This window comes from Copadichromis virginalis, linkage group LG2 (genome assembly GCF_057382275.1).
Source record: "Copadichromis virginalis isolate Kocher_CV1m ecotype Utaka linkage group LG2, C_Virginalis_male_GT1.1, whole genome shotgun sequence".
In the NCBI taxonomy this organism is placed as follows: Eukaryota; Metazoa; Chordata; class Actinopteri; order Cichliformes; family Cichlidae; genus Copadichromis; species Copadichromis virginalis.
The window spans coordinates 17,673,456-17,745,544 of NC_140619.1; the positions used below are offsets into that span (position 1 = coordinate 17,673,456).

The 72,089-nt window shown below is 37.3% G+C and overlaps 1 long non-coding RNA gene across 12 annotated transcripts; it reads left to right on the forward strand.

Annotated features, from left to right (window-relative positions):
• Positions 1 to 21,503: 21,503 nt before the first annotated feature.
• LOC146717141 (uncharacterized) lies at positions 21,504 to 31,932 on the forward strand. Of its 12 annotated transcripts, none has more exons than XR_014922781.1 (9): positions 21,504 to 21,598; positions 21,694 to 23,946; positions 24,199 to 24,307; positions 24,413 to 24,532; positions 24,675 to 24,836; positions 28,724 to 28,837; positions 29,564 to 29,721; positions 30,149 to 30,206; positions 31,160 to 31,930. It is a non-coding gene; the product is annotated as an uncharacterized LOC146717141 (long non-coding RNA). The 12 variants fall into 12 exon arrangements; XR_014922782.1 differs by having other exon boundaries at positions 21,804 to 23,946; positions 31,160 to 31,929; XR_014922790.1 differs by adding an exon at positions 29,031 to 29,339 and having other exon boundaries at positions 21,506 to 23,946; positions 31,160 to 31,932.
• The last annotated feature ends 40,157 nt before the right edge of the window (positions 31,933 to 72,089 follow it).

Below are 72,089 nucleotides of genomic sequence, written 5' to 3' on the forward strand. Positions count from 1 at the left end.
CGTTTCTCACTGTTACATGCATTTGAATGGGGAACTCGACCGAAACAAAGTATAGGTTTTCATTATGTGAATAATTTTAGAATCTTAGCTCAAACGGCTGCAAATCCTGTTTTCCCAGCACGGGGACCTTGAGTTCTATAAGATAAAGCCATAAACATGTTTGTCTGAGTCTTCTATCAAAAGTTACAGCTATTTATATGTAGTTGGACAAAAACGCTTTATTTCGCCAAGACAGTGCGTTTCTCACTGTTACATGCATTTGAATGGGGAACTCGAAACAAAGTATAGGTTTTCATTATGTGTATAACTTGAAAATCTTAGCTCAAACAGCTGCAAATCCTGTTTTCCCAGCACGGGGACCTTGAGTTCTATAAGATAAAGCCATAAACATGTTTGTCTGAGTCTTCTATCAAAAGTTACAGCTATTTATATGAAGTTGTACAAAAACGCTTTATTTCGCAAAGACAGTGCGTTTCTCACTGTTACATGCATTTGAATGGGGAACTCGACCGAAACAAAGTATAGGTTTTCATTATGTGTATAATTTGAAAATCTTAGCTCAAACAGCTGCAAATCCTGTTTTCCCAGCACGGGGACCTTGAGTTCTATAAGATAAAGCCATAAACATTTTTGTCTGGGTCTTCTATCAAAAGTTACAGCTATTTACATGAAGTTGTACAAAAACGCTTTCTTTCGCCAAGACAGTGCGTTTCTCACTGTTACATGCATTTGAATGGGGAACTCGACCGAAACAAAGTATAGGTTTTCATTATGTGAATAATTTTAAAATCTTAGCTCAAACGGCTGCAAATCCTGTTTTCCCAGCACGGGGACCTTGAGTTCTATAAGATAAAGCCATAAACATGTTTGTCTGAGTCTTCTATCAAAAGTTACAGCTATTTACATGAAGTTGTACAAAAACGCTTTCTTTCGCCAAGACAGTGCGTTTCTCACTGTTACATGCATTTGAATGGGGAACTCGACCGAAACAAAGTATAGGTTTTCATTATGTGTATAACTTGAAAATCTTAGCTCAAACAGCTGCAAATCCTGTTTTCCCAGCACGGGGACCTTGAGTTCTATAAGATAAAGCCATAAACATGTGTATCCGAGTCTTCTATCAAAAGTTACAGCTATTTATATGAAGTTGTACAAAAACGCTTTCTTTCGCCAAGACAGTGCGTTTCTCACTGTTACATGCATTTGAATGGGGAACTCGACCGAAACAAAGTATAGGTTTTCATTATGTGAATAATTTTAGAATCTTAGCTCAAACGGCTGCAAATCCTGTTTTCCCAGCACGGGGACCTTGAGTTCTATAAGATAAAGCCATAAACATGTTTGTCTGAGTCTTCTATCAAAAGTTACAGCTATTTATATGTAGTTGGACAAAAACGCTTTATTTCGCCAAGACAGTGCGTTTCTCACTGTTACATGCATTTGAATGGGGAACTCGACCGAAACAAAGTATAGGTTTTCATTATGTGTATAACTTGAAAATCTTAGCTCAAACAGCTGCAAATCCTGTTTTCCCAGCACGGGGACCTTGAGTTCTAAAAGATAAAGCCATAAACATGTTTGTCTGAGTCTTCTATCAAAAGTTACAGCTATTTATATGAAGTTGTACAAAAACGCTTTCTTTCGCCAAGACAGTGCGTTTCTCACTGTTACATGCATTTGAATGGGGAACTCGACCGAAACAAAGTATAGGTTTTCATTACGTGTATAACTTGAAAATCTTAGCTCAAACAGCTGCAAATCCTGTTTTCCCAGCACGGGGACCTTGAGTTCTAAAAGATAAAGCCATAAACATGTTTGTCTGAGTCTTCTATCAAAAGTTACAGCTATTTATATGAAGTTGTACAAAAACGCTTTCTTTCGCCAAGACAGTGCGTTTCTCACTGTTACATGCATTTGAATGGGGAACTCGACCGAAACAAAGTATAGGTTTTCATTATGTGAATAATTTGAAAATCTTAGCTCAAACAGCTGCAAATCCTGTTTTCCCAGCACGGGGACCTTGAGTTCTATAAGATAAAGCCATAAACATGTTTGTCTGCGTCTTCTATCAAAAGTTACAGCTATTTATATGAAGTTGTACAAAAACGCTTTCTTTCGCCAAGACAGTGCGTTTCTCACTGTTACATGCATTTGAATGGGGAACTCGACCGAAACAAAGTATAGGTTTTCATTATGTGAATAATTTGAAAATCTTAGCTCAAACAGCTGCAAATCCTGTTTTCCCAGCATGGGGACCTTGAGTTCTATAAGATGAAGCCATAAACATGTTTGTCTGAGTCTTCTATCAAAAGTTACAGCTATTTATATGAAGTTGTACAAAAACGCTTTCTTTCGCCAAGACAGTGCGTTTCTCACTGTTACATGCATTTGAATGGGGAACTCGACCGAAACAAAGTATAGGTTTTCATTATGTGTATAACTTGAAAATCTTAGCTCAAACAGCTGCAAATCCTGTTTTCCCAGCACGGGGACCTTGAGTTCTATAAGATAAAGCCATAAACATGTTTGTCTGAGTCTTCTATCAAAAGTTACAGCTATTTATATGAAGTTGTACAAAAACGCTTTCTTTCGCCAAGACAGTGCGTTTCTCACTGTTACATGCATTTGAATGGGGAACTCGACCGAAACAAAGTATAGGTTTTCATTATGTGAATAATTTGAAAATCTTAGCTCAAACAGCTGCAAATCCTGTTTTCCCAGCACGGGGACCTTGAGTTCTATAAGATAAAGCCATAAACATGTTTGTCTGCGTCTTCTATCAAAAGTTACAGCTATTTATATGAAGTTGTACAAAAACGCTTTCTTTCGCCAAGACAGTGCGTTTCTCACTGTTACATGCATTTGAATGGGGAACTCGCCTGAAACAAAGTATAGGTTTTCATTATGTGAATAATTTTAGCTCAAACGGCTGCAAATCCTGTTTGCCCAGCACGGGGACCTTGAGTTCTATAAGATAAAGCCATAAACATGTTTGTCTGAGTCTTCTATCAAAAGTTACAGCTATTTATATGAAGTTGTACAAAAACGGTTTCTTTCGCCAAGACAGTGCGTTTCTCACTGTTACATGCATTTGAATGGGGAACTCGACCGAAACAAAGTATAGGTTTTCATTATGTGAATAATTTGAAAATCTTAGCTCAAACAGCTGCAAATCCTGTTTTCCCAGCACGGGGACCTTGAGTTCTATAAGATAAAGCCATAAACATGTTTGTCTGCGTCTTCTATCAAAAGTTACAGCTATTTATATGAAGTTGTACAAAAACGCTTTCTTTCGCCAAGACAGTGCGTTTCTCACTGTTACATGCATTTGAATGGGGAACTCGACCGAAACAAAGTATAGGTTTTCATTATGTGAATAACTTGAAAATCTTAGCTCAAACAGCTGCAAATCCTGTTTTCCCAGCATGGGGACCTTGAGTTCTATAAGATGAAGCCATAAACATGTTTGTCTGAGTCTTCTATCAAAAGTTACAGCTATTTATATGAAGTTGTACAAAAACGCTTTCTTTCGCCAAGACAGTGCGTTTCTCACTGTTACATGCATTTGAATGGGGAACTCGACCGAAACAAAGTATAGGTTTTCATTATGTGTATAACTTGAAAATCTTAGCTCAAACAGCTGCAAATCCTGTTTTCCCAGCACGGGGACCTTGAGTTCTATAAGATAAAGCCATAAACATGTTTGTCTGCGTCTTCTATCAAAAGTTACAGCTATTTATATGAAGTTGTACAAAAACGCTTTCTTTCGCCAAGACAGTGCGTTTCTCACTGTTACATGCATTTGAATGGGGAACTCGCCTGAAACAAAGTATAGGTTTTCATTATGTGAATAATTTTAGCTCAAACGGCTGCAAATCCTGTTTGCCCAGCACGGGGACCTTGAGTTCTATAAGATAAAGCCATAAACATGTTTGTCTGAGTCTTCTATCAAAAGTTACAGCTATTTATATGAAGTTGTACAAAAACGGTTTCTTTCGCCAAGACAGTGCGTTTCTCACTGTTACATGCATTTGAATGGGGAACTCGACCGAAACAAAGTATAGGTTTTCATTATGTGTATAACTTGAAAATCTTAGCTCAAACAGCTGCAAATCCTGTTTTCCCAGCACGGGGACCTTGAGTTCTAAAAGATAAAGCCATAAACATGTTTGTCTGAGTCTTCTATCAAAAGTTACAGCTATTTATATGAAGTTGTACAAAAACGCTTTCTTTCGCCAAGACAGTGCGTTTCTCACTGTTACATGCATTTGAATGGGGAACTCGACCGAAACAAAGTATAGGTTTTCATTACGTGTATAACTTGAAAATCTTAGCTCAAACAGCTGCAAATCCTGTTTTCCCAGCACGGGGACCTTGAGTTCTAAAAGATAAAGCCATAAACATGTTTGTCTGAGTCTTCTATCAAAAGTTACAGCTATTTATATGAAGTTGTACAAAAACGCTTTCTTTCGCCAAGACAGTGCGTTTCTCACTGTTACATGCATTTGAATGGGGAACTCGACCGAAACAAAGTATAGGTTTTCATTATGTGAATAATTTGAAAATCTTAGCTCAAACAGCTGCAAATCCTGTTTTCCCAGCACGGGGACCTTGAGTTCTATAAGATAAAGCCATAAACATGTTTGTCTGCGTCTTCTATCAAAAGTTACAGCTATTTATATGAAGTTGTACAAAAACGCTTTCTTTCGCCAAGACAGTGCGTTTCTCACTGTTACATGCATTTGAATGGGGAACTCGACCGAAACAAAGTATAGGTTTTCATTATGTGAATAATTTGAAAATCTTAGCTCAAACAGCTGCAAATCCTGTTTTCCCAGCATGGGGACCTTGAGTTCTATAAGATGAAGCCATAAACATGTTTGTCTGAGTCTTCTATCAAAAGTTACAGCTATTTATATGAAGTTGTACAAAAACGCTTTCTTTCGCCAAGACAGTGCGTTTCTCACTGTTACATGCATTTGAATGGGGAACTCGACCGAAACAAAGTATAGGTTTTCATTATGTGTATAACTTGAAAATCTTAGCTCAAACAGCTGCAAATCCTGTTTTCCCAGCACGGGGACCTTGAGTTCTATAAGATAAAGCCATAAACATGTTTGTCTGAGTCTTCTATCAAAAGTTACAGCTATTTATATGAAGTTGTACAAAAACGCTTTCTTTCGCCAAGACAGTGCGTTTCTCACTGTTACATGCATTTGAATGGGGAACTCGACCGAAACAAAGTATAGGTTTTCATTATGTGAATAATTTGAAAATCTTAGCTCAAACAGCTGCAAATCCTGTTTTCCCAGCACGGGGACCTTGAGTTCTATAAGATAAAGCCATAAACATGTTTGTCTGCGTCTTCTATCAAAAGTTACAGCTATTTATATGAAGTTGTACAAAAACGCTTTCTTTCGCCAAGACAGTGCGTTTCTCACTGTTACATGCATTTGAATGGGGAACTCGCCTGAAACAAAGTATAGGTTTTCATTATGTGAATAATTTTAGCTCAAACGGCTGCAAATCCTGTTTGCCCAGCACGGGGACCTTGAGTTCTATAAGATAAAGCCATAAACATGTTTGTCTGAGTCTTCTATCAAAAGTTACAGCTATTTATATGAAGTTGTACAAAAACGGTTTCTTTCGCCAAGACAGTGCGTTTCTCACTGTTACATGCATTTGAATGGGGAACTCGACCGAAACAAAGTATAGGTTTTCATTATGTGAATAATTTGAAAATCTTAGCTCAAACAGCTGCAAATCCTGTTTTCCCAGCACGGGGACCTTGAGTTCTATAAGATAAAGCCATAAACATGTTTGTCTGCGTCTTCTATCAAAAGTTACAGCTATTTATATGAAGTTGTACAAAAACGCTTTCTTTCGCCAAGACAGTGCGTTTCTCACTGTTACATGCATTTGAATGGGGAACTCGACCGAAACAAAGTATAGGTTTTCATTATGTGAATAACTTGAAAATCTTAGCTCAAACAGCTGCAAATCCTGTTTTCCCAGCATGGGGACCTTGAGTTCTATAAGATGAAGCCATAAACATGTTTGTCTGAGTCTTCTATCAAAAGTTACAGCTATTTATATGAAGTTGTACAAAAACGCTTTCTTTCGCCAAGACAGTGCGTTTCTCACTGTTACATGCATTTGAATGGGGAACTCGACCGAAACAAAGTATAGGTTTTCATTATGTGTATAACTTGAAAATCTTAGCTCAAACAGCTGCAAATCCTGTTTTCCCAGCACGGGGACCTTGAGTTCTATAAGATAAAGCCATAAACATGTTTGTCTGCGTCTTCTATCAAAAGTTACAGCTATTTATATGAAGTTGTACAAAAACGCTTTCTTTCGCCAAGACAGTGCGTTTCTCACTGTTACATGCATTTGAATGGGGAACTCGCCTGAAACAAAGTATAGGTTTTCATTATGTGAATAATTTTAGCTCAAACGGCTGCAAATCCTGTTTTCCCAGCACGGGGACCTTGAGTTCTATAAGATAAAGCCATAAACATGTTTGTCTGAGTCTTCTATCAAAAGTTACAGCTATTTATATGAAGTTGTACAAAAACGGTTTCTTTCGCCAAGACAGTGCGTTTCTCACTGTTACATGCATTTGAATGGGGAACTCGACCGAAACAAAGTATAGGTTTTCATTATGTGAATAATTTGAAAATCTTAGCTCAAACAGCTGCAAATCCTGTTTTCCCAGCACGGGGACCTTGAGTTCTATAAGATAAAGCCATAAACATGTTTGTCTGCGTCTTCTATCAAAAGTTACAGCTATTTATATGAAGTTGTACAAAAACGCTTTCTTTCGCCAAGACAGTGCGTTTCTCACTGTTACATGCATTTGAATGGGGAACTCGACCGAAACAAAGTATAGGTTTTCATTATGTGAATAATTTGAAAATCTTAGCTCAAACAGCTGCAAATCCTGTTTTCCCAGCACGGGGACCTTGAGTTCTATAAGATAAAGCCATAAACATGTTTGTCTGCGTCTTCTATCAAAAGTTACAGCTATTTATATGAAGTTGTACAAAAACGCTTTATTTCGCAAAGACAGTGCGTTTCTCACTGTTACATGCATTTGAATGGGGAACTCGCCTGAAACAAAGTATAGGTTTTCATTATGTGAATAATTTTAGCTCAAACGGCTGCAAATCCTGTTTGCCCAGCACGGGGACCTTGAGTTCTATAAGATAAAGCCATAAACATGTTTGTCTGAGTCTTCTATCAAAAGTTACAGCTATTTATATGAAGTTGTACAAAAACGGTTTCTTTCGCCAAGACAGTGCGTTTCTCACTGTTACATGCATTTGAATGGGGAACTCGACCGAAACAAAGTATAGGTTTTCATTATGTGAATAATTTGAAAATCTTAGCTCAAACAGCTGCAAATCCTGTTTTCCCAGCACGGGGACCTTGAGTTCTATAAGATAAAGCCATAAACATGTTTGTCTGCGTCTTCTATCAAAAGTTACAGCTATTTATATGAAGTTGTACAAAAACGCTTTCTTTCGCCAAGACAGTGCGTTTCTCACTGTTACATGCATTTGAATGGGGAACTCGACCGAAACAAAGTATAGGTTTTCATTATGTGTATAACTTGAAAATCTTAGCTCAAACGGCTGCAAATCCTGTTTTCCCAGCACGGGGACCTTGAGTTCTATAAGATAAAGCCATAAACATGTTTGTCTGAGTCTTCTATCAAAAGTTACAGCTATTTATATGAAGTTGTACAAAAACGCTTTCTTTCGCCAAGACAGTGCGTTTCTCACTGTTACATGCATTTGAATGGGGAACTCGACCGAAACAAAGTATAGGTTTTCATTATGTGAATAATTTGAAAATCTTAGCTCAAACAGCTGCAAATCCTGTTTTCCCAGCACGGGGACCTTGAGTTCTATAAGATAAAGCCATAAACATGTTTGTCTGCGTCTTCTATCAAAAGTTACAGCTATTTATATGAAGTTGTACAAAAACGCTTTCTTTCGCCAAGACAGTGCGTTTCTCACTGTTACATGCATTTGAATGGGGAACTCGACCGAAACAAAGTATAGGTTTTCATTATGTGAATAATTTGAAAATCTTAGCTCAAACAGCTGCAAATCCTGTTTTCCCAGCATGGGGACCTTGAGTTCTATAAGATGAAGCCATAAACATGTTTGTCTGAGTCTTCTATCAAAAGTTACAGCTATTTATATGAAGTTGTACAAAAACGCTTTCTTTCGCCAAGACAGTGCGTTTCTCACTGTTACATGCATTTGAATGGGGAACTCGACCGAAACAAAGTATAGGTTTTCATTATGTGTATAACTTGAAAATCTTAGCTCAAACAGCTGCAAATCCTGTTTTCCCAGCACGGGGACCTTGAGTTCTATAAGATAAAGCCATAAACATGTTTGTCTGCGTCTTCTATCAAAAGTTACAGCTATTTATATGAAGTTGTACAAAAACGCTTTCTTTCGCCAAGACAGTGCGTTTCTCACTGTTACATGCATTTGAATGGGGAACTCGCCTGAAACAAAGTATAGGTTTTCATTATGTGAATAATTTTAGCTCAAACAGCTGCAAATCCTGTTTTCCCAGCACGGGGACCTTGAGTTCTATAAGATAAAGCCATAAACATGTTTGTCTGCGTCTTCTATCAAAAGTTACAGCTATTTATATGAAGTTGTACAAAAACGCTTTCTTTCGCCAAGACAGTGCGTTTCTCACTGTTACATGCATTTGAATGGGGAACTCGCCTGAAACAAAGTATAGGTTTTCATTATGTGAATAATTTTAGCTCAAACGGCTGCAAATCCTGTTTGCCCAGCACGGGGACCTTGAGTTCTATAAGATAAAGCCATAAACATGTTTGTCTGAGTCTTCTATCAAAAGTTACAGCTATTTATATGAAGTTGTACAAAAACGGTTTCTTTCGCCAAGACAGTGCGTTTCTCACTGTTACATGCATTTGAATGGGGAACTCGACCGAAACAAAGTATAGGTTTTCATTATGTGAATAATTTGAAAATCTTAGCTCAAACAGCTGCAAATCCTGTTTTCCCAGCACGGGGACCTTGAGTTCTAAAAGATAAAGCCATAAACATGTTTGTCTGAGTCTTCTATCAAAAGTTACAGCTATTTATATGAAGTTGTACAAAAACGCTTTCTTTCGCCAAGACAGTGCGTTTCTCACTGTTACATGCATTTGAATGGGGAACTCGACCGAAACAAAGTATAGGTTTTCATTACGTGTATAACTTGAAAATCTTAGCTCAAACAGCTGCAAATCCTGTTTTCCCAGCACGGGGACCTTGAGTTCTAAAAGATAAAGCCATAAACATGTTTGTCTGAGTCTTCTATCAAAAGTTACAGCTATTTATATGAAGTTGTACAAAAACGCTTTCTTTCGCCAAGACAGTGCGTTTCTCACTGTTACATGCATTTGAATGGGGAACTCGACCGAAACAAAGTATAGGTTTTCATTATGTGAATAATTTGAAAATCTTAGCTCAAACAGCTGCAAATCCTGTTTTCCCAGCACGGGGACCTTGAGTTCTATAAGATAAAGCCATAAACATGTTTGTCTGCGTCTTCTATCAAAAGTTACAGCTATTTATATGAAGTTGTACAAAAACGCTTTCTTTCGCCAAGACAGTGCGTTTCTCACTGTTACATGCATTTGAATGGGGAACTCGACCGAAACAAAGTATAGGTTTTCATTATGTGAATAATTTGAAAATCTTAGCTCAAACAGCTGCAAATCCTGTTTTCCCAGCATGGGGACCTTGAGTTCTATAAGATGAAGCCATAAACATGTTTGTCTGAGTCTTCTATCAAAAGTTACAGCTATTTATATGAAGTTGTACAAAAACGCTTTCTTTCGCCAAGACAGTGCGTTTCTCACTGTTACATGCATTTGAATGGGGAACTCGACCGAAACAAAGTATAGGTTTTCATTATGTGTATAACTTGAAAATCTTAGCTCAAACAGCTGCAAATCCTGTTTTCCCAGCACGGGGACCTTGAGTTCTATAAGATAAAGCCATAAACATGTTTGTCTGAGTCTTCTATCAAAAGTTACAGCTATTTATATGAAGTTGTACAAAAACGCTTTCTTTCGCCAAGACAGTGCGTTTCTCACTGTTACATGCATTTGAATGGGGAACTCGACCGAAACAAAGTATAGGTTTTCATTATGTGAATAATTTGAAAATCTTAGCTCAAACAGCTGCAAATCCTGTTTTCCCAGCACGGGGACCTTGAGTTCTATAAGATAAAGCCATAAACATGTTTGTCTGCGTCTTCTATCAAAAGTTACAGCTATTTATATGAAGTTGTACAAAAACGCTTTCTTTCGCCAAGACAGTGCGTTTCTCACTGTTACATGCATTTGAATGGGGAACTCGCCTGAAACAAAGTATAGGTTTTCATTATGTGAATAATTTTAGCTCAAACGGCTGCAAATCCTGTTTGCCCAGCACGGGGACCTTGAGTTCTATAAGATAAAGCCATAAACATGTTTGTCTGAGTCTTCTATCAAAAGTTACAGCTATTTATATGAAGTTGTACAAAAACGGTTTCTTTCGCCAAGACAGTGCGTTTCTCACTGTTACATGCATTTGAATGGGGAACTCGACCGAAACAAAGTATAGGTTTTCATTATGTGAATAATTTGAAAATCTTAGCTCAAACAGCTGCAAATCCTGTTTTCCCAGCACGGGGACCTTGAGTTCTATAAGATAAAGCCATAAACATGTTTGTCTGCGTCTTCTATCAAAAGTTACAGCTATTTATATGAAGTTGTACAAAAACGCTTTCTTTCGCCAAGACAGTGCGTTTCTCACTGTTACATGCATTTGAATGGGGAACTCGACCGAAACAAAGTATAGGTTTTCATTATGTGAATAACTTGAAAATCTTAGCTCAAACAGCTGCAAATCCTGTTTTCCCAGCATGGGGACCTTGAGTTCTATAAGATGAAGCCATAAACATGTTTGTCTGAGTCTTCTATCAAAAGTTACAGCTATTTATATGAAGTTGTACAAAAACGCTTTCTTTCGCCAAGACAGTGCGTTTCTCACTGTTACATGCATTTGAATGGGGAACTCGACCGAAACAAAGTATAGGTTTTCATTATGTGTATAACTTGAAAATCTTAGCTCAAACAGCTGCAAATCCTGTTTTCCCAGCACGGGGACCTTGAGTTCTATAAGATAAAGCCATAAACATGTTTGTCTGCGTCTTCTATCAAAAGTTACAGCTATTTATATGAAGTTGTACAAAAACGCTTTCTTTCGCCAAGACAGTGCGTTTCTCACTGTTACATGCATTTGAATGGGGAACTCGCCTGAAACAAAGTATAGGTTTTCATTATGTGAATAATTTTAGCTCAAACGGCTGCAAATCCTGTTTGCCCAGCACGGGGACCTTGAGTTCTATAAGATAAAGCCATAAACATGTTTGTCTGAGTCTTCTATCAAAAGTTACAGCTATTTATATGAAGTTGTACAAAAACGGTTTCTTTCGCCAAGACAGTGCGTTTCTCACTGTTACATGCATTTGAATGGGGAACTCGACCGAAACAAAGTATAGGTTTTCATTATGTGAATAATTTGAAAATCTTAGCTCAAACAGCTGCAAATCCTGTTTTCCCAGCACGGGGACCTTGAGTTCTATAAGATAAAGCCATAAACATGTTTGTCTGCGTCTTCTATCAAAAGTTACAGCTATTTATATGAAGTTGTACAAAAACGCTTTCTTTCGCCAAGACAGTGCGTTTCTCACTGTTACATGCATTTGAATGGGGAACTCGACCGAAACAAAGTATAGGTTTTCATTATGTGAATAATTTGAAAATCTTAGCTCAAACAGCTGCAAATCCTGTTTTCCCAGCACGGGGACCTTGAGTTCTATAAGATAAAGCCATAAACATGTTTGTCTGCGTCTTCTATCAAAAGTTACAGCTATTTATATGAAGTTGTACAAAAACGCTTTATTTCGCAAAGACAGTGCGTTTCTCACTGTTACATGCATTTGAATGGGGAACTCGCCTGAAACAAAGTATAGGTTTTCATTATGTGAATAATTTTAGCTCAAACGGCTGCAAATCCTGTTTGCCCAGCACGGGGACCTTGAGTTCTATAAGATAAAGCCATAAACATGTTTGTCTGAGTCTTCTATCAAAAGTTACAGCTATTTATATGAAGTTGTACAAAAACGGTTTCTTTCGCCAAGACAGTGCGTTTCTCACTGTTACATGCATTTGAATGGGGAACTCGACCGAAACAAAGTATAGGTTTTCATTATGTGAATAATTTGAAAATCTTAGCTCAAACAGCTGCAAATCCTGTTTTCCCAGCACGGGGACCTTGAGTTCTATAAGATAAAGCCATAAACATGTTTGTCTGCGTCTTCTATCAAAAGTTACAGCTATTTATATGAAGTTGTACAAAAACGCTTTCTTTCGCCAAGACAGTGCGTTTCTCACTGTTACATGCATTTGAATGGGGAACTCGACCGAAACAAAGTATAGGTTTTCATTATGTGTATAACTTGAAAATCTTAGCTCAAACGGCTGCAAATCCTGTTTTCCCAGCACGGGGACCTTGAGTTCTATAAGATAAAGCCATAAACATGTTTGTCTGAGTCTTCTATCAAAAGTTACAGCTATTTATATGAAGTTGTACAAAAACGCTTTCTTTCGCCAAGACAGTGCGTTTCTCACTGTTACATGCATTTGAATGGGGAACTCGACCGAAACAAAGTATAGGTTTTCATTATGTGAATAATTTGAAAATCTTAGCTCAAACAGCTGCAAATCCTGTTTTCCCAGCACGGGGACCTTGAGTTCTATAAGATAAAGCCATAAACATGTTTGTCTGCGTCTTCTATCAAAAGTTACAGCTATTTATATGAAGTTGTACAAAAACGCTTTCTTTCGCCAAGACAGTGCGTTTCTCACTGTTACATGCATTTGAATGGGGAACTCGACCGAAACAAAGTATAGGTTTTCATTATGTGAATAATTTGAAAATCTTAGCTCAAACAGCTGCAAATCCTGTTTTCCCAGCATGGGGACCTTGAGTTCTATAAGATGAAGCCATAAACATGTTTGTCTGAGTCTTCTATCAAAAGTTACAGCTATTTATATGAAGTTGTACAAAAACGCTTTCTTTCGCCAAGACAGTGCGTTTCTCACTGTTACATGCATTTGAATGGGGAACTCGACCGAAACAAAGTATAGGTTTTCATTATGTGTATAACTTGAAAATCTTAGCTCAAACAGCTGCAAATCCTGTTTTCCCAGCACGGGGACCTTGAGTTCTATAAGATAAAGCCATAAACATGTTTGTCTGCGTCTTCTATCAAAAGTTACAGCTATTTATATGAAGTTGTACAAAAACGCTTTCTTTCGCCAAGACAGTGCGTTTCTCACTGTTACATGCATTTGAATGGGGAACTCGCCTGAAACAAAGTATAGGTTTTCATTATGTGAATAATTTTAGCTCAAACAGCTGCAAATCCTGTTTTCCCAGCACGGGGACCTTGAGTTCTATAAGATAAAGCCATAAACATGTTTGTCTGCGTCTTCTATCAAAAGTTACAGCTATTTATATGAAGTTGTACAAAAACGCTTTCTTTCGCCAAGACAGTGCGTTTCTCACTGTTACATGCATTTGAATGGGGAACTCGCCTGAAACAAAGTATAGGTTTTCATTATGTGAATAATTTTAGCTCAAACGGCTGCAAATCCTGTTTGCCCAGCACGGGGACCTTGAGTTCTATAAGATAAAGCCATAAACATGTTTGTCTGAGTCTTCTATCAAAAGTTACAGCTATTTATATGAAGTTGTACAAAAACGGTTTCTTTCGCCAAGACAGTGCGTTTCTCACTGTTACATGCATTTGAATGGGGAACTCGACCGAAACAAAGTATAGGTTTTCATTATGTGAATAATTTGAAAATCTTAGCTCAAACAGCTGCAAATCCTGTTTTCCCAGCACGGGGACCTTGAGTTCTATAAGATAAAGCCATAAACATGTTTGTCTGCGTCTTCTATCAAAAGTTACAGCTATTTATATGAAGTTGTACAAAAACGCTTTCTTTCGCCAAGACAGTGCGTTTCTCACTGTTACATGCATTTGAATGGGGAACTCGACCGAAACAAAGTATAGGTTTTCATTATGTGAATAACTTGAAAATCTTAGCTCAAACAGCTGCAAATCCTGTTTTCCCAGCATGGGGACCTTGAGTTCTATAAGATGAAGCCATAAACATGTTTGTCTGAGTCTTCTATCAAAAGTTACAGCTATTTATATGAAGTTGTACAAAAACGCTTTCTTTCGCCAAGACAGTGCGTTTCTCACTGTTACATGCATTTGAATGGGGAACTCGACCGAAACAAAGTATAGGTTTTCATTATGTGTATAACTTGAAAATCTTAGCTCAAACAGCTGCAAATCCTGTTTTCCCAGCACGGGGACCTTGAGTTCTATAAGATAAAGCCATAAACATGTTTGTCTGCGTCTTCTATCAAAAGTTACAGCTATTTATATGAAGTTGTACAAAAACGCTTTCTTTCGCCAAGACAGTGCGTTTCTCACTGTTACATGCATTTGAATGGGGAACTCGCCTGAAACAAAGTATAGGTTTTCATTATGTGAATAATTTTAGCTCAAACGGCTGCAAATCCTGTTTGCCCAGCACGGGGACCTTGAGTTCTATAAGATAAAGCCATAAACATGTTTGTCTGAGTCTTCTATCAAAAGTTACAGCTATTTATATGAAGTTGTACAAAAACGGTTTCTTTCGCCAAGACAGTGCGTTTCTCACTGTTACATGCATTTGAATGGGGAACTCGACCGAAACAAAGTATAGGTTTTCATTATGTGAATAATTTGAAAATCTTAGCTCAAACAGCTGCAAATCCTGTTTTCCCAGCACGGGGACCTTGAGTTCTATAAGATAAAGCCATAAACATGTTTGTCTGAGTCTTCTATCAAAAGTTACAGCTATTTATATGAAGTTGTACAAAAACGCTTTCTTTCGCCAAGACAGTGCGTTTCTCACTGTTACATGCATTTGAATGGGGAACTCGCCTGAAACAAAGTATAGGTTTTCATTATGTGAATAATTTTAGCTCAAACAGCTGCAAATCCTGTTTTCCCAGCACGGGGACCTTGAGTTCTATAAGATAAAGCCATAAACATGTTTGTCTGCGTCTTCTATCAAAAGTTACAGCTATTTATATGAAGTTGTACAAAAACGCTTTCTTTCGCCAAGACAGTGCGTTTCTCACTGTTACATGCATTTGAATGGGGAACTCGACCGAAACAAAGTATAGGTTTTCATTATGTGTATAACTTGAAAATCTTAGCTCAAACAGCTGCAAATCCTGTTTTCCCAGCACGGGGACCTTGAGTTCTATAAGATAAAGCCATAAACATGTTTGTCTGCGTCTTCTATCAAAAGTTACAGCTATTTATATGAAGTTGTACAAAAACGCTTTCTTTCGCCAAGACAGTGCGTTTCTCACTGTTACATGCATTTGAATGGGGAACTCGCCTGAAACAAAGTATAGGTTTTCATTATGTGAATAATTTTAGCTCAAACGGCTGCAAATCCTGTTTGCCCAGCACGGGGACCTTGAGTTCTATAAGATAAAGCCATAAACATGTTTGTCTGAGTCTTCTATCAAAAGTTACAGCTATTTATATGAAGTTGTACAAAAACGGTTTCTTTCGCCAAGACAGTGCGTTTCTCACTGTTACATGCATTTGAATGGGGAACTCGACCGAAACAAAGTATAGGTTTTCATTATGTGAATAATTTGAAAATCTTAGCTCAAACAGCTGCAAATCCTGTTTTCCCAGCACGGGGACCTTGAGTTCTATAAGATAAAGCCATAAACATGTTTGTCTGCGTCTTCTATCAAAAGTTACAGCTATTTATATGAAGTTGTACAAAAACGCTTTCTTTCGCCAAGACAGTGCGTTTCTCACTGTTACATGCATTTGAATGGGGAACTCGCCTGAAACAAAGTATAGGTTTTCATTATGTGAATAATTTTAGCTCAAACGGCTGCAAATCCTGTTTGCCCAGCACGGGGACCTTGAGTTCTATAAGATAAAGCCATAAACATGTTTGTCTGAGTCTTCTATCAAAAGTTACAGCTATTTATATGAAGTTGTACAAAAACGGTTTCTTTCGCCAAGACAGTGCGTTTCTCACTGTTACATGCATTTGAATGGGGAACTCGACCGAAACAAAGTATAGGTTTTCATTATGTGAATAATTTGAAAATCTTAGCTCAAACAGCTGCAAATCCTGTTTTCCCAGCACGGGGACCTTGAGTTCTATAAGATAAAGCCATAAACATGTTTGTCTGCGTCTTCTATCAAAAGTTACAGCTATTTATATGAAGTTGTACAAAAACGCTTTCTTTCGCCAAGACAGTGCGTTTCTCACTGTTACATGCATTTGAATGGGGAACTCGCCTGAAACAAAGTATAGGTTTTCATTATGTGAATAATTTTAGCTCAAACGGCTGCAAATCCTGTTTGCCCAGCACGGGGACCTTGAGTTCTATAAGATAAAGCCATAAACATGTTTGTCTGAGTCTTCTATCAAAAGTTACAGCTATTTATATGAAGTTGTACAAAAACGGTTTCTTTCGCCAAGACAGTGCGTTTCTCACTGTTACATGCATTTGAATGGGGAACTCGACCGAAACAAAGTATAGGTTTTCATTATGTGAATAATTTGAAAATCTTAGCTCAAACAGCTGCAAATCCTGTTTTCCCAGCACGGGGACCTTGAGTTCTATAAGATAAAGCCATAAACATGTTTGTCTGCGTCTTCTATCAAAAGTTACAGCTATTTATATGAAGTTGTACAAAAACGCTTTCTTTCGCCAAGACAGTGCGTTTCTCACTGTTACATGCATTTGAATGGGGAACTCGACCGAAACAAAGTATAGGTTTTCATTATGTGTATAACTTGAAAATCTTAGCTCAAACAGCTGCAAATCCTGTTTTCCCAGCATGGGGACCTTGAGTTCTATAAGATGAAGCCATAAACATGTTTGTCTGAGTCTTCTATCAAAAGTTACAGCTATTTATATGAAGTTGTACAAAAACGCTTTCTTTCGCCAAGACAGTGCGTTTCTCACTGTTACATGCATTTGAATGGGGAACTCGACCGAAACAAAGTATAGGTTTTCATTATGTGTATAACTTGAAAATCTTAGCTCAAACAGCTGCAAATCCTGTTTTCCCAGCACGGGGACCTTGAGTTCTATAAGATAAAGCCATAAACATGTTTGTCTGAGTCTTCTATCAAAAGTTACAGCTATTTATATGAAGTTGTACAAAAACGCTTTCTTTCGCCAAGACAGTGCGTTTCTCACTGTTACATGCATTTGAATGGGGAACTCGCCTGAAACAAAGTATAGGTTTTCATTATGTGAATAATTTTAGCTCAAACGGCTGCAAATCCTGTTTGCCCAGCACGGGGACCTTGAGTTCTATAAGATAAAGCCATAAACATGTTTGTCTGAGTCTTCTATCAAAAGTTACAGCTATTTATATGAAGTTGTACAAAAACGCTTTCTTTCGCCAAGACAGTGCGTTTCTCACTGTTACATGCATTTGAATGGGGAACTCGACCGAAACAAAGTATAGGTTTTCATTATGTGAATAATTTGAAAATCTTAGCTCAAACAGCTGCAAATCCTGTTTTCCCAGCACGGGGACCTTAAGTTCTATAAGATAAAGCCATAAACATGTTTGTCTGCGTCTTCTATCAAAAGTTACAGCTATTTATATGAAGTTGTACAAAAACGCTTTCTTTCGCCAAGACAGTGCGTTTCTCACTGTTACATGCATTTGAATGGGGAACTCGACCGAAACAAAGTATAGGTTTTCATTATGTGTATAACTTGAAAATCTTAGCTCAAACAGCTGCAAATCCTGTTTTCCCAGCACGGGGACCTTGAGTTCTATAAGATGAAGCCATAAACATGTTTGTCTGAGTCTTCTATCAAAAGTTACAGCTATTTATATGAAGTTGTACAAAAACGCTTTCTTTCGCCAAGACAGTGCGTTTCTCACTGTTACATGCATTTGAATGGGGAACTGACCGAAACAAAGTATAGGTTTTCATTATGTGAATAATTTTAAAATCTTAGCTCAAACAGCTGCAAAATCTGTTTGCCCAGCACGGGGATATTGAATTATATAAGATAAAACCATAAATACGTAAATGTGAGTCTTCTATCAAAAGTTACAGCTGTCTTCATGAAGCTGTACAAAAACACTTTATTTCGCCGAGACAGTGCGTTTCTGACTATTACATGCATTTGAATGCAGTTCTCGCACGAAACAAAGTATAGGTTTTCATTATGTGAATAACCCGAAAATCTTAGCTCAAACCTGTTTGCTCAACACGGGGATACTGAATATTATAAGATAAAGCCATAACTACGTAAATCTGAATCTTCTATCAAAAGTTACAGCTAACTTCATGAAGTTGTACAAAAAGGCTTTATTTTGCAAAGATAGTGCGTTTCTGACTATTACATGCGAGACATGTGTCTCCTTACCGTGTTTAAGACACTTTACAGGTCCCTCCCCTAATGAAGAGTAGTGAGCAGCTGATTGGACCATGGAACAGGTGACCACGTTCAAAAAGCCGCTCTGACAGCTCCAGAGGGGAGAGAGAGAGAGAGTGTGTGCAACGAGCGAGTAGCCTGACAGCCGTCGCGGTTCTTACCATGGTTTTCCCAGCCTGTGCTTATCTTGTGTATTTGTGTGAGGGTGAATTGTAAAAGCCGCTCCTAGTGCATTAGCTGAGAGCTTAGGCACTCGTGGGCTGAAGCGGAAGGGGTGAGCTGCCTTTTCTTTTGGAATCGTTTTCTCCTGTTTTCTTGGTCAGGGAGCGAGGGATAGCTCTGTCATTTGTTTGTTCTTTTTCTTTCCTAGGGTTTAGTTAGTCTTTTCTGGTGGGTCTTAGTTGGTTTTGTTTATTATTTTGGCCTGGGCTCACCCTGGAGCTATGCTTCTTGTCCTTAAATAAAATCACCTTTTTTTACTCACAACTGGTTTGGATGTTTGGCTTGGGAACCAGGGCGGGGATTTGTCTCTCTCTCCTCCAACCTTATGTGCGTCCCTACACGCCTAGATTAGGGGCGTAACATAAATGGAGTTCAAACACGAAACAAAGTATAGCTTTTTATTTTGTGAATAACTTAAAAATCTTAGCTCACATAGCTTTAAAACTGTTTGCTCAACGGGGATATTGAATTCTATAAGATAAAGCCATAAATACGTATATCTGAGTTTCCTATCAAAAGTTACAGCTGTCTTCATGAAGTTGTAAACCCTTTATTTCGCCGAGACAGTGCGTTTCTGACTTTTACATGCATTTGAATGGAGTTCTCGCACGAAACAAAGTATAGGCTTTCATTTTTTCAATAACTGGAAGCTCTTGGCTCAAACAGCTGCAAAACCTGTTTCCCCAGCACAGAGATGCTGAATTGTATAAGGCAAAGCCATATTGATGTGTGTCTGAGCCTTCTATCAAAAGTTACAGGTAACTTCATGAAGCTGTACAAAAACACTTTATTTCGCCGAGACAGTGCGTTTCTGACTATTACATGCATTTGAATGGAGTTCTCGCACGAAACAAAGTATAGGTTTTCATCTTGTGAATAATTTGAAAATCTTAGCTCAAACGGCTTTAAAACTGTTTGCTCAACACGGGGATATTGAATTCGATAAGATAAAGCCATAAATACGCATATCTGAGTCTCCCATCAAAAGTTAGAGCTGTCTTCATGAAGTTGTAAACGCTTTATTTCGCCAAGACAGTGCGTTTCTGACTATTACATGCATTTGAATGGAGTTGTCGCACGAAACAAAGCATAGGTATTCATTTTGTGAATAACTTGAAAATCTTAGATCAAACAGCTGCAAAACCTGTTTGCTCAACACGGGGATATCGAACTTTATAAGATAAAGCCATAAATATGTTTATATGCGTCTTCTATCAAAAGTTACAGCTGTCTTGAATGAAAGCATTATAGCAGCTTACCTCGATCATGTGGTAGAACAGACACATGGGCCACCTACGTGTCCTTCTACGGCAGGAGTAGTTGCCACAAACCTGCAAAACAAAAAGAAGTGATCAGGTGACATGAACAGATTTATACAGCCATAAGCAAGAGATTCTTCCTGCCTGTGGGCGTCAAACTGGACCCCCCCCCCCCCCCCCTCCTTACTGTAACTATCAAAACTATCATAGTCTAAAACTATCATCTCATATCAAAACTATTATAATCACATTATGACTTTATCAGTTATAACAATGAGAAACGGTAAACAATTTGGCAAATAATACTTATAATTTAAAAATAAATAAAATAAATAAAATAATAATAAAAAATAATAATAAAATGAAAATAAATACTTATAATTGTGCTTACCTGGTCCAAATGATCCACAGTCCCTTTGCATTTGTTATAATCCAGGATGATGTGGGGCTTTCTCTTCCCAGAGTCCTGGACTTGTAGCTCACGGTGCCTGGTGCTCAATAAGACAACCTTTTTTCTTTGCTTGGGGATGTAGGAAACCACAGCCTTGCCCCCCCCCCCCCCCCCCCCCCCCCTGTAGCGACCTGGACGGGAGAGACGATCATCGAATCTTACTGCCCGATTAATTTGCTCAAATCTTTTTTTTTTTTTTTTGACATGGTAGCATGAAACAGAAGAGCCCTGTCTCCCCATTTCACAGGCTTGTTGTCGTTTCATGTTGAGACCTGTACAGGCCAGCCAGCATCACAAGCCCCATGTAAGCCTGCAACTCCTCATCTATGTCCTTCCAGTCTTTTACTGACCTGTTGCCCCTGCAGGTTGGTGAAATGCAGGATTAGCTGCATAATGTCCTCTGCAAAAAAAAAGATGGAAAGTGCTCACAGGGCTGCTGATCCTATACGAATTGCATAATGGGTTGGTCCTGGGGTTAAAATGGGGGGAGGAAAAAATGGCAGGACCTCTTCGTGTGTGGGTTGCCACATGATTTCTCCATTTTTAGATCTCCACTGGCCATCCTCCAGTCTTGTCTCTTCCTCCTGCTCTTCTTCCTCCTTCTCCTTCTCCTCCTCCGCACATGAGCTGCAAAGCTCCTTGGTGCCTGGCAAAAATTCTTCTTCGCTGTCAGAAGTATCTCCACTGCTTGTGGAGAGTGCAAAACTGCAGCAACAGCCTCCTCTAAACTGAGTGCACGCTTCATTGTGTCTGTGCAGAAATGACCACTCAGACCAGGCTGCAAAGTATTCTCATAGACTTCAAAGGTGCACCTGAATAAACATGCTATACCATACATCCAATAAGAGAGAGGAGGCACACTCTTGATCAAGAAAAAACATAAGCGCACGCCTTTGATCTCTTCCCCCCCCCCCCCCCTCTCTTTCTCTCTCTCTCTCTCTCTCTCTCTCTCTCTCTCTCTCTCTCACACACACACACACACACACATGCACATACATACATACACAATACCATTTTATGGTGGTTAGCTGTTTTATTGTCATGCATTTTACAAGGTAAGATAACCATGTCCTGCATTCAAAACCACTGAAAATGTCTATGGTGGTGCTGTGCCTAATATTGTGCTGGTGTATGCTGGGTAATCGCACAGCTAGCGACTGGGTGACTTTATTCACCCGCTTCGGCTGTTATCAGTCCATATCCCCTAGATATGGACCATCTCCTGCTAGATTGTTCAGAAGGTTGTTATCATCCATCCAGATGGAGGATCACTAACAGGAGCGTGGGAAGACTCCAGAATCCACTCTGGCTGCAATGTGTGTACAGGTAAGACCGTTTAAACGGACAGCATTTATAGAATGACTATTAAAAGTCAGACCAGCGAGTGTCAATAATGTTAATGTGGTTATGTTAGTAATACACCGAGTGCTAATATAACAGCTTTAAGATGCATTTGTAGATGTTATTACGTGTTTTACCGTCTTTATGGTGCTAGCTTAAAGTTACGGTGTAAACGTTAGCTTATATTGGAGTAAAGCTGTTACTGTTTAAACGATGTTAGCACAGAAATATTAGCTTCTGTCATGACTGACGAAGTTACTAGTTAATAAAGTTTCCAGTAAAGTGTTTAATCGCAGCCACAGACTGACAGCAAATATCTCGATTAGCTTCAGTGCATCTGTAATAAATATGTGCAAGTTTCAGTGCTTCGTTTAAACTGTATGATACTTATACTGACCCAGGGTCAGTGTAAAATACAATCCTAGCTGTGTGAACAAAGCCTGGCTCCTTTAATCCTGCATGAAAAACCTCAGGATGCAGGCTATTATTACTCTTTCCTGCTGGCACACCTGTCACACCTGAGAGTCAGCTAGAAACTTACAGTGACGTGGACATCATGCAAAGACTGCCAGACTCTGTAATACTGCAAATGATCAGTGACTCAAGTTAACACTAAACTTTAAACGGTACCTCTGTGTCTCTGTGTGCTGAACATTTAGGATTGAGTCAGGCTGCATCTGTGTTAGTCCTCTGACAGACTGGTGACCTGTCCAGGTGTGCTCTACCTATGACTACTGGGACAGGCTCTAGCTCCTGTAATAGAAATTTTATGTTATTCTCATTTAAAGCATTTAAGTGCTTATGCATATGCTTAGTTGTGACACTGTTATAGACTGTTCAATGAAAGTTTCTAAAACTAGATGAACTTACTTCAGCAGTTTGAGAAAACAACTCCCTTTACAGGTGCTGATAACGTCAAGGGCACAAAACAGCATAACCATTGATCCGTTAGGTTTCATAGCGAGACACGTGAAGTGGCAGAGCTGACATGACTGAACTGTGATGTTTGATGTGTGTTTGCTCTCCTGTGCACAGTAATAAATAGCATGATCACAGCTCTTTCTGTGTTGCAGACTTTATTTAAAAAATTCCATGACATCTACTATAACTGAACCAACCTGGTGCTCTTCATTTATGGAGGCTGTTGAGTCTGAATGTTGGATGTTGTGTATCTCGTGTTCTCTGGGCTTTGTTGTCCTCAGTCTTTTTGCAGGATCAGAAAACAAAACCGGGAGGCGCGTAAATGTTTCTTCTCCATGATGTTTCTTCAAATGTTTCTTCTGGATGATGATATGACCGTGACACGGGATGCCACCTTTGGTCTTGTGACGAAGCAAAGCTCAGGAAGAAGTGTGATTAAATGGTACCCACATGTTGAGAAGGATGTACAGGGCACCTGCAGCCAAATCCAAGCTTCAGCTTAGTTGTAGTTGCAGAATGCTATAGGACTGAGACATCTAAGGCATCAAATGTTTGATTAAACGGATGAAAAAGAGAAGTTTTTTCCCTATAATTATCACTTCTTAAAATCTGTAGCAACTTCAAGTCTGTCAGCATGCTGAGCATGCTCAGAATGTGACAATATATTTTTGTTCAATATTTAATTTCTTTCAGTTGCAATTGTTAAATGAAAAAATATATATTCTTATAATTTAGCAAACGAATTTATCAAAAAAAAAATACATATATCTGTATTAGTTTTAGTAAATTAATTTGACACCTGTATTGAAAATACCATATTGTATTCATACAGAATCAGTATGGTATCATTGTTTGTCTGTTCACTGATTGTTGAAGCTAAGAGCTACTTTGATCTGTTTAGATCTAAAGTATCCAAAGTTGAGTTCTAATGTTTCTTCACCCCTGTGTGTGTGATATGTGATTTCCTACATGCTGGCAGAGCAGAGCAGCAGTTTGTGCTCACAGATGGTGACAGTGTGGAGAGACGGTGGTATTTCCTCAGAAGAACCAGCAGAGTCACAAAGGACACCAGTCCATCTCACCACCTTGACTTGCTGACTGATGTTCGTCTGCACTGCACAGAGGAAATCAACTGACCGAGGTTTGTCCAGTGACGTGTTATGAAATGTATATTTGTTTTATGCTTACAGATATGTTTTTCTTGACAGAGGCTCTGCAGAGGTTAGACAAAGCAGAGAAAACATGTGCTTTACATTTTACTGTGATTTATTGAGATATTTGTTGCCTGATGTTCAGCAGGAATGGAGAAATAGAATCAAAGGGAGATGTTTTTCCTGTTTTTGTAATGATGTAAGTAAATCTTCAATATTATTTATTTGCTTGGTTATATTAGGAGCGTTTCTGAGTGAGGGGGAGAGGAGTCATCATCCAGGTAAAGTGACGTGGATCAGTGGATACACTTGTCTCCCCTTTAAAGGAGACGATCCAAGTCATCCTTAAATGTTAGTGCTTTCAAATACACAAACATTTTTAAAGGACAAAAATGAACATCCAACTTTGACTGTAATACAAAATAAATCTTTGCATGTGTGTTTTCAAACTCTCAGATGGGCAGTATATCAGTCTTGGACTGTCTAACCTGCCGGAGCAGCACTGAATGACCACCGCACGAGCATGTTCCTGCAACATTCAGCATCTGATCCTTCATCTGTGTGCTTCTGCTTTTGGTAAGTAGAGTTACCCAACTCCAGTAACTCTAAACACATGCCATCCATTTCTAACGGCCTGGTTACTTCCTGTCAGTTACTTTAGAAACCATGTGGTCACCTGACCTAACACTGTTTCTTCTTCTTCCCCTTAATTTTGAAGTGTCAAATGTCAAACAGCTGGAGAGGAAACTACACCAGTGTACTGGGATGTTTCAGCAACACGTGCCAGATGCTGTTCCTTCATGGTGACATCACCAGAGACAGTCCCGCCCACCTCAGGACCCATTGATTATGATGATCTGATCCATCAAACCCCCAGCAGGTGAACTTTATTCATGACATAACACCGCAACAATGTAAAAAATTAAACAGCAACAGTCTAAATGTAAAGTGCATTCTAAAGTCCTCTTCAATAAATTGTATGCAAAGAGTCATTCAGGTCACTACAGAACCCAGAGTCTTCATCATTAAATCTCTGGTTGCTTCATTTTTTCTATCCTATATCAGATATTTTAAAGGTTAGCTTAGGTAAAGTTCCATTCTCATGGTGAGGCAAAGTGCTTTATGTGTGTGTGTGTGTGTGCGTGTGTCATGAACGGCTATAAAAGGCCTATAATTAAAGAACAAAGTGGGGTTTGAGTTCGAGTTGCGGCAGACTGTCACTACTTGTAAATGGAACGCAGCCTTCCTACGGCGGACAGCTAATAACAGGAATCGGACGCGGTCCAGCCAAGTCCACAGCAACCACCATAGCAACCGCCTAGCATGACCTTAAAAACATATTCTGTCTTCATAACTATCAAAATCGTGAAATGATTTGCAAAGTGTGAAAGTGTTACAGCTGCAGAGAGCTATGGCGGTATCTATGGAAGCTGTTTACATAGCTAATAATATACGATGTAACCATGGAGACAGTCAGTCACTTGAGCTAGCGGTGCATGTTTACTACAGTGAATAAGGTGATTGAGTGCACAGCGTCCACACTCTGCAGGGGGTAAAGACATTACTTCAATATTATTTTATATTGATATATATTAGCCTTTTGTTGACCATCACCTCAGGTTCACCATTACAGTTTCAGATTACAGATGCACACTGTCTAAACACATTCAAAAACTCATGTCTCAGAAATAAGCACAGCTGTTCATGTTTGTCATTAGAGTTTTATTTGTAAGAAAATTATGAACTTCATATTGTGCATTAAATAAAAGAACATTTCACAACTCTGAGTCAACAGAAACAGGTAACAGAAATGTCTCTAATGTGTACAGTGTAGTGTAAGCATTAAAAGATCATAAAGGAAAAACTAACATTTATGTGAAACTAATTGTAATAAAAAATGAGCAGGTGCTTTATAGATTTAAAAGAAAGAATCTGAAAACAACACTTTTTTGGTCTAAGTGATCAAAGTAGAAAACAGAACTGATGTTCAAGAACAAACCGTAGCTGCACTAATATTACACATCTCGATCGTTGTACTGAACAGACATGTTGCTTTTAAAACCACATGCAGTGTGTGACCATGACTGTTCACTGAGACCATGAACGCCACTTCGCTGAAGCATTCTTCTTCTTCTTCTTGCCATTAAATTGGAAGCAGAAGCAGCACGAGCTGATTTGATCTACTGAAAGGAAAAAGCAGAACATCTGAGTTGAAACCAGTCAGCTGAAATCATTAAGACAGGAACAAATTCAATGCAGTGTCTCAAGTGGCTTAGCCTGTTACAACTGTTGATACAAGCTAAATACGGTTAACACACAGTGTCAGGGAGCTCCAGTGTGGGAACTAGTGGCTTTAGGTTTGTAGTCATTTAACTTTCATCCATTCATTCATTTAATTCAGGAGGAAGAAATGCCAGGTTGGTGCAGGCTGGTTACATGCATTTGGTCCCATGCTGTCTTTAATTAAATGACTTGGTTCATTTTATGGCTGGGCTGTATGTGGGGTTATATCATGTTATTTGGGCAGGAGTACCTGTCCCCTGTTAGACTTAGAAAGTTTCTCCATAAGTAGAGTTTCTAACTCTTCTAGCACATCTGTGGCTGACAGCTTTTTGGTGGCTCTTTTTACCCCACACTGGTTGTGAGTGTGTAAATAGCCCCACTAGTTATTTTGGGTTGCAGTTAACTAGGGGAGGAAGGGGTGGGTATGCCATGATTAGGTGAATAACAATTATATGTGATACATAAATTTCACAATGCATGCATATATCTCTATCAATTAAACCTGGCCTGAGGGCTGCCATTTTTTACATTCAGTTATTTCTCTTAGAAATGTTGGAACTAAATAATGAATGTGTTACAGTTAAAGTGAAACACTGGTCAGTGTAAATGGCTCATTGGGACACAGAAACCTTTAAATTAAACCTGATATCTAGTGTCAAACAATATCAAAGCTGTAAAAGATGTTTACATTCAGAATTTATAAAACTATGATTGTAAATAAATTCAAACAAGTGAGCTTTTCTCTTTGTGCTGAATATCAACACTGTGGTTTCTTAGACTGTAAGCTTTACTTTAGTGCAACCAGTTGCAGAAGCTGCCACTCCAAATGTCTTTTGATAACAAGAAAAAAATACCTTTTCAGTACACGGCCTGAAGTTCTTCTCCGACATCTTCTGCAATCGGCTTTGTCTGCTGGTTTGAAGACAATAAACCACAAAAAAGATGATTTAGTCACTTTGTCTGCGTCATGCAGCTCGAATGTGTCGTGTAACGATGTTGAATAGCCGTCGTTATCCCTCTGCTTTGAGCCTTTTATCAAAAGTTACAGCTAACTACATGAAGTTGTACAAAAAGGCTTCATTTCGCCGAGACAGTGCGTTTCTGACTATTACGTGCATTTGAATGGAGTTCTTGCACGAAACAAAGTATAAGTTTTCATTATGTGAATAACTTGTATTTTACACTGACCCTGGGTCAGTATCAACTTCATGAAGACAGCTGTAACTTTTGATAGAGGACTCACACACAAACATATTTATGGCTTTGCCTTATAGAATTCAGCATCTCCGTGCTGAGGAAATAGGTTTTGCAGCTGTTTGAGCTAAGATTTTCAAGTTATTCACAAATTGAAAACCTATACTTTGTGTCGGGCGAGAACTCCATTCAAATGCATGTAATAGCGAGAAACGCACTAACGTGGTGAAATAAAGCATTTTTCCATAAACTTCATAACGACAGCTGTAAATTTTGAGAGAAGACTCACACACACATTGGGGGGATATTGAAGTCTATAAGATAAAGCCATGAATATGTTTGTCTGAGTCTTCTATCAAAAGTTACAGCAAGCTCTATGAAGTTGATGAGAAACGCTTTACTTCGCCAAGACAGTGCGTTTCTCACTGTTACATGCATTTGAATTTAGTTCTTGCCCGACACAAAGTATAGGTTTTAATTTGTGAATAACTTGAAATTCTTAGCTCAAACAGCTGCAAAACCTATTTCCTGAGCACTGAGATGCTGAATTCTATAAGGCAAAGCCATAAACATGTGTGTGTGATTCTTCTATCAACAGTTACAGCTGTCTTCTTGAAGTTGATACTGACCCAGGGTCAGTGTAAAATACAATCCTAGCTGTGTGAACAAAGCTTGGCTCCTTTAATCCTGCATGACAAACCTCAGGATGCAGGTTATTATTACTCTTTCCTGCTGGCACACCTGAGAGTCAGCTAGAAACTTACAGTGACGTGGACATCATGCAAAGACTGCCAGACTCTGTAATACTGTGAATGATCAGTGACTCAAGTTAACACTAAACTTTAAACAGTACCTCTGTGTCTCTGTGTGCTGAACATTTAGGATTGAGTCTGCATTGACTTTATTTATTGAGACTTTAATGTGCTAAAAGCAGGTTGAAGACAGCTCAGAAACATTTGAAGATTAAAATTTAGCATTATGGCTGCTGGTGGTTTGTAAAGCCTATACTCAGCTGTAGTTTTTGTTACTAATTTATGTTTGTTGTTGTTTAACACAGATTTCAGAAGAGCAAATATGCTTAATAGTTTAACTAGATTTCATTTGTCAGTGTGGGACTGCTGAGTCACCTGAAGAACTCATTTCATTCATTCTCCACATGATGTTCATATACAGAAATGTTTCACAGGAACTGGTTCCTCCCAAACTGTGAACTAGTGTGTTTCCATAGATTATCTCTGTATGAATGTACTTTTAAATGAAGGCAAGTGTTTGTCCTTTTTTGTTCCTCAGTTACAGTACGTAATATCTTGATATCAGGCGGTCAACACTGGGGGAAGACAAGAAGCAGACGTACTTCCAAGAGGGAGCTGCAGTGAGGACACAGCCAGGTCACTGAGGTCAGAGGTCAGAATCTGAAACAGCTCAGGTTTATATTTTAGGGGTTATAAAAAATCAAAATGTATTTATGAAGAAACCTTTAAATAATAGTCATAATTATGATTATTATAAGAAATATCAAACATTTAAGTGGATTTTCTGTTACACATATTGTATTAGCCCTGCAATAAACTGGCAGCCTGTCTTTGTCCTGTATCAGCTGGGATAGGCTTCATCCTCCCGCAACCCTGAATTGGATACATTGTATTCCAATTATGTAATCTGATCATTTACAAACTCAAGGTATCTAATCAAAATGTAAGTAATAATTATAAAATGGGAAAGCAGAAATAAGTGTGACATAAATGTAAATGTGTTAGCTGACATAGAGGACAGCTACATGTAGTCTGAAAAACCTTTGTTGTCAAGTTTGCAGGTATATCAGCACGAGACATTCTTACATAGAAGAGTCTGTTAAAGTCTCTAACTCAGCGAAGCATTATTGGTCCCGTCTGTTTGGATAAATATAGTAAGTTGATGTTTGTCCATTTATTGACACATTTTCTTAAGTGCTTATCCAGTTCAGGATCACAGTGGAGCTGCAGCTGGATATGTTCATTAAATAAACCTTACAAAAGTTAACAATAAACCTGCATCCATGTACGTTGTTGTCCACAGGATAAGAAAATCAAACTGGAACACTGTGGAACATGTTAATAAATGTTTGTGTGTTTATGCCTGTGTCTTTCACAGGAGGCGCTGGAAGGTTTCCCTAATAGTTCCTGGTGAATCAAAGCAGAACCATAAAGGTTGCTGGATTGCATGATGGCCTTACCCCTGAGCAGTCATCCTGTTAAAGGAGGAACCAGTTAGAAGCTGTTTTCAAAGTAGCTGAGCAGATTTCATCTCAAGTAAGCGATTAACTGTTTGTTCATCTGTTCTGCCACTTAAAGAGCATTTAAGGACGTCTTTCGAGTGTCCAGCTGAATTAATTCTACTAGCTCTCATGGTCATTTGTTATTATAGACATATTTTTCATGTTCATCCAGCTATTTAGTAAATTCTATCTATTTAGTAATATCCGTCAGCTATAAAATGTAATATAAATATAAAAAATATCTAAATATCTCCTGCACTTTATATTTTAATGATGTAAGTCTGTTATCGTGTCACATTAGCATTCCTCACATATCAATGAGATGCTGTACAGTACAATCCTACTGACGCAGCAGAGGGATAACGACGGCTATTCAACATCGTTACACGACACATTCGAGCTGCATGACACAGACAAAGTGACTAAATCATCTTTTTTATGGTTTATTGTCTTCAAACCAGCAGACAAAGCTGATTGCAGAAGATTTCGGAGAAGAACTTCAGGCCGTGTACTGAAAAGGTATTTTTTTCTTGTTATCAAAAGACATTTGGAGTGGCAGCTTCTGCAACTGGTTGCACTAAAGTAAAGCTTACAGTCTAAGAAACCACAGTGTTGATATTCAGCACAAAGAGAAAAGCTCACTTGTTTGAATTTATTTACAATCATAGTTTTATAAATTCTGAATGTAAACATCTTTTACAGCTTTGATATTGTTTGACACTAGATATCAGGTTTAATTTAAAGGTTTCTGTGTCCCAATGAGCCATTTACACTGACCAGTGTTTCACTTTAACTGTAACACATTCATTATTTAGTTCCAACATTTCTAAGAGAAATAACTGAATGTAAAAAATGGCAGCCCTCAGGCCAGGTTTAATTGATAGAGATATATGCATGCATTGTGAAATTTATGTATCACATATAATTGTTATTCACCTAATCATGGCATACCCACCCCTTCCTCCCTAGTTAACTGCAACCCAAAATAACTAGTGGGGCTATTTACACACTCACAACCAGTGTGGGGTAAAAAGAGCCACCAAAAAGCTGTCAGCCACAGATGTGCTAGAAGAGTTAGAAACTCTACTTATGGAGAAACTTTCTAAGTCTAACAGGGGACAGGTACTCCTGCCCAAATAACATGATATAACCCCACATACAGCCCAGCCATAAAATGAACCAAGTCATTTAATTAAAGACAGCATGGGACCAAATGCATGTAACCAGCCTGCACCAACCTGGCATTTCTTCCTCCTGAATTAAATGAATGAATGGATGAAAGTTAAATGACTACAAACCTAAAGCCACTAGTTCCCACACTGGAGCTCCCTGACACTGTGTGTTAACCGTATTTAGCTTGTATCAACAGTTGTAACAGGCTAAGCCACTTGAGACACTGCATTGAATTTGTTCCTGTCTTAATGATTTCAGCTGACTGGTTTCAACTCAGATGTTCTGCTTTTTCCTTTCAGTAGATCAAATCAGCTCGTGCTGCTTCTGCTTCCAAGTTAATGGCAAGAAGAAGAAGAAGAATGCTTCAGCGAAGTGGCGTTCATGGTCTCAGTGAACAGTCATGGTCACACACTGCATGTGGTTTTAAAAGCAACATGTCTGTTCAGTACAACGATCGAGATGTGTAATATTAGTGCAGCTACTGTTTGTTCTTGAACATCAGTTCTGTTTTCTACTTTGATCACTTAGACCATAGGTGTCAAACTCTGGCCCGCGGGCCAGATTTGGCCCGCAGCCTAATTACATTTGGCCCGCAAAGCCATACCAAATTACTATTAGAGCTGGCCTACTGGTATTATACAGCTAATATATATATTGTTTAGTATTAAGCTTTGCTTGTTCCATATTCAGTTTTTCAGCAAAACGTGTTTGAGTCCATAAGAAAAGATTCATTCTTATATCTGGAGGAATAAATATATTTCAATAAATATTACCGGTAATGTTAGCCCGCGACTTTGTTACAGTTTTTGGCCCACTGTGTATTTGAGTTTGACACCCCTGACTTAGACCAAAAAAGTGTTGTTTTCAGATTCTTTCTTTTAAATCTATAAAGCACCTGCTCATTTTTTATTACAATTAGTTTCACATAAATGTTAGTTTTTCCTTTATGATCTTTTAATGCTTACACTACACTGTACACATTAGAGACATTTCTGTTACCTGTTTCTGTTGACTCAGAGTTGTGAAATGTTCTTTTATTTAATGCACAATATGAAGTTCATAATTTTCTTACAAATAAAACTCTAATGACAAACATGAACAGCTGTGCTTATCTCTGAGACATGAGTTTTTGAATGTGTTTAGACAGTGTGCATTTGTATGCTGAAACTATAATGGTGAACCTGAGGTGATGGTCAACAAAAGGCAAATATATATCAATATAAAACAATATTGAAGTAATGTCTTTACCCCCTGCAGAGTGTGGACGCTGTGCACTCAATCACCTTATTCACTCGCTGTAACTTTTGATAGAAGACTCAGAAATATATATTTATTGCTTTATCTTATAGAATTCAATATCCCCGTGCTGGGCAAACAGGTTTTGCAGCTGTTTGAGCTAAGATTTTCAAGTTATTCACATAATGAAAACCTATACTTTGTTTCGTGCGAGAACTCCATTCAAATGCATGTAATAGCGAGACGCACTAACTGGTGAAATAAAGCGTTTTTAATGGTCTTCATAAAGACAGCTGTAACTTTTGATAGAAGACTCAGACAAACATGTTTATGGCTTTATCTTATAGAACTCAATATCCCCGTGCTGGGCAAACAGGTTTTGCAGCCGTTTGAGCTAAGATTCTAAAATTATTCACATAATGAAAACCTATACTTTGTTTCAGGCGAGTTTCCCATTCAAATGCATGTAACAGTGAGAAACGCATTGTCTTTGCGAAATAAAGCGTTTTTGAAAAACTTCATATAAATCGCTGTAACTTTTGATAGAAGACTCAGACAAACATGTTTATGGCTTTATCTTATAGAACTCAATATCCCCGTGCTGGGCAAACAGGTTTTGCCGCCGTTTGAGCTAAGATTTTAAAATTATTCACATAATGAAAACCTATACTTTGTTTCAGGCGAGTTCCCCATTCAAATGCATGCAACAGTGAGAAACGCATTGTCTTTGCGAAATAAAGCGTTTTTGAAAAACTTCATATAAATCGCTGTAACTTTTGATAGAAGACTCAGACAAAGATGTTTATGGCTTTATCTTATAGAACTCAATATCCCCGTGCTGGGCAAACAGGTTTTGCAGCCGTTTGAGCTAAGATTTTAAAATTATTCACATAATGAAAACCTATACTTTGTTTCAGGCGAGTTCCCCATTCAAATGCATGCAACAGTGAGAAACGCATTGTCTTGGCGAAATAAAGCGTTTTTGAACAACTTCATATAAATCGCTGTAACTTTTGATAGAAGACTCAGACAAACATGTTTATGGCTTTATCTTATAGAACTCAATATCCCCGTGCTGGGCAAACAGGTTTTGCAGCCGTTTGAGCTAAGATTTTAAAATTATTCACATAATGAAAACCTATACTTTGTTTCAGGCGAGTTTCCCATTCAAATGCATGTAACAGTGAGAAACGCATTGTCTTTGCGAAATAAAGCGTTTTTGAAAAACTTCATATAAATCGCTGTAACTTTTGATAGAAGACTCAGACAAACATGTTTATGGCTTTATCTTATAGAACTCAATATCCCCGTGCTGGGCAAACAGGTTTTGCCGCCGTTTGAGCTAAGATTTTAAAATTATTCACATAATGAAAACCTATACTTTGTTTCAGGCGAGTTCCCCATTCAAATGCATGCAACAGTGAGAAACGCATTGTCTTGGCGAAATAAAGCGTTTTTGAACAACTTCATATAAATCGCTGTAACTTTTGATAGAAGACTCAGACAAACATGTTTATGGCTTTATCTTATAGAACTCAATATCCCCGTGCTGGGCAAACAGGTTTTGCAGCCGTTTGAGCTAAGATTTTAAAATTATTCACATAATGAAAACCTATACTTTGTTTCAGGCGAGTTCCCCATTCAAATGCATGCAACAGTGAGAAACGCACTGCCTTGGCGAAATAAAGCGTTTTTGAACAACTTCATATAAATCGCTGTAACTTTTGATAGAAGACTCAGACAAACATGTTTATGGCTTTATCTTATAGAACTCAATATCCCCGTGCTGGGCAAACAGGTTTTGCAGCCGTTTGAGCTAAGATTTTAAAATTATTCACATAATGAAAACCTATACTTTGTTTCAGGCGAGTTCCCCATTCAAATGCATGCAACAGTGAGAAACGCACTGTCTTGGCGAAATAAAGCGTTTTTGAACAACTTCATATAAATCGCTGTAACTTTTGATAGAAGACTCAGACAAACATGTTTATGGCTTTATCTTATAGAACTCAATATCCCCGTGCTGGGCAAACAGGTTTTGCAGCCGTTTGAGCTAAGATTTTAAAATTATTCACATAATGAAAACCTATACTTTGTTTCAGGCGAGTTTCCCATTCAAATGCATGTAACAGTGAGAAACGCATTGTCTTTGTGAAATAAAGCGTTTTTGAAAAACTTCATATAAATCGCTGTAACTTTTGATAGAAGACTCAGACAAACATGTTTATGGCTTTATCTTATAGAACTCAATATCCCCGTGCTGGGCAAACAGGTTTTGCCGCCGTTTGAGCTAAGATTTTAAAATTATTCACATAATGAAAACCTATACTTTGTTTCAGGCGAGTTCCCCATTCAAATGCATGCAACAGTGAGAAACGCATTGTCTTGGCGAAATAAAGCGTTTTTGAACAACTTCATATAAATCGCTGTAACTTTTGATAGAAGACTCAGACAAACATGTTTATGGCTTTATCTTATAGAACTCAATATCCCCGTGCTGGGCAAACAGGTTTTGCAGCCGTTTGAGCTAAGATTTTAAAATTATTCACATAATGAAAACCTATACTTTGTTTCAGGCGAGTTCCCCATTCAAATGCATGCAACAGTGAGAAACGCACTGCCTTGGCGAAATAAAGCGTTTTTGAACAACTTCATATAAATCGCTGTAACTTTTGATAGAAGACTCAGACAAACATGTTTATGGCTTTATCTTATAGAACTCAATATCCCCGTGCTGGGCAAACAGGTTTTGCAGCCGTTTGAGCTAAGATTTTAAAATTATTCACATAATGAAAACCTATACTTTGTTTCAGGCGAGTTCCCCATTCAAATGCATGCAACAGTGAGAAACGCACTGTCTTGGCGAAATAAAGCGTTTTTGAACAACTTCATATAAATCGCTGTAACTTTTGATAGAAGACTCAGACAAACATGTTTATGGCTTTATCTTATAGAACTCAATATCCCCGTGCTGGGCAAACAGGTTTTGCAGCCGTTTGAGCTAAGATTTTAAAATTATTCACATAATGAAAACCTATACTTTGTTTCAGGCGAGTTCCCCATTCAAATGCATGTAACAGTGAGAAACGCATTGTCTTTGTGAAATAAAGCGTTTTTGAAAAACTTCATATAAATCGCTGTAACTTTTGATAGAAGACTCAGACAAACATGTTTATGGCTTTATCTTATAGAACTCAATATCCCCGTGCTGGGCAAACAGGTTTTGCCGCCGTTTGAGCTAAGATTTTAAAATTATTCACATAATGAAAACCTATACTTTGTTTCAGGCGAGTTCCCCATTCAAATGCATGCAACAGTGAGAAACGCATTGTCTTGGCGAAATAAAGCGTTTTTGAACAACTTCATATAAATCGCTGTAACTTTTGATAGAAGACTCAGACAAACATGTTTATGGCTTTATCTTATAGAACTCAATATCCCCGTGCTGGGCAAACAGGTTTTGCAGCCGTTTGAGCTAAGATTTTAAAATTATTCACATAATGAAAACCTATACTTTGTTTCAGGCGAGTTCCCCATTCAAATGCATGCAACAGTGAGAAACGCACTGCCTTGGCGAAATAAAGCGTTTTTGAACAACTTCATATAAATCGCTGTAACTTTTGATAGAAGACTCAGACAAACATGTTTATGGCTTTATCTTATAGAACTCAATATCCCCGTGCTGGGCAAACAGGTTTTGCAGCCGTTTGAGCTAAGATTTTAAAATTATTCACATAATGAAAACCTATACTTTGTTTCAGGCGAGTTTCCCATTCAAATGCATGTAACAGTGAGAAACGCATTGTCTTTGTGAAATAAAGCGTTTTTGAAAAACTTCATATAAATCGCTGTAACTTTTGATAGAAGACTCAGACAAACATGTTTATGGCTTTATCTTATAGAACTCAATATCCCCGTGCTGGGCAAACAGGTTTTGCCGCCGTTTGAGCTAAGATTTTAAAATTATTCACATAATGAAAACCTATACTTTGTTTCAGGCGAGTTCCCCATTCAAATGCATGCAACAGTGAGAAACGCATTGTCTTGGCGAAATAAAGCGTTTTTGAACAACTTCATATAAATCGCTGTAACTTTTGATAGAAGACTCAGACAAACATGTTTATGGCTTTATCTTATAGAACTCAATATCCCCGTGCTGGGCAAACAGGTTTTGCAGCCGTTTGAGCTAAGATTTTAAAATTATTCACATAATGAAAACCTATACTTTGTTTCAGGCGAGTTCCCCATTCAAATGCATGCAACAGTGAGAAACGCACTGCCTTGGCGAAATAAAGCGTTTTTGAACAACTTCATATAAATCGCTGTAACTTTTGATAGAAGACTCAGACAAACATGTTTATGGCTTTATCTTATAGAACTCAATATCCCCGTGCTGGGCAAACAGGTTTTGCAGCCGTTTGAGCTAAGATTTTAAAATTATTCACATAATGAAAACCTATACTTTGTTTCAGGCGAGTTTCCCATTCAAATGCATGTAACAGTGAGAAACGCATTGTCTTTGCGAAATAAAGCGTTTTTGAAAAACTTCATATAAATCGCTGTAACTTTTGATAGAAGACTCAGACAAAGATGTTTATGGCTTTATCTTATAGAACTCAATATCCCCGTGCTGGGCAAACAGGTTTTGCAGCCGTTTGAGCTAAGATTTTAAAATTATTCACATAATGAAAACCTATACTTTGTCTCAGACGAGTTTCCCATTCAAATGCATGTAACAGTGAGAAACACACTGTCTTGGCGAAATAAAGCGTTTTTGTACAACTTCATATAAATCGCTGTAACTTTTGATAGAAGACTCAGACAAAGATGTTTATGGCTTTATCTTATAGAACTCAATATCCCCGTGCTGGGCAAACAGGTTTTGCAGCCGTTTGAGCTAAGATTTTAAAATTATTCACATAATGAAAACCTATACTTTGTTTCAGGCGAGTTTCCCATTCAAATGCATGTAACAGTGAGAAACACACTGTCTTGGCGAAATAAAGCGTTTTTGTACAACTTCATATAAATCGCTGTAACTTTTGATAGAAGACTCAGACAAAGATGTTTATGGCTTTATCGTATAGAACTCAATATCCCCGTGCTGGGCAAACAGGTTTTGCAGCCGTTTGAGCTAAGATTTTAAAATTATTCACATAATGAAAACCTATACTTTGTTTCAGGCGAGTTTCCCATTCAAATGAATGTAACAGTGAGAAACACACTGTCTTGGCGAAATAAAGCGTTTTTGAAAAACTTCATATAAATCGCTGTAACTTTTGATAGAAGACTCAGACAAACATGTTTATGGCTTTATCTTATAGAACTCAATATCCCCGTGCTGGGCAAACAGGTTTTGCAGCCGTTTGAGCTAAGATTTTAAAATTATTCACATAATGAAAACCTATACTTTGTTTCAGGCGAGTTTCCCATTCAAATGCATGTAACAGTGAGAAACGCATTGTCTTTGCGAAATAAAGCGTTTTTGAAAAACTTCATATAAATCGCTGTAACTTTTGATAGAAGACTCAGACAAACATGTTTATGGCTTTATCTTATAGAACTCAATATCCCCGTGCTGGGCAAACAGGTTTTGCCGCCGTTTGAGCTAAGATTTTAAAATTATTCACATAATGAAAACCTATACTTTGTTTCAGGCGAGTTCCCCATTCAAATGCATGCAACAGTGAGAAACGCATTGTCTTGGCGAAATAAAGCGTTTTTGAACAACTTCATATAAATCGCTGTAACTTTTGATAGAAGACTCAGACAAACATGTTTATGGCTTTATCTTATAGAACTCAATATCCCCGTGCTGGGCAAACAGGTTTTGCAGCCGTTTGAGCTAAGATTTTAAAATTATTCACATAATGAAAACCTATACTTTGTTTCAGGCGAGTTCCCCATTCAAATGCATGCAACAGTGAGAAACGCACTGCCTTGGCGAAATAAAGCGTTTTTGAACAACTTCATATAAATCGCTGTAACTTTTGATAGAAGACTCAGACAAACATGTTTATGGCTTTATCTTATAGAACTCAATATCCCCGTGCTGGGCAAACAGGTTTTGCAGCCGTTTGAGCTAAGATTTTAAAATTATTCACATAATGAAAACCTATACTTTGTTTCAGGCGAGTTCCCCATTCAAATGCATGCAACAGTGAGAAACGCACTGTCTTGGCGAAATAAAGCGTTTTTGAACAACTTCATATAAATCGCTGTAACTTTTGATAGAAGACTCAGACAAACATGTTTATGGCTTTATCTTATAGAACTCAATATCCCCGTGCTGGGCAAACAGGTTTTGCAGCCGTTTGAGCTAAGATTTTAAAATTATTCACATAATGAAAACCTATACTTTGTTTCAGGCGAGTTTCCCATTCAAATGCATGTAACAGTGAGAAACGCATTGTCTTTGTGAAATAAAGCGTTTTTGAAAAACTTCATATAAATCGCTGTAACTTTTGATAGAAGACTCAGACAAACATGTTTATGGCTTTATCTTATAGAACTCAATATCCCCGTGCTGGGCAAACAGGTTTTGCCGCCGTTTGAGCTAAGATTTTAAAATTATTCACATAATGAAAACCTATACTTTGTTTCAGGCGAGTTCCCCATTCAAATGCATGCAACAGTGAGAAACGCATTGTCTTGGCGAAATAAAGCGTTTTTGAACAACTTCATATAAATCGCTGTAACTTTTGATAGAAGACTCAGACAAACATGTTTATGGCTTTATCTTATAGAACTCAATATCCCCGTGCTGGGCAAACAGGTTTTGCAGCCGTTTGAGCTAAGATTTTAAAATTATTCACATAATGAAAACCTATACTTTGTTTCAGGCGAGTTCCCCATTCAAATGCATGCAACAGTGAGAAACGCACTGCCTTGGCGAAATAAAGCGTTTTTGAACAACTTCATATAAATCGCTGTAACTTTTGATAGAAGACTCAGACAAACATGTTTATGGCTTTATCTTATAGAACTCAATATCCCCGTGCTGGGCAAACAGGTTTTGCAGCCGTTTGAGCTAAGATTTTAAAATTATTCACATAATGAAAACCTATACTTTGTTTCAGGCGAGTTCCCCATTCAAATGCATGCAACAGTGAGAAACGCACTGTCTTGGCGAAATAAAGCGTTTTTGAACAACTTCATATAAATCGCTGTAACTTTTGATAGAAGACTCAGACAAACATGTTTATGGCTTTATCTTATAGAACTCAATATCCCCGTGCTGGGCAAACAGGTTTTGCAGCCGTTTGAGCTAAGATTTTAAAATTATTCACATAATGAAAACCTATACTTTGTTTCAGGCGAGTTTCCCATTCAAATGCATGTAACAGTGAGAAACGCATTGTCTTTGTGAAATAAAGCGTTTTTGAAAAACTTCATATAAATCGCTGTAACTTTTGATAGAAGACTCAGACAAACATGTTTATGGCTTTATCTTATAGAACTCAATATCCCCGTGCTGGGCAAACAGGTTTTGCCGCCGTTTGAGCTAAGATTTTAAAATTATTCACATAATGAAAACCTATACTTTGTTTCAGGCGAGTTCCCCATTCAAATGCATGCAACAGTGAGAAACGCATTGTCTTGGCGAAATAAAGCGTTTTTGAACAACTTCATATAAATCGCTGTAACTTTTGATAGAAGACTCAGACAAACATGTTTATGGCTTTATCTTATAGAACTCAATATCCCCGTGCTGGGCAAACAGGTTTTGCAGCCGTTTGAGCTAAGATTTTAAAATTATTCACATAATGAAAACCTATACTTTGTTTCAGGCGAGTTCCCCATTCAAATGCATGCAACAGTGAGAAACGCACTGCCTTGGCGAAATAAAGCGTTTTTGAACAACTTCATATAAATCGCTGTAACTTTTGATAGAAGACTCAGACAAACATGTTTATGGCTTTATCTTATAGAACTCAATATCCCCGTGCTGGGCAAACAGGTTTTGCAGCCGTTTGAGCTAAGATTTTAAAATTATTCACATAATGAAAACCTATGCTTTGTTTCAGGCGAGTTCCCCATTCAAATGCATGCAACAGTGAGAAACGCACTGTCTTGGCGAAATAAAGCGTTTTTGAACAACTTCATATAAATCGCTGTAACTTTTGATAGAAGACTCAGACAAACATGTTTATGGCTTTATCTTATAGAACTTAATATCCCCGTGCTGAGCAAACAGGTTTTGCAGCCGTTTGAGCTAAGATTTTAAAATTATTCACATAATGAAAACCTATACTTTGTTTCAGGCGAGTTTCCCATTCAAATGCATGTAACAGTGAGAAACGCATTGTCTTTGTGAAATAAAGCGTTTTTGAAAAACTTCATATAAATCGCTGTAACTTTTGATAGAAGACTCAGACAAACATGTTTATGGCTTTATCTTATAGAACTCAATATCCCCGTGCTGGGCAAACAGGTTTTGCCGCCGTTTGAGCTAAGATTTTAAAATTATTCACATAATGAAAACCTATACTTTGTTTCAGGCGAGTTCCCCATTCAAATGCATGCAACAGTGAGAAACGCATTGTCTTGGCGAAATAAAGCGTTTTTGAACAACTTCATATAAATCGCTGTAACTTTTGATAGAAGACTCAGACAAACATGTTTATGGCTTTATCTTATAGAACTCAATATCCCCGTGCTGGGCAAACAGGTTTTGCAGCCGTTTGAGCTAAGATTTTAAAATTATTCACATAATGAAAACCTATACTTTGTTTCAGGCGAGTTCCCCATTCAAATGCATGCAACAGTGAGAAACGCACTGCCTTGGCGAAATAAAGCGTTTTTGAACAACTTCATATAAATCGCTGTAACTTTTGATAGAAGACTCAGACAAACATGTTTATGGCTTTATCTTATAGAACTCAATATCCCCGTGCTGGGCAAACAGGTTTTGCAGCCGTTTGAGCTAAGATTTTAAAATTATTCACATAATGAAAACCTATGCTTTGTTTCAGGCGAGTTCCCCATTCAAATGCATGCAACAGTGAGAAACGCACTGTCTTGGCGAAATAAAGCGTTTTTGAACAACTTCATATAAATCGCTGTAACTTTTGATAGAAGACTCAGACAAACATGTTTATGGCTTTATCTTATAGAACTTAATATCCCCGTGCTGAGCAAACAGGTTTTGCAGCCGTTTGAGCTAAGATTTTAAAATTATTCACATAATGAAAACCTATACTTTGTTTCAGGCGAGTTTCCCATTCAAATGCATGTAACAGTGAGAAACGCATTGTCTTTGCGAAATAAAGCGTTTTTGAAAAACTTCATATAAATCGCTGTAACTTTTGATAGAAGACTCAGACAAAGATGTTTATGGCTTTATCTTATAGAACTCAATATCCCCGTGCTGGGCAAACAGGTTTTGCAGCCGTTTGAGCTAAGATTTTAAAATTATTCACATAATGAAAACCTATACTTTGTCTCAGACGAGTTTCCCATTCAAATGCATGTAACAGTGAGAAACACACTGTCTTGGCGAAATAAAGCGTTTTTGTACAACTTCATATAAATCGCTGTAACTTTTGATAGAAGACTCAGACAAAGATGTTTATGGCTTTATCTTATAGAACTCAATATCCCCGTGCTGGGCAAACAGGTTTTGCAGCCGTTTGAGCTAAGATTTTAAAATTATTCACATAATGAAAACCTATACTTTGTTTCAGGCGAGTTTCCCATTCAAATGAATGTAACAGTGAGAAACACACTGTCTTGGCGAAATAAAGCGTTTTTGTACAACTTCATATAAATCGCTGTAACTTTTGATAGAAGACTCAGACAAAGATGTTTATGGCTTTATCGTATAGAACTCAATATCCCCGTGCTGGGCAAACAGGTTTTGCAGCCGTTTGAGCTAAGATTTTAAAATTATTCACATAATGAAAACCTATACTTTGTTTCAGGCGAGTTTCCCATTCAAATGAATGTAACAGTGAGAAACACACTGTCTTGGCGAAATAAAGCGTTTTTGAAAAACTTCATATAAATCGCTGTAACTTTTGATAGAAGACTCAGACAAACATGTTTATGGCTTTATCTTATAGAACTCAATATCCCCGTGCTGGGCAAACAGGTTTTGCAGCCGTTTGAGCTAAGATTTTAAAATTATTCACATAATGAAAACCTATACTTTGTTTCAGGCGAGTTTCCCATTCAAATGCATGTAACAGTGAGAAACGCATTGTCTTTGTGAAATAAAGCGTTTTTGAAAAACTTCATATAAATCGCTGTAACTTTTGATAGAAGACTCAGACAAACATGTTTATGGCTTTATCTTATAGAACTCAATATCCCCGTGCTGGGCAAACAGGTTTTGCCGCCGTTTGAGCTAAGATTTTAAAATTATTCACATAATGAAAACCTATACTTTGTTTCAGGCGAGTTCCCCATTCAAATGCATGCAACAGTGAGAAACGCATTGTCTTGGCGAAATAAAGCGTTTTTGAACAACTTCATATAAATCGCTGTAACTTTTGATAGAAGACTCAGACAAACATGTTTATGGCTTTATCTTATAGAACTCAATATCCCCGTGCTGGGCAAACAGGTTTTGCAGCCGTTTGAGCTAAGATTTTAAAATTATTCACATAATGAAAACCTATACTTTGTTTCAGGCGAGTTCCCCATTCAAATGCATGCAACAGTGAGAAACGCACTGCCTTGGCGAAATAAAGCGTTTTTGAACAACTTCATATAAATCGCTGTAACTTTTGATAGAAGACTCAGACAAACATGTTTATGGCTTTATCTTATAGAACTCAATATCCCCGTGCTGGGCAAACAGGTTTTGCAGCCGTTTGAGCTAAGATTTTAAAATTATTCACATAATGAAAACCTATACTTTGTTTCAGGCGAGTTCCCCATTCAAATGCATGCAACAGTGAGAAACGCACTGTCTTGGCGAAATAAAGCGTTTTTGAACAACTTCATATAAATCGCTGTAACTTTTGATAGAAGACTCAGACAAACATGTTTATGGCTTTATCTTATAGAACTCAATATCCCCGTGCTGGGCAAACAGGTTTTGCAGCCGTTTGAGCTAAGATTTTAAAATTATTCACATAATGAAAACCTATACTTTGTTTCAGGCGAGTTTCCCATTCAAATGCATGTAACAGTGAGAAACGCATTGTCTTTGTGAAATAAAGCGTTTTTGAAAAACTTCATATAAATCGCTGTAACTTTTGATAGAAGACTCAGACAAACATGTTTATGGCTTTATCTTATAGAACTCAATATCCCCTGCTGGGCAAACAGGTTTTGCAGCCGTTTGAGCTAAGATTTTAAAATTATTCACATAATGAAAACCTATACTTTGTTTCAGGCGAGTTCCCCATTCAAATGCATGCAACAGTGAGAAACGCACTGTCTTGGCGAAATAAAGCGTTTTTGAACAACTTCATATAAATCGCTGTAACTTTTGATAGAAGACTCAGACAAACATGTTTATGGCTTTATCTTATAGAACTCAATATCCCCGTGCTGGGCAAACAGGTTTTGCAGCCGTTTGAGCTAAGATTTTAAAATTATTCACATAATGAAAACCTATACTTTGTTTCAGGCGAGTTTCCCATTCAAATGCATGTAACAGTGAGAAACGCATTGTCTTTGCGAAATAAAGCGTTTTTGAAAAACTTCATATAAATCGCTGTAACTTTTGATAGAAGACTCAGACAAACATGTTTATGGCTTTATCTTATAGAACTCAATATCCCCGTGCTGGGCAAACAGGTTTTGCAGCCGTTTGAGCTAAGATTTTAAAATTATTCACATAATGAAAACCTATACTTTGTTTCAGGAGAGTTTCCCATTCAAATGAATGTAACAGTGAGAAACACACTGTCTTGGCGAAATAAAGCGTTTTTGTACAACTTCATATAAATCGCTGTAACTTTTGATAGAAGACTCAGACAAAGATGTTTATGGCTTTATCTTATAGAACTCAATATCCCCGTGCTGGGCAAACAGGTTTTGCAGCCGTTTGAGCTAAGATTCTAAAATTATTCACATAATGAAAACCTATACTTTGTCTCGGGTGAGTTTCCCATTCAAATGCGTGTAACAGTGAGAAACACACTGTCTTGGCGAAATAAAGCGTTTTTCAACCACTTCATATAAATCGCTGTAACTTTTGATAGAAGACTCAGACAAAGATGTTTATGGCTTTATCTTATAGAACTCAATATCCCCGTGCTGGGCAAACAGGTTTTGCAGCCGTTTGAGCTAAGATTTTAAAATTATTCACATAATGAAAACCTATGCTTTGTTTCAGGCGAGTTCCCCATTCAAATGCATGCAACAGTGAGAAACGCACTGTCTTGGCGAAATAAAGCGTTTTTGAACAACTTCATATAAATCGCTGTAACTTTTGATAGAAGACTCAGACAAAGATGTTTATGGCTTTATCTTATAGAACTTAATATCCCCGTGCTGGGCAAACAGGTTTTGCAGCCGTTTGAGCTAAGATTTTAAAATTATTCACATAATGAAAACCTATACTTTGTTTCAGGCGAGTTTCCCATTCAAATGCATGTAACAGTGAGAAACGCACTGTCTTGGCGAAATAAAGCGTTTTTGAACAACTTCATATAAATCGCTGTAACTTTTGATAGAAGACTCAGACAAACATGTTTATGGCTTTATCTTATAGAACTCAATATCCCCGTGCTGGGCAAACAGAACAGGTTTTGCAGCCGTTTGAGCTAAGATTCTAAAATTATTCACATAATGAAAACCTATACTTTGTCTCGGGTGAGTTTCCCATTCAAATGCGTGTAACAGTGAGAAACACACTGTCTTGGCGAAATAAAGCGTTTTTCAACCACTTCATATAAATCGCTGTAACTTTTGATAGAAGACTCAGACAAAGATGTTTATGGCTTTATCTTATAGAACTCAATATCCCCGTGCTGGGCAAACAGGTTTTGCAGCCGTTTGAGCTAAGATTTTAAAATTATTCACATAATGAAAACCTATACTTTGTTTCAGGCGAGTTTCCCATTCAAATGAATGTAACAGTGAGAAACACACTGTCTTGGCGAAATAAAGCGTTTTTGTACAACTTCATATAAATCGCTGTAACTTTTGATAGAAGACTCAGACAAACATGTTTATGGCTTTATCTTATAGAACTCAATATCCCCGTGCTGGGCAAACAGGTTTTGCAGCCGTTTGAGCTAAGATTTTAAAATTATTCACATAATGAAAACCTATACTTTGTTTCAGGCGAGTTCCCCATTCAAATGCATGCAACAGTGAGAAACGCACTGCCTTGGCGAAATAAAGCGTTTTTGAACAACTTCATATAAATCGCTGTAACTTTTGATAGAAGACTCAGACAAACATGTTTATGGCTTTATCTTATAGAACTCAATATCCCCGTGCTGGGCAAACAGGTTTTGCAGCCGTTTGAGCTAAGATTTTAAAATTATTCACATAATGAAAACCTATACTTTGTTTCAGGCGAGTTCCCCATTCAAATGCATGCAACAGTGAGAAACGCACTGTCTTGGCGAAATAAAGCGTTTTTGAACAACTTCATATAAATCGCTGTAACTTTTGATAGAAGACTCAGACAAACATGTTTATGGCTTTATCTTATAGAACTCAATATCCCCGTGCTGGGCAAACAGGTTTTGCAGCCGTTTGAGCTAAGATTTTAAAATTATTCACATAATGAAAACCTATACTTTGTTTCAGGCGAGTTTCCCATTCAAATGCATGTAACAGTGAGAAACGCATTGTCTTTGTGAAATAAAGCGTTTTTGAAAAACTTCATATAAATCGCTGTAACTTTTGATAGAAGACTCAGACAAACATGTTTATGGCTTTATCTTATAGAACTCAATATCCCCGTGCTGGGCAAACAGGTTTTGCCGCCGTTTGAGCTAAGATTTTAAAATTATTCACATAATGAAAACCTATACTTTGTTTCAGGCGAGTTCCCCATTCAAATGCATGCAACAGTGAGAAACGCATTGTCTTGGCGAAATAAAGCGTTTTTGAACAACTTCATATAAATCGCTGTAACTTTTGATAGAAGACTCAGACAAACATGTTTATGGCTTTATCTTATAGAACTCAATATCCCCGTGCTGGGCAAACAGGTTTTGCAGCCGTTTGAGCTAAGATTTTAAAATTATTCACATAATGAAAACCTATACTTTGTTTCAGGCGAGTTCCCCATTCAAATGCATGCAACAGTGAGAAACGCACTGCCTTGGCGAAATAAAGCGTTTTTGAACAACTTCATATAAATCGCTGTAACTTTTGATAGAAGACTCAGACAAACATGTTTATGGCTTTATCTTATAGAACTCAATATCCCCGTGCTGGGCAAACAGGTTTTGCAGCCGTTTGAGCTAAGATTTTAAAATTATTCACATAATGAAAACCTATACTTTGTTTCAGGCGAGTTCCCCATTCAAATGCATGCAACAGTGAGAAACGCACTGTCTTGGCGAAATAAAGCGTTTTTGAACAACTTCATATAAATCGCTGTAACTTTTGATAGAAGACTCAGACAAACATGTTTATGGCTTTATCTTATAGAACTCAATATCCCCGTGCTGGGCAAACAGGTTTTGCAGCCGTTTGAGCTAAGATTTTAAAATTATTCACATAATGAAAACCTATACTTTGTTTCAGGCGAGTTTCCCATTCAAATGCATGTAACAGTGAGAAACGCATTGTCTTTGTGAAATAAAGCGTTTTTGAAAAACTTCATATAAATCGCTGTAACTTTTGATAGAAGACTCAGACAAACATGTTTATGGCTTTATCTTATAGAACTCAATATCCCCGTGCTGGGCAAACAGGTTTTGCCGCCGTTTGAGCTAAGATTTTAAAATTATTCACATAATGAAAACCTATACTTTGTTTCAGGCGAGTTCCCCATTCAAATGCATGCAACAGTGAGAAACGCATTGTCTTGGCGAAATAAAGCGTTTTTGAACAACTTCATATAAATCGCTGTAACTTTTGATAGAAGACTCAGACAAACATGTTTATGGCTTTATCTTATAGAACTCAATATCCCCGTGCTGGGCAAACAGGTTTTGCAGCCGTTTGAGCTAAGATTTTAAAATTATTCACATAATGAAAACCTATACTTTGTTTCAGGCGAGTTCCCCATTCAAATGCATGCAACAGTGAGAAACGCACTGCCTTGGCGAAATAAAGCGTTTTTGAACAACTTCATATAAATCGCTGTAACTTTTGATAGAAGACTCAGACAAACATGTTTATGGCTTTATCTTATAGAACTCAATATCCCCGTGCTGGGCAAACAGGTTTTGCAGCCGTTTGAGCTAAGATTTTAAAATTATTCACATAATGAAAACCTATACTTTGTTTCAGGCGAGTTCCCCATTCAAATGCATGCAACAGTGAGAAACGCACTGTCTTGGCGAAATAAAGCGTTTTTGAACAACTTCATATAAATCGCTGTAACTTTTGATAGAAGACTCAGACAAACATGTTTATGGCTTTATCTTATAGAACTCAATATCCCCGTGCTGGGCAAACAGGTTTTGCAGCCGTTTGAGCTAAGATTTTAAAATTATTCACATAATGAAAACCTATACTTTGTTTCAGGCGAGTTTCCCATTCAAATGCATGTAACAGTGAGAAACGCATTGTCTTTGTGAAATAAAGCGTTTTTGAAAAACTTCATATAAATCGCTGTAACTTTTGATAGAAGACTCAGACAAACATGTTTATGGCTTTATCTTATAGAACTCAATATCCCCTGCTGGGCAAACAGGTTTTGCAGCCGTTTGAGCTAAGATTTTAAAATTATTCACATAATGAAAACCTATACTTTGTTTCAGGCGAGTTCCCCATTCAAATGCATGCAACAGTGAGAAACGCACTGTCTTGGCGAAATAAAGCGTTTTTGAACAACTTCATATAAATCGCTGTAACTTTTGATAGAAGACTCAGACAAACATGTTTATGGCTTTATCTTATAGAACTCAATATCCCCGTGCTGGGCAAACAGGTTTTGCAGCCGTTTGAGCTAAGATTTTAAAATTATTCACATAATGAAAACCTATACTTTGTTTCAGGCGAGTTTCCCATTCAAATGCATGTAACAGTGAGAAACGTATTGTCTTTGCGAAATAAAGCGTTTTTGAAAAACTTCATATAAATCGCTGTAACTTTTGATAGAAGACTCAGACAAACATGTTTATGGCTTTATCTTATAGAACTCAATATCCCCGTGCTGGGCAAACAGGTTTTGCAGCCGTTTGAGCTAAGATTTTAAAATTATTCACATAATGAAAACCTATACTTTGTTTCAGGAGAGTTTCCCATTCAAATGAATGTAACAGTGAGAAACACACTGTCTTGGCGAAATAAAGCGTTTTTGTACAACTTCATATAAATCGCTGTAACTTTTGATAGAAGACTCAGACAAAGATGTTTATGGCTTTATCTTATAGAACTCAATATCCCCGTGCTGGGCAAACAGGTTTTGCAGCCGTTTGAGCTAAGATTCTAAAATTATTCACATAATGAAAACCTATACTTTGTCTCGGGTGAGTTTCCCATTCAAATGCGTGTAACAGTGAGAAACACACTGTCTTGGCGAAATAAAGCGTTTTTCAACCACTTCATATAAATCGCTGTAACTTTTGATAGAAGACTCAGACAAAGATGTTTATGGCTTTATCTTATAGAACTCAATATCCCCGTGCTGGGCAAACAGGTTTTGCAGCCGTTTGAGCTAAGATTTTAAAATTATTCACATAATGAAAACCTATGCTTTGTTTCAGGCGAGTTCCCCATTCAAATGCATGCAACAGTGAGAAACGCACTGTCTTGGCGAAATAAAGCGTTTTTGAACAACTTCATATAAATCGCTGTAACTTTTGATAGAAGACTCAGACAAAGATGTTTATGGCTTTATCTTATAGAACTTAATATCCCCGTGCTGGGCAAACAGGTTTTGCAGCCGTTTGAGCTAAGATTTTAAAATTATTCACATAATGAAAACCTATACTTTGTTTCAGGCGAGTTTCCCATTCAAATGCATGTAACAGTGAGAAACGCACTGTCTTGGCGAAATAAAGCGTTTTTGAACAACTTCATATAAATCGCTGTAACTTTTGATAGAAGACTCAGACAAACATGTTTATGGCTTTATCTTATAGAACTCAATATCCCCGTGCTGGGCAAACAGAACAGGTTTTGCAGCCGTTTGAGCTAAGATTCTAAAATTATTCACATAATGAAAACCTATACTTTGTCTCGGGTGAGTTTCCCATTCAAATGCGTGTAACAGTGAGAAACACACTGTCTTGGCGAAATAAAGCGTTTTTCAACCACTTCATATAAATCGCTGTAACTTTTGATAGAAGACTCAGACAAAGATGTTTATGGCTTTATCTTATAGAACTCAATATCCCCGTGCTGGGCAAACAGGTTTTGCAGCCGTTTGAGCTAAGATTTTAAAATTATTCACATAATGAAAACCTATGCTTTGTTTCAGGCGAGTTCCCCATTCAAATGCATGCAACAGTGAGAAACGCACTGTCTTGGCGAAATAAAGCGTTTTTGAACAACTTCATATAAATCGCTGTAACTTTTGATAGAAGACTCAGACAAACATGTTTATGGCTTTATCTTATAGAACTTAATATCCCCGTGCTGGGCAAACAGGTTTTGCAGCCGTTTGAGCTAAGATTTTAAAATTATTCACATAATGAAAACCTATACTTTGTTTCAGGCGAGTTTCCCATTCAAATGCATGTAACAGTGAGAAACGCATTGTCTTTGCGAAATAAAGCGTTTTTGAAAAACTTCATATAAATCGCTGTAACTTTTGATAGAAGACTCAGACAAAGATGTTTATGGCTTTATCTTATAGAACTCAATATCCCCGTGCTGGGCAAACAGGTTTTGCAGCCGTTTGAGCTAAGATTCTAAAATTATTCACATAATGAAAACCTATACTTTGTCTCAGACGAGTTTCCCATTCAAATGCATGTAACAGTGAGAAACACACTGTCTTGGCGAAATAAAGCGTTTTTGTACAACTTCATATAAATCGCTGTAACTTTTGATAGAAGACTCAGACAAAGATGTTTATGGCTTTATCTTATAGAACTCAATATCCCCGTGCTGGGCAAACAGGTTTTGCAGCCGTTTGAGCTAAGATTTTAAAATTATTCACATAATGAAAACCTATACTTTGTTTCAGGCGAGTTTCCCATTCAAATGAATGTAACAGTGAGAAACACACTGTCTTGGCGAAATAAAGCGTTTTTGTACAACTTCATATAAATCGCTGTAACTTTTGATAGAAGACTCAGACAAAGATGTTTATGGCTTTATCGTATAGAACTCAATATCCCCGTGCTGGGCAAACAGGTTTTGCAGCCGTTTGAGCTAAGATTTTAAAATTATTCACATAATGAAAACCTATACTTTGTTTCAGGCGAGTTTCCCATTCAAATGAATGTAACAGTGAGAAACACACTGTCTTGGCGAAATAAAGCGTTTTTGAAAAACTTCATATAAATCGCTGTAACTTTTGATAGAAGACTCAGACAAACATGTTTATGGCTTTATCTTATAGAACTCAATATCCCCGTGCTGGGCAAACAGGTTTTGCAGCCGTTTGAGCTAAGATTTTAAAATTATTCACATAATGAAAACCTATACTTTGTTTCAGGCGAGTTTCCCATTCAAATGCATGTAACAGTGAGAAACGCATTGTCTTTGTGAAATAAAGCGTTTTTGAAAAACTTCATATAAATCGCTGTAACTTTTGATAGAAGACTCAGACAAACATGTTTATGGCTTTATCTTATAGAACTCAATATCCCCGTGCTGGGCAAACAGGTTTTGCCGCCGTTTGAGCTAAGATTTTAAAATTATTCACATAATGAAAACCTATACTTTGTTTCAGGCGAGTTCCCCATTCAAATGCATGCAACAGTGAGAAACGCATTGTCTTGGCGAAATAAAGCGTTTTTGAACAACTTCATATAAATCGCTGTAACTTTTGATAGAAGACTCAGACAAACATGTTTATGGCTTTATCTTATAGAACTCAATATCCCCGTGCTGGGCAAACAGGTTTTGCAGCCGTTTGAGCTAAGATTTTAAAATTATTCACATAATGAAAACCTATACTTTGTTTCAGGCGAGTTCCCCATTCAAATGCATGCAACAGTGAGAAACGCACTGCCTTGGCGAAATAAAGCGTTTTTGAACAACTTCATATAAATCGCTGTAACTTTTGATAGAAGACTCAGACAAACATGTTTATGGCTTTATCTTATAGAACTCAATATCCCCGTGCTGGGCAAACAGGTTTTGCAGCCGTTTGAGCTAAGATTTTAAAATTATTCACATAATGAAAACCTATACTTTGTTTCAGGCGAGTTCCCCATTCAAATGCATGCAACAGTGAGAAACGCACTGTCTTGGCGAAATAAAGCGTTTTTGAACAACTTCATATAAATCGCTGTAACTTTTGATAGAAGACTCAGACAAACATGTTTATGGCTTTATCTTATAGAACTCAATATCCCCGTGCTGGGCAAACAGGTTTTGCAGCCGTTTGAGCTAAGATTTTAAAATTATTCACATAATGAAAACCTATACTTTGTTTCAGGCGAGTTTCCCATTCAAATGCATGTAACAGTGAGAAACGCATTGTCTTTGTGAAATAAAGCGTTTTTGAAAAACTTCATATAAATCGCTGTAACTTTTGATAGAAGACTCAGACAAACATGTTTATGGCTTTATCTTATAGAACTCAATATCCCCTGCTGGGCAAACAGGTTTTGCAGCCGTTTGAGCTAAGATTTTAAAATTATTCACATAATGAAAACCTATACTTTGTTTCAGGCGAGTTCCCCATTCAAATGCATGCAACAGTGAGAAACGCACTGTCTTGGCGAAATAAAGCGTTTTTGAACAACTTCATATAAATCGCTGTAACTTTTGATAGAAGACTCAGACAAACATGTTTATGGCTTTATCTTATAGAACTCAATATCCCCGTGCTGGGCAAACAGGTTTTGCAGCCGTTTGAGCTAAGATTTTAAAATTATTCACATAATGAAAACCTATACTTTGTTTCAGGCGAGTTTCCCATTCAAATGCATGTAACAGTGAGAAACGCATTGTCTTTGCGAAATAAAGCGTTTTTGAAAAACTTCATATAAATCGCTGTAACTTTTGATAGAAGACTCAGACAAACATGTTTATGGCTTTATCTTATAGAACTCAATATCCCCGTGCTGGGCAAACAGGTTTTGCAGCCGTTTGAGCTAAGATTTTAAAATTATTCACATAATGAAAACCTATACTTTGTTTCAGGAGAGTTTCCCATTCAAATGAATGTAACAGTGAGAAACACACTGTCTTGGCGAAATAAAGCGTTTTTGTACAACTTCATATAAATCGCTGTAACTTTTGATAGAAGACTCAGACAAAGATGTTTATGGCTTTATCTTATAGAACTCAATATCCCCGTGCTGGGCAAACAGGTTTTGCAGCCGTTTGAGCTAAGATTCTAAAATTATTCACATAATGAAAACCTATACTTTGTCTCGGGTGAGTTTCCCATTCAAATGCGTGTAACAGTGAGAAACACACTGTCTTGGCGAAATAAAGCGTTTTTCAACCACTTCATATAAATCGCTGTAACTTTTGATAGAAGACTCAGACAAAGATGTTTATGGCTTTATCTTATAGAACTCAATATCCCCGTGCTGGGCAAACAGGTTTTGCAGCCGTTTGAGCTAAGATTTTAAAATTATTCACATAATGAAAACCTATGCTTTGTTTCAGGCGAGTTCCCCATTCAAATGCATGCAACAGTGAGAAACGCACTGTCTTGGCGAAATAAAGCGTTTTTGAACAACTTCATATAAATCGCTGTAACTTTTGATAGAAGACTCAGACAAAGATGTTTATGGCTTTATCTTATAGAACTTAATATCCCCGTGCTGGGCAAACAGGTTTTGCAGCCGTTTGAGCTAAGATTTTAAAATTATTCACATAATGAAAACCTATACTTTGTTTCAGGCGAGTTTCCCATTCAAATGCATGTAACAGTGAGAAACGCACTGTCTTGGCGAAATAAAGCGTTTTTGAACAACTTCATATAAATCGCTGTAACTTTTGATAGAAGACTCAGACAAACATGTTTATGGCTTTATCTTATAGAACTCAATATCCCCGTGCTGGGCAAACAGAACAGGTTTTGCAGCCGTTTGAGCTAAGATTCTAAAATTATTCACATAATGAAAACCTATACTTTGTCTCGGGTGAGTTTCCCATTCAAATGCGTGTAACAGTGAGAAACACACTGTCTTGGCGAAATAAAGCGTTTTTCAACCACTTCATATAAATCGCTGTAACTTTTGATAGAAGACTCAGACAAAGATGTTTATGGCTTTATCTTATAGAACTCAATATCCCCGTGCTGGGCAAACAGGTTTTGCAGCCGTTTGAGCTAAGATTTTAAAATTATTCACATAATGAAAACCTATACTTTGTTTCAGGCGAGTTTCCCATTCAAATGAATGTAACAGTGAGAAACACACTGTCTTGGCGAAATAAAGCGTTTTTGTACAACTTCATATAAATCGCTGTAACTTTTGATAGAAGACTCAGACAAAGATGTTTATGGCTTTATCGTATAGAACTCAATATCCCCGTGCTGGGCAAACAGGTTTTGCAGCCGTTTGAGCTAAGATTTTAAAATTATTCACATAATGAAAACCTATACTTTGTTTCAGGCGAGTTTCCCATTCAAATGAATGTAACAGTGAGAAACACACTGTCTTGGCGAAATAAAGCGTTTTTGAAAAACTTCATATAAATCGCTGTAACTTTTGATAGAAGACTCAGACAAACATGTTTATGGCTTTATCTTATAGAACTCAATATCCCCGTGCTGGGCAAACAGGTTTTGCAGCCGTTTGAGCTAAGATTTTAAAATTATTCACATAATGAAAACCTATACTTTGTTTCAGGCGAGTTTCCCATTCAAATGCATGAAACAGTGAGAAACGCATTGTCTTGGCGAAATAAAGCGTTTTTGTACAACTTCATATAAATCGCTGTAACTTTTGATAGAAGACTCAGACAAAGATGTTTATGGCTTTATCTTATAGAACTCAATATCCCCGTGCTGGGCAAACAGGTTTTGCAGCCGTTTGAGCTAAGATTCTAAAATTATTCACATAATGAAAACCTATACTTTGTCTCGGGTGAGTTTCCCATTCAAATGCGTGTAACAGTGAGAAACACACTGTCTTGGCGAAATAAAGCGTTTTTCAACCACTTCATATAAATCGCTGTAACTTTTGATAGAAGACTCAGACAAAGATGTTTATGGCTTTATCTTATAGAACTCAATATCCCCGTGCTGGGCAAACAGGTTTTGCAGCCGTTTGAGCTAAGATTTTAAAATTATTCACATAATGAAAACCTATACTTTGTTTCAGGCGAGTTCCCCATTCAAATGCATGCAACAGTGAGAAACGCACTGTCTTGGCGAAATAAAGCGTTTTTGAACAACTTCATATAAATCGCTGTAACTTTTGATAGAAGACTCAGACAAAGATGTTTATGGCTTTATCTTATAGAACTCAATATCCCCGTGCTGGGCAAACAGGTTTTGCAGCCGTTTGAGCTAAGATTTTAAAATTATTCACATAATGAAAACCTATACTTTGTTTCAGGCGAGTTTCCCATTCAAATGCATGAAACAGTGAGAAACGCATTGTCTTGGCGAAATAAAGCGTTTTTGTACAACTTCATATAAATCGCTGTAACTTTTGATAGAAGACTCAGACAAAGATGTTTATGGCTTTATCTTATAGAACTCAATATCCCCGTGCTGGGCAAACAGGTTTTGCAGCCGTTTGAGCTAAGATTCTAAAATTATTCACATAATGAAAACCTATACTTTGTCTCGGGTGAGTTTCCCATTCAAATGCGTGTAACAGTGAGAAACACACTGTCTTGGCGAAATAAAGCGTTTTTCAACCACTTCATATAAATCGCTGTAACTTTTGATAGAAGACTCAGACAAAGATGTTTATGGCTTTATCTTATAGAACTCAATATCCCCGTGCTGGGCAAACAGGTTTTGCAGCCGTTTGAGCTAAGATTTTAAAATTATTCACATAATGAAAACCTATACTTTGTTTCAGGCGAGTTCCCCATTCAAATGCATGCAACAGTGAGAAACGCACTGTCTTGGCGAAATAAAGCGTTTTTGAACAACTTCATATAAATCGCTGTAACTTTTGATAGAAGACTCAGACAAAGATGTTTATGGCTTTATCTTATAGAACTCAATATCCCCGTGCTGGGCAAACAGGTTTTGCAGCCGTTTGAGCTAAGATTTTAAAATTATTCACATAATGAAAACCTATACTTTGTTTCAGGCGAGTTTCCCATTCAAATGCATGTAACAGTGAGAAACGCATTGTCTTTGCGAAATAAAGCGTTTTTGAAAAACTTCATATAAATCGCTGTAACTTTTGATAGAAGACTCCGACAAACATGTTTATGGCTTTATCTTATAGAACTCAATATCCCCGTGCTGGGCAAACAGGTTTTGCCGCCGTTTGAGCTAAGATTTTAAAATTATTCACATAATGAAAACCTATACTTTGTTTCAGGCGAGTTCCCCATTCAAATGCATGTAACAGTGAGAAACGCATTGTCTTTGCGAAATAAAGCGTTTTTGAAAAACTTCATATAAATCGCTGTAACTTTTGATAGAAGACTCAGACAAACATGTTTATGGCTTTATCTTATAGAACTCAATATCCCCGTGCTGGGCAAACAGGTTTTGCAGCCGTTTGAGCTAAGATTTTAAAATTATTCACATAATGAAAACCTATACTTTGTTTCAGGCGAGTTCCCCATTCAAATGCATGCAACAGTGAGAAACGCACTGTCTTGGCGAAATAAAGCGTTTTTGAACAACTTCATATAAATCGCTGTAACTTTTGATAGAAGACTCAGACAAACATGTTTATGGCTTTATCTTATAGAACTCAATATCCCCGTGCTGGGCAAACAGGTTTTGCAGCCGTTTGAGCTAAGATTCTAAAATTATTCACATAATGAAAACCTATACTTTGTCTCAGACGAGTTTCCCATTCAAATGCATGTAACAGTGAGAAACACACTGTCTTGGCGAAATAAAGCGTTTTTGTACAACTTCATATAAATCGCTGTAACTTTTGATAGAAGACTCAGACAAAGATGTTTATGGCTTTATCTTATAGAACTCAATATCCCCGTGCTGGGCAAACAGGTTTTGCAGCCGTTTGAGCTAAGATTTTAAAATTATTCACATAATGAAAACCTATACTTTGTTTCAGGCAAGTTCCCCATTCAAATGCATGCAACAGTGAGAAACGCACTGTCTTGGCGAAATAAAGCGTTTTTGAACAACTTCATATAAATCGCTGTAACTTTTGATAGAAGACTCAGACAAACATGTTTATGGCTTTATCTTATAGAACTCAATATCCCCGTGCTGGGCAAACAGGTTTTGCAGCCGTTTGAGCTAAGATTTTAAAATTATTCACATAATGAAAACCTATACTTTGTTTCAGGCGAGTTCCCCATTCAAATGCATGCAACAGTGAGAAACGCACTGTCTTGGCGAAATAAAGCGTTTTTGAACAACTTCATATAAATCGCTGTAACTTTTGATAGAAGACTCAGACAAACATGTTTATGGCTTTATCTTATAGAACTCAATATCCCCGTGCTGGGCAAACAGAACAGGTTTTGCAGCCGTTTGAGCTAAGATTCTAAAATTATTCACATAATGAAAACCTATACTTTGTCTCGGGTGAGTTTCCCATTCAAATGCGTGTAACAGTGAGAAACACACTGTCTTGGCGAAATAAAGCGTTTTTCAACCACTTCATATAAATCGCTGTAACTTTTGATAGAAGACTCAGACAAAGATGTTTATGGCTTTATCTTATAGAACTCAATATCCCCGTGCTGGGCAAACAGGTTTTGCAGCCGTTTGAGCTAAGATTTTAAAATTATTCACATAATGAAAACCTATACTTTGTTTCAGGCGAGTTCCCCATTCAAATGCATGCAACAGTGAGAAACGCACTGTCTTGGCGAAATAAAGCGTTTTTGAACAACTTCATATAAATCGCTGTAACTTTTGATAGAAGACTCAGACAAAGATGTTTATGGCTTTATCTTATAGAACTCAATATCCCCGTGCTGGGCAAACAGGTTTTGCAGCCGTTTGAGCTAAGATTTTAAAATTATTCACATAATGAAAACCTATACTTTGTTTCAGGCGAGTTCCCCATTCAAATGCATGCAACAGTGAGAAACGCACTGTCTTGGCGAAATAAAGCGTTTTTGAACAACTTCATATAAATCGCTGTAACTTTTGATAGAAGACTCAGACAAACATGTTTATGGCTTTATCTTATAGAACTCAATATCCCCGTGCTGGGCAAACAGGTTTTGCAGCCGTTTGAGCTAAGATTTTAAAATTATTCACATAATGAAAACCTATACTTTGTTTCAGGCAAGTTCCCCATTCAAATGCATGCAACAGTGAGAAACGCACTGTCTTGGCGAAATAAAGCGTTTTTGAACAACTTCATATAAATCGCTGTAACTTTTGATAGAAGACTCAGACAAACATGTTTATGGCTTTATCTTATAGAACTCAATATCCCCGTGCTGGGCAAACAGGTTTTGCAGCCGTTTGAGCTAAGATTTTAAAATTATTCACATAATGAAAACCTATACTTTGTTTCAGGCGAGTTCCCCATTCAAATGCATGCAACAGTGAGAAACGCACTGTCTTGGCGAAATAAAGCGTTTTTGAACAACTTCATATAAATCGCTGTAACTTTTGATAGAAGACTCAGACAAACATGTTTATGGCTTTATCTTATAGAACTCAATATCCCCGTGCTGGGCAAACAGAACAGGTTTTGCAGCCGTTTGAGCTAAGATTCTAAAATTATTCACATAATGAAAACCTATACTTTGTTTCAGGCGAGTTTCCCATTCAAATGCATGTAACAGTGAGAAACGCATTGTCTTTGCGAAATAAAGCGTTTTTGAAAAACTTCATATAAATCGCTGTAACTTTTGATAGAAGACTCAGACAAACATGTTTATGGCTTTATCTTATAGAACTCAATATCCCCGTGCTGGGCAAACAGGTTTTGCAGCCGTTTGAGCTAAGATTTTAAAATTATTCACATAATGAAAACCTATACTTTGTTTCAGGCGAGTTCCCCATTCAAATGCATGCAACAGTGAGAAACGCACTGTCTTGGCGAAATAAAGCGTTTTTGAACAACTTCATATAAATCGCTGTAACTTTTGATAGAAGACTCAGACAAACATGTTTATGGCTTTATCTTATAGAACTCAATATCCCCGTGCTGGGCAAACAGGTTTTGCAGCCGTTTGAGCTAAGATTTTAAAATTATTCACATAATGAAAACCTATACTTTGTTTCAGGCGAGTTCCCCATTCAAATGCATGCAACAGTGAGAAACGCACTGTCTTGGCGAAATAAAGCGTTTTTGAACAACTTCATATAAATCGCTGTAACTTTTGATAGAAGACTCAGACAAAGATGTTTATGGCTTTATCTTATATAACTCAATATCCCCGTGCTGGGCAAACAGGTTTTGCAGCCGTTTGAGCTAAGATTTTAAAATTATTCACATAATGAAAACCTATACTTTGTTTCAGGCAAGTTCCCCATTCAAATGCATGCAACAGTGAGAAACGCACTGTCTTGGCGAAATAAAGCGTTTTTGAACAACTTCATATAAATCGCTGTAACTTTTGATAGAAGACTCAGACAAACATGTTTATGGCTTTATCTTATAGAACTCAATATCCCCGTGCTGGGCAAACAGAACAGGTTTTGCAGCCGTTTGAGCTAAGATTCTAAAATTATTCACATAATGAAAACCTATACTTTGTCTCAGGCGAGTTTCCCATTCAAATGCATGTAACAGTGAGAAACACACTGTCTTGGCGAAATAAAGCGTTTTTGTACAACTTCATATAAATCGCTGTAACTTTTGATAGAAGACTCAGACAAACATGTTTATGGCTTTATCTTATAGAACTCAATATCCCCGTGCTGGGCAAACAGGTTTTGCAGCCGTTTGAGCTAAGATTTTAAAATTATTCACATAATGAAAACCTATACTTTGTTTCAGGCGAGTTCCCCATTCAAATGCATGCAACAGTGAGAAACGCACTGTCTTGGCGAAATAAAGCGTTTTTGAACAACTTCATATAAATCGCTGTAACTTTTGATAGAAGACTCAGACAAACATGTTTATGGCTTTATCTTATAGAACTCAATATCCCCGTGCTGGGCAAACAGAACAGGTTTTGCAGCCGTTTGAGCTAAGATTTTAAAATTATTCACATAATGAAAACCTATACTTTGTTTCAGGCGAGTTCCCCATTCAAATGCATGCAACAGTGAGAAACGCACTGTCTTGGCGAAATAAAGCGTTTTTGAACAACTTCATATAAATCGCTGTAACTTTTGATAGAAGACTCAGACAAACATGTTTATGGCTTTATCTTATAGAACTCAATATCCCCGTGCTGGGCAAACAGAACAGGTTTTGCAGCCGTTTGAGCTAAGATTCTAAAATTATTCACATAATGAAAACCTATACTTTGTTTCAGGCGAGTTTCCCATTCAAATGCATGTAACAGTGAGAAACGCATTGTCTTTGCGAAATAAAGCGTTTTTGAAAAACTTCATATAAATCGCTGTAACTTTTGATAGAAGACTCAGACAAACATGTTTATGGCTTTATCTTATAGAACTCAATATCCCCGTGCTGGGCAAACAGGTTTTGCAGCCGTTTGAGCTAAGATTTTAAAATTATTCACATAATGAAAACCTATACTTTGTTTCAGGCGAGTTCCCCATTCAAATGCATGCAACAGTGAGAAACGCACTGTCTTGGCGAAATAAAGCGTTTTTGAACAACTTCATATAAATCGCTGTAACTTTTGATAGAAGACTCAGACAAAGATGTTTATGGCTTTATCTTATAGAACTCAATATCCCCGTGCTGGGCAAACAGGTTTTGCAGCCGTTTGAGCTAAGATTTTAAAATTATTCACATAATGAAAACCTATACTTTGTTTCAGGCGAGTTCCCCATTCAAATGCATGCAACAGTGAGAAACGCACTGTCTTGGCGAAATAAAGCGTTTTTGAACAACTTCATATAAATCGCTGTAACTTTTGATAGAAGACTCAGACAAACATGTTTATGGCTTTATCTTATAGAACTCAATATCCCCGTGCTGGGCAAACAGGTTTTGCAGCCGTTTGAGCTAAGATTTTAAAATTATTCACATAATGAAAACCTATACTTTGTTTCAGGCAAGTTCCCCATTCAAATGCATGCAACAGTGAGAAACGCACTGTCTTGGCGAAATAAAGCGTTTTTGAACAACTTCATATAAATCGCTGTAACTTTTGATAGAAGACTCAGACAAACATGTTTATGGCTTTATCTTATAGAACTCAATATCCCCGTGCTGGGCAAACAGGTTTTGCAGCCGTTTGAGCTAAGATTTTAAAATTATTCACATAATGAAAACCTATACTTTGTTTCAGGCGAGTTCCCCATTCAAATGCATGCAACAGTGAGAAACGCACTGTCTTGGCGAAATAAAGCGTTTTTGAACAACTTCATATAAATCGCTGTAACTTTTGATAGAAGACTCAGACAAACATGTTTATGGCTTTATCTTATAGAACTCAATATCCCCGTGCTGGGCAAACAGGTTTTGCAGCCGTTTGAGCTAAGATTTTAAAATTATTCACATAATGAAAACCTATACTTTGTTTCAGGCAAGTTCCCCATTCAAATGCATGCAACAGTGAGAAACGCACTGTCTTGGCGAAATAAAGCGTTTTTGAACAACTTCATATAAATCGCTGTAACTTTTGATAGAAGACTCAGACAAACATGTTTATGGCTTTATCTTATAGAACTCAATATCCCCGTGCTGGGCAAACAGGTTTTGCAGCCGTTTGAGCTAAGATTTTAAAATTATTCACATAATGAAAACCTATACTTTGTTTCAGGCGAGTTCCCCATTCAAATGCATGCAACAGTGAGAAACGCACTGCCTTGGCGAAATAAAGCGTTTTTGAACAACTTCATATAAATCGCTGTAACTTTTGATAGAAGACTCAGACAAACATGTTTATGGCTTTATCTTATAGAACTCAATATCCCCGTGCTGGGCAAACAGGTTTTGCAGCCGTTTGAGCTAAGATTTTAAAATTATTCACATAATGAAAACCTATACTTTGTTTCAGGCGAGTTCCCCATTCAAATGCATGCAACAGTGAGAAACGCACTGTCTTGGCGAAATAAAGCGTTTTTGAACAACTTCATATAAATCGCTGTAACTTTTGATAGAAGACTCAGACAAACATGTTTATGGCTTTATCTTATAGAACTCAATATCCCCGTGCTGGGCAAACAGGTTTTGCAGCCGTTTGAGCTAAGATTTTAAAATTATTCACATAATGAAAACCTATACTTTGTTTCAGGCGAGTTTCCCATTCAAATGCATGTAACAGTGAGAAACGCATTGTCTTTGTGAAATAAAGCGTTTTTGAAAAACTTCATATAAATCGCTGTAACTTTTGATAGAAGACTCAGACAAACATGTTTATGGCTTTATCTTATAGAACTCAATATCCCCTGCTGGGCAAACAGGTTTTGCAGCCGTTTGAGCTAAGATTTTAAAATTATTCACATAATGAAAACCTATACTTTGTTTCAGGCGAGTTCCCCATTCAAATGCATGCAACAGTGAGAAACGCACTGTCTTGGCGAAATAAAGCGTTTTTGAACAACTTCATATAAATCGCTGTAACTTTTGATAGAAGACTCAGACAAAGATGTTTATGGCTTTATCTTATAGAACTCAATATCCCCGTGCTGGGCAAACAGGTTTTGCAGCCGTTTGAGCTAAGATTTTAAAATTATTCACATAATGAAAACCTATACTTTGTTTCAGGCGAGTTTCCCATTCAAATGCATGTAACAGTGAGAAACGCATTGTCTTTGCGAAATAAAGCGTTTTTGAAAAACTTCATATAAATCGCTGTAACTTTTGATAGAAGACTCAGACAAACATGTTTATGGCTTTATCTTATAGAACTCAATATCCCCGTGCTGGGCAAACAGGTTTTGCAGCCGTTTGAGCTAAGATTTTAAAATTATTCACATAATGAAAACCTATACTTTGTTTCAGGAGAGTTTCCCATTCAAATGAATGTAACAGTGAGAAACACACTGTCTTGGCGAAATAAAGCGTTTTTGTACAACTTCATATAAATCGCTGTAACTTTTGATAGAAGACTCAGACAAAGATGTTTATGGCTTTATCTTATAGAACTCAATATCCCCGTGCTGGGCAAACAGGTTTTGCAGCCGTTTGAGCTAAGATTCTAAAATTATTCACATAATGAAAACCTATACTTTGTCTCGGGTGAGTTTCCCATTCAAATGCGTGTAACAGTGAGAAACACACTGTCTTGGCGAAATAAAGCGTTTTTCAACCACTTCATATAAATCGCTGTAACTTTTGATAGAAGACTCAGACAAAGATGTTTATGGCTTTATCTTATAGAACTCAATATCCCCGTGCTGGGCAAACAGGTTTTGCAGCCGTTTGAGCTAAGATTTTAAAATTATTCACATAATGAAAACCTATGCTTTGTTTCAGGCGAGTTCCCCATTCAAATGCATGCAACAGTGAGAAACGCACTGTCTTGGCGAAATAAAGCGTTTTTGAACAACTTCATATAAATCGCTGTAACTTTTGATAGAAGACTCAGACAAAGATGTTTATGGCTTTATCTTATAGAACTTAATATCCCCGTGCTGGGCAAACAGGTTTTGCAGCCGTTTGAGCTAAGATTTTAAAATTATTCACATAATGAAAACCTATACTTTGTTTCAGGCGAGTTTCCCATTCAAATGCATGTAACAGTGAGAAACGCACTGTCTTGGCGAAATAAAGCGTTTTTGAACAACTTCATATAAATCGCTGTAACTTTTGATAGAAGACTCAGACAAACATGTTTATGGCTTTATCTTATAGAACTCAATATCCCCGTGCTGGGCAAACAGAACAGGTTTTGCAGCCGTTTGAGCTAAGATTCTAAAATTATTCACATAATGAAAACCTATACTTTGTCTCGGGTGAGTTTCCCATTCAAATGCGTGTAACAGTGAGAAACACACTGTCTTGGCGAAATAAAGCGTTTTTCAACCACTTCATATAAATCGCTGTAACTTTTGATAGAAGACTCAGACAAACATGTTTATGGCTTTATCTTATAGAACTCAATATCCCCGTGCTGGGCAAACAGAACAGGTTTTGCAGCCGTTTGAGCTAAGATTCTAAAATTATTCACATAATGAAAACCTATACTTTGTTTCAGGCGAGTTTCCCATTCAAATGCATGTAACAGTGAGAAACGCATTGTCTTTGCGAAATAAAGCGTTTTTGAAAAACTTCATATAAATCGCTGTAACTTTTGATAGAAGACTCAGACAAACATGTTTATGGCTTTATCTTATAGAACTCAATATCCCCGTGCTGGGCAAACAGGTTTTGCAGCCGTTTGAGCTAAGATTTTAAAATTATTCACATAATGAAAACCTATACTTTGTTTCAGGCGAGTTCCCCATTCAAATGCATGCAACAGTGAGAAACGCACTGTCTTGGCGAAATAAAGCGTTTTTGAACAACTTCATATAAATCGCTGTAACTTTTGATAGAAGACTCAGACAAAGATGTTTATGGCTTTATCTTATAGAACTCAATATCCCCGTGCTGGGCAAACAGGTTTTGCAGCCGTTTGAGCTAAGATTTTAAAATTATTCACATAATGAAAACCTATACTTTGTTTCAGGCGAGTTCCCCATTCAAATGCATGCAACAGTGAGAAACGCACTGTCTTGGCGAAATAAAGCGTTTTTGAACAACTTCATATAAATCGCTGTAACTTTTGATAGAAGACTCAGACAAACATGTTTATGGCTTTATCTTATAGAACTCAATATCCCCGTGCTGGGCAAACAGGTTTTGCAGCCGTTTGAGCTAAGATTTTAAAATTATTCACATAATGAAAACCTATACTTTGTTTCAGGCAAGTTCCCCATTCAAATGCATGCAACAGTGAGAAACGCACTGTCTTGGCGAAATAAAGCGTTTTTGAACAACTTCATATAAATCGCTGTAACTTTTGATAGAAGACTCAGACAAACATGTTTATGGCTTTATCTTATAGAACTCAATATCCCCGTGCTGGGCAAACAGGTTTTGCAGCCGTTTGAGCTAAGATTTTAAAATTATTCACATAATGAAAACCTATACTTTGTTTCAGGCGAGTTCCCCATTCAAATGCATGCAACAGTGAGAAACGCACTGTCTTGGCGAAATAAAGCGTTTTTGAACAACTTCATATAAATCGCTGTAACTTTTGATAGAAGACTCAGACAAACATGTTTATGGCTTTATCTTATAGAACTCAATATCCCCGTGCTGGGCAAACAGGTTTTGCAGCCGTTTGAGCTAAGATTTTAAAATTATTCACATAATGAAAACCTATACTTTGTTTCAGGCAAGTTCCCCATTCAAATGCATGCAACAGTGAGAAACGCACTGTCTTGGCGAAATAAAGCGTTTTTGAACAACTTCATATAAATCGCTGTAACTTTTGATAGAAGACTCAGACAAACATGTTTATGGCTTTATCTTATAGAACTCAATATCCCCGTGCTGGGCAAACAGGTTTTGCAGCCGTTTGAGCTAAGATTTTAAAATTATTCACATAATGAAAACCTATACTTTGTTTCAGGCGAGTTCCCCATTCAAATGCATGCAACAGTGAGAAACGCACTGTCTTGGCGAAATAAAGCGTTTTTGAACAACTTCATATAAATCGCTGTAACTTTTGATAGAAGACTCAGACAAACATGTTTATGGCTTTATCTTATAGAACTCAATATCCCCGTGCTGGGCAAACAGGTTTTGCAGCCGTTTGAGCTAAGATTTTAAAATTATTCACATAATGAAAACCTATACTTTGTTTCAGGCGAGTTCCCCATTCAAATGCATGCAACAGTGAGAAACGCACTGTCTTGGCGAAATAAAGCGTTTTTGAACAACTTCATATAAATCGCTGTAACTTTTGATAGAAGACTCAGACAAACATGTTTATGGCTTTATCTTATAGAACTCAATATCCCCGTGCTGGGCAAACAGGTTTTGCAGCCGTTTGAGCTAAGATTTTAAAATTATTCACATAATGAAAACCTATACTTTGTTTCAGGCAAGTTCCCCATTCAAATGCATGCAACAGTGAGAAACGCACTGTCTTGGCGAAATAAAGCGTTTTTGAACAACTTCATATAAATCGCTGTAACTTTTGATAGAAGACTCAGACAAACATGTTTATGGCTTTATCTTATAGAACTCAATATCCCCGTGCTGGGCAAACAGAACAGGTTTTGCAGCCGTTTGAGCTAAGATTCTAAAATTATTCACATAATGAAAACCTATACTTTGTCTCAGGCGAGTTTCCCATTCAAATGCATGTAACAGTGAGAAACACACTGTCTTGGCGAAATAAAGCGTTTTTGTACAACTTCATATAAATCGCTGTAACTTTTGATAGAAGACTCAGACAAACATGTTTATGGCTTTATCTTATAGAACTCAATATCCCCGTGCTGGGCAAACAGGTTTTGCAGCCGTTTGAGCTAAGATTTTAAAATTATTCACATAATGAAAACCTATACTTTGTTTCAGGCGAGTTTCCCATTCAAATGCATGTAACAGTGAGAAACACACTGTCTTGGCGAAATAAAGCGTTTTTGAACAACTTCATATAAATCGCTGTAACTTTTGATAGAAGACTCAGACAAACATGTTTATGGCTTTATCTTATAGAACTCAATATCCCCGTGCTGGGCAAACAGGTTTTGCAGCCGTTTGAGCTAAGATTTTAAAATTATTCACATAATGAAAACCTATACTTTGTTTCAGGCGAGTTTCCCATTCAAATGCATGTAACAGTGAGAAACGCATTGTCTTTGCGAAATAAAGCGTTTTTGAAAAACTTCATATAAATCGCTGTAACTTTTGATAGAAGACTCAGACAAACATGTTTATGGCTTTATCTTATAGAACTCAATATCCCCGTGCTGGGCAAACAGGTTTTGCAGCCGTTTGAGCTAAGATTTTAAAATTATTCACATAATGAAAACCTATACTTTGTTTCAGGAGAGTTTCCCATTCAAATGAATGTAACAGTGAGAAACACACTGTCTTGGCGAAATAAAGCGTTTTTGTACAACTTCATATAAATCGCTGTAACTTTTGATAGAAGACTCAGACAAAGATGTTTATGGCTTTATCTTATAGAACTCAATATCCCCGTGCTGGGCAAACAGGTTTTGCAGCCGTTTGAGCTAACATTCTAAAATTATTCACATAATGAAAACCTATACTTTGTCTCGGGTGAGTTTCCCATTCAAATGCGTGTAACAGTGAGAAACACACTGTCTTGGCGAAATAAAGCGTTTTTCAACCACTTCATATAAATCGCTGTAACTTTTGATAGAAGACTCAGACAAAGATGTTTATGGCTTTATCTTATAGAACTCAATATCCCCGTGCTGGGCAAACAGGTTTTGCAGCCGTTTGAGCTAAGATTTTAAAATTATTCACATAATGAAAACCTATACTTTGTTTCAGGCGAGTTTCCCATTCAAATGCATGTAACAGTGAGAAACACACTGTCTTGGCGAAATAAAGCGTTTTTGAACAACTTCATATAAATCGCTGTAACTTTTGATAGAAGACTCAGACAAACATGTTTATGGCTTTATCTTATAGAACTCAATATCCCCGTGCTGGGCAAACAGGTTTTGCAGCCGTTTGAGCTAAGATTTTAAAATTATTCACATAATGAAAACCTATGCTTTGTTTCAGGCGAGTTTCCCATTCAAATGCATGCAACAGTGAGAAACGCACTGTCTTGGCGAAATAAAGCGTTTTTGAACAACTTCATATAAATCGCTGTAACTTTTGATAGAAGACTCAGACAAAGATGTTTATGGCTTTATCGTATAGAACTCAATATCCCCGTGCTGGGCAAACAGGTTTTGCAGCCGTTTGAGCTAAGATTTTAAAATTATTCACATAATGAAAACCTATGCTTTGTTTCAGGCGAGTTCCCCATTCAAATGCATGCAACAGTGAGAAACGCACTGTCTTGGCGAAATAAAGCGTTTTTGAACAACTTCATATAAATCGCTGTAACTTTTGATAGAAGATTCAGACAAACATGTTTATGGCTTTATCTTATAGAACTTAATATCCCCGTGCTGGGCAAACAGGTTTTGCAGCCGTTTGAGCTAAGATTTTAAAATTATTCACATAATGAAAACCTATGCTTTGTTTCAGGCGAGTTCCCCATTCAAATGCATGCAACAGTGAGAAACGCACTGTCTTGGCGAAATAAAGCGTTTTTGAACAACTTCATATAAATCGCTGTAACTTTTGATAGAAGACTCAGACAAACATGTTTATGGCTTTATCTTATAGAACTCAATATCCCCGTGCTGGGCAAACAGGTTTTGCAGCCGTTTGAGCTAAGATTTTAAAATTATTCACATAATGAAAACCTATACTTTGTTTCAGGCGAGTTTCCCATTCAAATGCATGTAACAGTGAGAAACACACTGTCTTGGCGAAATAAAGCGTTTTTGAACAACTTCATATAAATCGCTGTGACTTTTGATAGAAGACTCAGACAAACATGTTTATGGCTTTATCTTATAGAACTCAATATCCCCGTGCTGGGCAAACAGGTTTTGCAGCCGTTTGAGCTAAGATTTTAAAATTATTCACATAATGAAAACCTATACTTTGTTTCAGGCGAGTTTCCCATTCAAATGCATGTAACAGTGAGAAACGCATTGTCTTTGCGAAATAAAGCGTTTTTGAAAAACTTCATATAAATCGCTGTAACTTTTGATAGAAGACTCAGACAAACATGTTTATGGCTTTATCTTATAGAACTCAATATCCCCGTGCTGGGCAAACAGGTTTTGCAGCCGTTTGAGCTAAGATTTTAAAATTATTCACATAATGAAAACCTATACTTTGTTTCAGGAGAGTTTCCCATTCAAATGAATGTAACAGTGAGAAACACACTGTCTTGGCGAAATAAAGCGTTTTTGTACAACTTCATATAAATCGCTGTAACTTTTGATAGAAGACTCAGACAAAGATGTTTATGGCTTTATCTTATAGAACTCAATATCCCCGTGCTGGGCAAACAGGTTTTGCAGCCGTTTGAGCTAAGATTCTAAAATTATTCACATAATGAAAACCTATACTTTGTCTCGGGTGAGTTTCCCATTCAAATGCGTGTAACAGTGAGAAACACACTGTCTTGGCGAAATAAAGCGTTTTTCAACCACTTCATATAAATCGCTGTAACTTTTGATAGAAGACTCAGACAAAGATGTTTATGGCTTTATCTTATAGAACTCAATATCCCCGTGCTGGGCAAACAGGTTTTGCAGCCGTTTGAGCTAAGATTTTAAAATTATTCACATAATGAAAACCTATGCTTTGTTTCAGGCGAGTTTCCCATTCAAATGCATGCAACAGTGAGAAACGCACTGTCTTGGCGAAATAAAGCGTTTTTGAACAACTTCATATAAATCGCTGTAACTTTTGATAGAAGACTCAGACAAAGATGTTTATGGCTTTATCGTATAGAACTCAATATCCCCGTGCTGGGCAAACAGGTTTTGCAGCCGTTTGAGCTAAGATTTTAAAATTATTCACATAATGAAAACCTATGCTTTGTTTCAGGCGAGTTCCCCATTCAAATGCATGCAACAGTGAGAAACGCACTGTCTTGGCGAAATAAAGCGTTTTTGAACAACTTCATATAAATCGCTGTAACTTTTGATAGAAGACTCAGACAAACATGTTTATGGCTTTATCTTATAGAACTTAATATCCCCGTGCTGGGCAAACAGGTTTTGCAGCCGTTTGAGCTAAGATTCTAAAATTATTCACATAATGAAAACCTATACTTTGTCTCAGACGAGTTTCCCATTCAAATGCATGTAACAGTGAGAAACACACTGTCTTGGCGAAATAAAGCGTTTTTGTACAACTTCATATAAATCGCTGTAACTTTTGATAGAAGACTCAGACAAAGATGTTTATGGCTTTATCTTATAGAACTCAATATCCCCGTGCTGGGCAAACAGAACAGGTTTTGCAGCCGTTTGAGCTAAGATTCTAAAATTATTCACATAATGAAAACCTATACTTTGTTTCAGGCGAGTTTCCCATTCAAATGCATGTAACAGTGAGAAACGCATTGTCTTTGCGAAATAAAGCGTTTTTGAAAAACTTCATATAAATCGCTGTAACTTTTGATAGAAGACTCAGACAAACATGTTTATGGCTTTATCTTATAGAACTCAATATCCCCGTGCTGGGCAAACAGGTTTTGCAGCCGTTTGAGCTAAGATTTTAAAATTATTCACATAATGAAAACCTATACTTTGTTTCAGGCGAGTTTCCCATTCAAATGAATGTAACAGTGAGAAACACACTGTCTTGGCGAAATAAAGCGTTTTTGTACAACTTCATATAAATCGCTGTAACTTTTGATAGAAGACTCAGACAAGGATGTTTATGGCTTTATCGTATAGAACTCAATATCCCCGTGCTGGGCAAACAGGTTTTGCAGCCGTTTGAGCTAAGATTTTAAAATTATTCACATAATGAAAACCTATACTTTGTTTCAGGCAAGTTCCCCATTCAAATGCATGCAACAGTGAGAAACGCACTGTCTTGGCGAAATAAAGCGTTTTTGAACAACTTCATATAAATCGCTGTAACTTTTGATAGAAGACTCAGACAAACATGTTTATGGCTTTATCTTATAGAACTCAATATCCCCGTGCTGGGCAAACAGGTTTTGCAGCCGTTTGAGCTAAGATTTTAAAATTATTCACATAATGAAAACCTATACTTTGTCTCAGGCGAGTTTCCCATTCAAATGCATGTAACAGTGAGAAACACACTGTCTTGGCGAAATAAAGCGTTTTTGTACAACTTCATATAAATCGCTGTAACTTTTGATAGAAGACTCAGACAAACATGTTTATGGCTTTATCTTATAGAACTCAATATCCCCGTGCTGGGCAAACAGGTTTTGCAGCCGTTTGAGCTAGGATTCTAAAATTATTCACATAATGAAAACCTATACTTTGTTTCAGGCGAGTTCCCCATTCAAATGCATGCAACAGTGAGAAACGCACTGTCTTGGCGAAATAAAGCGTTTTTGAACAACTTCATATAAATCGCTGTAACTTTTGATAGAAGACTCAGACAAACATGTTTATGGCTTTATCTTATAGAACTCAATATCCCCGTGCTGGGCAAACAGAACAGGTTTTGCAGCCGTTTGAGCTAAGATTCTAAAATTATTCACATAATGAAAACCTATACTTTGTCTCGGGTGAGTTTCCCATTCAAATGCGTGTAACAGTGAGAAACACACTGTCTTGGCGAAATAAAGCGTTTTTCAACCACTTCATATAAATCGCTGTAACTTTTGATAGAAGACTCAGACAAAGATGTTTATGGCTTTATCTTATAGAACTCAATATCCCCGTGCTGGGCAAACAGGTTTTGCAGCCGTTTGAGCTAAGATTTTAAAATTATTCACATAATGAAAACCTATGCTTTGTTTCAGGCGAGTTTCCCATTCAAATGCATGCAACAGTGAGAAACGCACTGTCTTGGCGAAATAAAGCGTTTTTGAACAACTTCATATAAATCGCTGTAACTTTTGATAGAAGACTCAGACAAACATGTTTATGGCTTTATCGTATAGAACTCAATATCCCCGTGCTGGGCAAACAGGTTTTGCAGCCGTTTGAGCTAAGATTTTAAAATTATTCACATAATGAAAACCTATGCTTTGTTTCAGGCGAGTTCCCCATTCAAATGCATGCAACAGTGAGAAACGCACTGTCTTGGCGAAATAAAGCGTTTTTGAACAACTTCATATAAATCGCTGTAACTTTTGATAGAAGACTCAGACAAACATGTTTATGGCTTTATCTTATAGAACTTAATATCCCCGTGCTGGGCAAACAGGTTTTGCAGCCGTTTGAGCTAAGATTCTAAAATTATTCACATAATGAAAACCTATACTTTGTCTCAGACGAGTTTCCCATTCAAATGCATGTAACAGTGAGAAACACACTGTCTTGGCGAAATAAAGCGTTTTTGTACAACTTCATATAAATCGCTGTAACTTTTGATAGAAGACTCAGACAAAGATGTTTATGGCTTTATCTTATAGAACTCAATATCCCCGTGCTGGGCAAACAGAACAGGTTTTGCAGCCGTTTGAGCTAAGATTCTAAAATTATTCACATAATGAAAACCTATACTTTGTTTCAGGCGAGTTTCCCATTCAAATGCATGTAACAGTGAGAAACGCATTGTCTTTGCGAAATAAAGCGTTTTTGAAAAACTTCATATAAATCGCTGTAACTTTTGATAGAAGACTCAGACAAACATGTTTATGGCTTTATCTTATAGAACTCAATATCCCCGTGCTGGGCAAACAGGTTTTGCAGCCGTTTGAGCTAAGATTTTAAAATTATTCACATAATGAAAACCTATACTTTGTTTCAGGCGAGTTTCCCATTCAAATGAATGTAACAGTGAGAAACACACTGTCTTGGCGAAATAAAGCGTTTTTGTACAACTTCATATAAATCGCTGTAACTTTTGATAGAAGACTCAGACAAGGATGTTTATGGCTTTATCGTATAGA